We start from the raw sequence: 60,948 nt of genomic DNA on the forward strand, positions 1-60,948 counted from the left end.
AAATGCTGCAATTGGCAAATGACTCCTTAGCGGATTAATTGCTTTTTCCAGCATGCATTGCTTAATAGTCTCTCCCATGCATTGTGGTCTGGATGACCTATTTCTTACAGAACTACCAGCTTTTCCTTTTACATTGCCTTTTCTCCAAATCTAAAAACAAGGGGCAATAAAAGAGGAGGAAAGACATGTAACTGAAATACAGCCAGTGGGAATCCCAGCTCATGAACTTTATGCAGATAATGATTCCCCTTTATTTCTCCAACCTCTAGCTTCTCCATCCCGCACAAGTAAAAGCAATGGTCAACTAGCAAAAATTAAACCAGCATGACTTCCCCTTTTCTTCAGGGGTTTTTGACAAGGATTAGCATCTTTTTGTGGATGGAATATGAGAATGAGTTCTTACATTTGCAAAAAAATGTTATGCTATAGTCACTTTGCTGCTTTGTCCAGAACTGTGTCTGGCATGGGGCCAGGTTCACACAGCTGGCTATAAATACCGCAAGTACTTCAGATGGGATTCCCATGTCAGCTCAGAGGCTCAAGAGAGACCCCTGCATTGTGTTCTTATCTTTTTTTAGAAAATAGTTTCTCTAATACAAACTCAGGAGCTGTGTGAAATCAGAATATTCAAGTAAAATAATTTAGTAATAGTAATAGTAATAAAACAATAACCAGCTGATCGTAAAGCACAGATTTCATTCCTTACACATTAGGTAAACTATTTCATAGTTTGTCCTCCATGATCGGTGAAATTTATACTTCATGGTCCCTGTATGAAAACTTACTAAATCTGAGCATGTGAGGCAGAAATGGATATGACTCCACAGAAGACGCAGAATAAACAGAGAGGTGATTCTGCAAAGGGAGGAGAGCCTGGTACTATTCCCTCAGGACCCTGACCAGGCAGACAGCCCTCGTTTGTTCATAGGAAAACAAAAGTGTGGCCTTGCAGTAGAAAAGGCTTCGATGCACTACTGCAGTGGTTGGACCTGGTGGAGGCCAACAGAGGAGCACAAGATAACATGCTGACAATACATCCCCATGAGGAGACCTGCCTGTGCCCCAGGATGTGCCTGTCTCCAGCACCTGAGCAATCCTGAGGACACACCTGGTTCTAGGCACACTTCTTGTAGTTACACCATACCAGAGGGAAGGCAGAGAAAATAAACAGCTTAAAAGCTATTAAATTGCAGAGGTTCAGGGTCAGACTTACTGCTGATGAACATCAGCACGAAGTTTTTACGGGTCTGTTCTTCAATCTAATTCACCCCTAAAGAAAGAAGCAAATCAAGCAGTTCAAGAGCAGCTTCATCCTTTTGAACAACTTCTCCTCACTGCCATTAATGTTGTCCTGTCTTTTCATTTAAGCATTGCATTTCAGTGTGGGCACCTTGAATTGGTTGCAATTTACAGGCATCTTATCCTCACAGTCAGTTACTGATGGGAGCAGCATGGAGCCCTGGGGCTCTGTGGACAGTCTGCAGGCAATTCTTGGGATCCTGCAGGTTGAAGTATTAATTATTTCTATTTCTACAGGCTGCTGCTCTGAGGCATGACATCCTGTCTAGGCATATAAAACAGCAATTAATAATGCCAAACAGGTCCAGACAACTGTATACTCTGAGATAGCCACACACATCTTCAGGCTGGATCTGTTAAAACATTCACATTCACCACTGTAGTTGCTATGGACTCAGCTGCAGTAAACACCAGACAAAGAGAAGAAAAAAGTCAGAGATCAGAAATGGCATTTCCAGTGCTTTAGGTCAGATGTCAGGCAGACCCAGGGCACACTGAGCAGTCCCAAGGCTTTCAGCTGCCTTGCTAGGGTAGCAGGAAGAGTCTTCAGGAGCACAAATATTACTATTGTGGTCCATGATAGCAGCTGCTACTAAGAGTAACAAAGATTATTGGTTCTTTTATTCCCAGGAGAGATGTCTGTGGTAGTGTGCCACCTGTTCCAGCAGCTGAGGATGAACAGAGGAAGCCATTGAACATGGACTAGGGTGCAAAACAATATTCAGATGGAAATAACAGGCTGGACAATGTCACAATGCCATTCCAGACTCTGCAGAATTTGGAATGGTCTGGGAGCAGTGAAGCTCGTAAGTAGTGTTGGACCGTTGGGGAAAAACAAACATTGTACAGGGTTGGATCTGCTGGGTGAGAACAGTTGTAGAGTAACATGCTTTAGCAGCAATACTAAGGCATCAGTATTTGTTTGGACTCTTTCAGAAAGGTATGGAGCACTTCTGGTGAAAACCCATAAGGCAGTAATAAGAACACTCCAGACAGGTAAGGAAAACAAGAACTACCACAAGAGGACACTAGAGGGAGCAAGCAAATCTTACTAACAGTCTGGCAAAGAGAACAGAACACTGCTTCCCTGCAGAAAGGGCAACAAGACTTACATCATGGCATAAAAGATTCATGCTACACACTAGGAAAAGCTTTCAAGCAGTAATGATAGTTAGACGGGAGAACCCAGACACGTTGTCCTTAAAGAGCTTCAGGAATGAGCTAGACTCACATCTGTCATGGCTGGTTTAAGTACAGTTGGTCCTGCATTGGGGCAGTGGGAGAAAGACTGCTTTTGTAAAGCCATGCATGCATGTCCAGAGCCCGTATTGGTGAATGCCGAGGAACCAGGTGTAGGGTGTCCTGGGATTTCTCTAGGCTAACGCACCATTTGCTTAACTACCACCCTGACTTTCCAGACTGCTGCTTACTCCTGAACAGTCCCTGGCCTCTATCCTGTACAAAGAACGTTGTAAGCAGACAAAAGCAGCAAAACTAAGCAGGTTTTAAAAATACATCTTGTACACAGATCTATTTATTAAACCAAGTCAAAGGCTGAAAGAATACATATTGTTACACAGAGGAGAGTCTGAAGAGTATAAAGACTCATAAAAACAGCCTTCGCTCTTCTGCATCACAAAGCCTCTGAGCCTGCATGTTCCACCAGCCACTTTTTCCTCACAGTAGATTTTTTTCCTAATTTTCACCCTGCTTCTCAGTATAAATAAGAAGTATCAAGCATCTTCTGGATTCTCATTTGCTGGGGCAGAATGTTTGCTTCTTTTCACACAAAGACTTCCCTTTCAGTACAAAAACAATCCTTATATTCCCTTTTCCTTCCAGCCAGCAGAAATTTGGTGCTTTGGTAGCCAGTTTATTCTAGAGATTCACATATCCTTTTGTAACCAGTGGGATCTTGCAGAGTGCAGTCTTCCTCCCAAGCCCTTGGTCTGCTGAGTGCAGCCAGTCATGCAAGTGACAAGAGCTGAGCAGACATCCTTCTCCATTCAGTTGCTATGTTTGCTCTGAATACACTGTTAAAGATATACTTCAGAAAGAAAGATTTACATGAACTGATGGGGATACAAGCTACTTATTAGCTTTTTCAAGCCATTCTTGCCTGTCAGAAGAGAAAGGACCGGTCTTTAGAGGTATTGCAATGTCATTATGAGCAATTAACTCTACTCATTCTGGTTTTCTTACCTGATGGGCATCCAATTACAATTTCCAGTCCTGCTTTGATATTCAGTATTTTTACATAAAAAGCATTAACTATTATTAACATTATATTCCCACTGTTGCATATTTTTGTCTTGGTCTGGATCATTTTCCTTACAATGTGCTATGGTTTACCATGTAAGGAAAGCTATCCTGGAATAAGCAACTTGGATGTACTGCTCTATCAGACTGCCAAACAAATCCTAGCATGGATGAGACAATATTGGCATCAGTGGTCATTCACATATATTAAAATCACCCTTGAAACAAACGAAACTAACAAGTTCCACTTTTTTTCTGCAGTAGTTCCGCTTTGTTCAACTCACCAGGAAGTCAAGCTAGCAGTCTACATCCATCTATGGATTTAGCCCAGCTGCAGGCTAGTGTGTTTTAACCTGTTTGCAAATCTGTAAATTATAAAAAAGAGAGAGAGCAATGCAACATAATTTGAGGAGATTTCTAATAAAAATTAAGACACTGATCTAAACCTAGTATCTTCCTCTACGACAAAGGAATCAATGTTATACAAAAGTGCAGATGTACATGCCATCAGAATAGCATACTCCAGATCTATTTCCTGTTTTGATTAGAGACAAGCTTTTAGTCTTCAGAGTATAGAAATCAGAAAAATATTTAATTTTCACTTGTAATTTTCTTGAAACAGAAAATTCAATTAATTATAGTAGTTATATTTAATATTTTACATTTTACTGTACTATTTCAATATAAATTAAAATGGTGATTAATGAAAATGGATGTTTTCAAATCATTGCATTTTAAGACTGCTTAAACCAGCACAACATTTCTGACTTTTCCCTTGTGCTCAGAACACATTTTTAGTGTTTGTATTATTCATGAGATTAATTGTTAACATAAGGTGTGTCAAGGAACATTTAAGAGAAAACAGATGCCTACATGACAGCAAGTCCAATTTGTGTAATGGAAGTTCCTCAACTAGCATTTTTTAAATTCCTTTTGAAGGTAAAAAATGAATTTTATTTAAAATTAGCTTTTGGCTGTAAGTGAAAACATAACATTTCAGCCCATAGTCTCTTTTTTCCATCAAAATAAGGAAACTGAAAACCTGAAAAAATTCTCCTTTACACAAATTTTCTTCCATGAGAGGTAACAGGTAAAAGCAACAGAGACTTAAAAAACACTCAAACCTAGAAAAATGCTCAAAACACTGAAAAAAAAAATAATCCCAGAAACATTAGAAAGGCGCCTTTGCAAAGCAATAAGCACCTGTTATCTTCTTTAGAATTGCACACTTTTTGGCTGGAGAGCATATCACAAAACCCCTGAACTATGACACAAGTAGGACAAATGTCTCTGTCCTGCTGAGCTGTTCAAAAGCTCTCCATGATCTAAAGCATGCAGTGGCTGGAGCAGACCAGGAATGTTCAGAGATGACGTATATGAGGTCACATGAAAGCTACAGAAGAAAGTGAGGTCTCCTTGAGTGACCACTAGATCACCACAAGTTCCAGGAAGAAGTATTACACAATAAAGGACGACCCAGGATCAAAATAAGCATGAGGAAGGGGCTCTTCATACAATGTCTCCTTGGACTGGTAGTACTTCTTGCCAAAATGTGTAAATGCTTGCAGTTTGCCTAGAACCTGAAAAACACCAGAGAAACGCTAAGGACAGATATTCCTGAAGAGAAAGAAATGTCTGATTCAGAAAATGCCCTGAGCAGATGAAAGCTGGTATGTTCTTAGGGAAAATGTATAACTTGGCCTGTTTTCACTCTTTTCCAGGCATCCATTCAAAGCCACTGTGTTTTGTTCTTGTTGGGGGTTTTTAAGCTTCAGAAATATTTTATGTTTGTCAACAATGCCAGAGTCACAAACTTCATCTGGGTACAGACAAAGCTTACAAACATTTAAAGAACATGGTGCCTCCGCTACTGCTCCCACCAACCACGTGTACAAGACTGAAATCTCAGCACCTCGTTACTGAGCAGGGAGATCTCCTATACATACAGCTGGTAGAAAGGTTGAGATAAAGCTCTGTATACTATTCTGTCCAAAGCTTGAATGGAGGAGAGGTGTTGAAGTCACACACCATCAATCAAGTGGAGCCCTGAGTAGAGACCTAGTTTTATATAACAACCAAGGAAGATGGAAAAGCAAGGTTAACATTCAGGTGCTCTTATGGAAATAACCAAACAGCAGATGAAATCAAGACAACTCAGCAGAAAAACCACAGTAAAGGGGGCTTGACTTAGCATGTACTATTGCAGAAAACATTAAAGCCTGGCATGGCTGTGCAGAATTGCTTCACTACAGACTCATTTTTTAAACCTCCACTTTGATCACTTGTGTAGCAGGGAAATGGAGCATTGCAGTGAGAGAGTCTTGCCTGTCCCAGAAGCTTGACATCCCTGTCTGACCTGCAGCCAAGAGAGCTTTAAATGACGTCCTTCTCCCAGACTGGAAAAAAAAAAAAGTCTGGCGATGCAGGGAATCATCCAGATCTCTGAACCGGCAGAGAACAGAACTGAGCTGTCTTTCTGGGGGTATTATTCAGTCTCCTGTTATACCACTAAGCAACAGCAAAATCTGACAACATTAATCTCTCTCTCCTTGCGCACCCTAGGAAAAAAAAGCAACAAGCCTGGCTGCCTATAGAAGCACACCCAAATCTAAGAGAGCTGCATTGCTCTCCGCACGTAGTCACTCCAATGCAACCTTCAAAACAAATAGAGGATATGTCTAAAGTGCTGCTGGACACCTACCATGCCTTCAGCTATGACATTAGATAGTCGATGGTTTTGGAACCATAATAGTGCACATACAGTGACTGTCTCAAAACAGACCAACTAGGCCTATTCAGGCCAAATAAACCACTAATGCTACTGGCACTGCACAGCTAGGCTGCATTACTCCACGTTCCCTCAGGACTGGAAACTTTTCTACCTCAGAACATTCAGTTTCTTTTCACAGTCTTTCCTCTCCAGGTGAATGAATACCAAGGAACCAGGGGACCTGTCAATCGCCTACACATAATATTCACCTCTGGGTTTTCTTCTGTGAATGAAGCCAGGAAGCTACTGAGTCCAGAAATTTCCACTGAGTGTTATGGCCTTCAGGATTCCAAGTTATTCATATCTATTTCTTTTGAAACCCAGGTCTTCCACTATAATGCAGTTTTCTAGAGAGCCCAGCACTGGCTCTTTGCAAGGGACAAAACGAGTCAGGGAAGCAGCAGAAGTCAGCAGAATCTTTGCAGTCAGCAGAAATATGACCCTACATGAAAATTGCTCAGAAGCAGCTCAAGCATCCAAAAAAGAAAGGGTAAAAAAGAAAGGGAAAAAAAAGATCACAATATTTCTGGAGACGAGGTTTGTCAATGAGCACAGAAACTGCCAGGTGCATGGGAAAGCTGTTACAGTTCTGCACGCTGGAACTAATCTAGCTCGTTTCCCCACTAATCAACCCACAAGAGACAGGGAATAACCTGACAAGGTTAAAATGCAAGAGCTGAGTGCTAAAGGACAGACCAAACTGTCAGAAAATCAGGATGGTTAAGGTATCAGAAAAGAACTACCCCAAAACAGTGGTTTGCAGAATCACTCATAGTCTCTGCAGAACACTAGCAGCCTCTCTGGCTTACATGTTGATTTAAGCTTACAACTCAGTGGAGAAAAGGCAAGGGGAGTTTAGGATGATGTAACTGTGTGGTTCTGTTTTGCATTTCAATAGGCCCCCAAAGCCTCCTGCACAGGGCTTAAGGCTGCATAGGGGAGGAGGAAAAGATGCCTTTGTCCAAATATGCTGACTGCTTAAAGGAACAAAGCAAAACAGGAGCAGGCAGACAGAGGAGCACACAGGAAGAATATGTCATTACTGCACAGAACAGCAGGCTGTGGCTATGATAAATCAAACTTTTTCTGGAGGTAGTACAGCAAAGGAGTATTTTAAAGGCAGAAATCGAGAAATCCTTCAGATCAGGATCAGGTGCTGAAAGTCTTTTCCTTTATAACACAGTTGGTTTAAAGAAAGAAATGAAGAGGCAAAAATCTACTTAAAAATACATCTTCTTCTGAACATTGCTGCTTCTGTGCAGCATTCTTATGCCAACAAATATAGGACTGTGTGAACAGTCCCAATCAAGCTTTGCAAAGTATGTTGATAAGAGCTATTGTATTTCTAGACCGATGTTTGAACAAAACCCACATTTTGCTGTTAAGTTTAGGGAAAAAAATCAGCCTAAAAAGTATGCATTTGTTTTGGGGGTCTTCACTGTAGTTATATCTGATATATTATGACCTTTTAATAGTCTAAATTCTGTGGTTCAGGAGATTTAGCTTCAAATCACAGATCTGCTACAGATGTCATTGTGTGACCTTGAGAAAGTCCACTTAACCTCTTTTCTTTTCTTCATCTATAGAACAGAAACAGCATTTCTGCCCTCCTTCTTCAGGGCAAGATGAGCAAAAATATTCCAATTGTATCTATAAACAACTGCAGTCATGCTGGGGAACTAAAGTAGAAAGGGAAAGAAACAGCACTTAAGATATACAGATATCTATATAAGTATACAGATTAAGTAATGTACATATTTTTCATGTGGGTCTTGGTTTGGTTTTTTTTTCATTCTCCAGAGATAGGATTGTGAATGACTCTCCATGGTAAAGGTACCTTCAAAGGGATATTTTCAATACAGGTTTATCAGCAGCTGACCTACAATACCATAGTCCCAGTACAAGTTTCACCTTCCAGCATTCTACATGGGCATTTTATTCAACAGCCATACATTATTGCTTCATGACAGAAGTCCTGTAAAAAACACCTGAACAAGTTTTTAACTCAAGATATTTGCATGATGGCTGCTAACAGTTAAAATAACAAGCATATATTTCTATGATCTCAGTTGCTGAATAGAGCTCAAAATCTGGTAAAAAAGAGTCACTAAGGGAAAACAAGTGGTAGTTTATCAAGAGTAAAGAAGCAGAATTATCTTCTGCAGAGGTAACAACTCATAGCTGCAGAAACAGGACACGAGTCTCAATATAGCAGAAGATATGGGAATTTTCAAACAGGAAAGCTACCAGCTTGTGTTTTTTTCCTTGTTTCTCATGGAAGCAGGAACTGTATTTAAAAAAAATGAAAGACACATGGAATAGATCCCTAGCTCTCTCTTTTTTATTATTTCTCTGCAACTTGCAAGGGTCCTGTCACAATCTACAAGCTTAGGCAAGTGCAGCAATGACACCCAAACTCATGGCACATGGAGAGCCTCTTTCTCCCACAGGCTCACCATGCATTGTAACACAACCTGCCCGTTTTCAAAGGCAGACTTCCTGGGGGTGATTTCTCACTCAGTTCTTGGCATAATCCTGCTGTTGGCAACTGAAAAGACATGTATTTTTGATTGTTTAGGCTACCCAAGGTTTGCTGTTTATGTTTGCAAAATGCTCTGCAGAATTTTGTACTTTGGAATAATACAGGGATTCTCCATGTGACTTTGTTTTTGTTTTGCACAAAAAGATGCTGAATGATGGAAAAAATTCCACTAAGCCTTTCATTAATAAAAGATTGAATAACTCCCTATGAACTACAGGCATCCTTCTCTGATTTATCTCTCTTTGTAGACCGCCAGTAGAGTACTTGTAGGCCTTGGGGAAATATATAATTTCTTGTTGACTGTTACTAGTAGTTTACTTCTGAGATGTCTGCAGTCCCAGTTAATACTACCTCACAGAACTGCTAAAGAGGCATAAGTATTTGGCCCTTCCAATCAGCTGACTATAACCTAAATTTATACTGTTTGCAGTTTGTCATCTAGTTTCCTATTCAAACTGGGATGGGAACCAGCAAGTATCAATGGCTGTACATTTGCTGTTTATCTTATTCCATCTGCTGGGACATGCAGCTCTCTACAGAAGCATAGCAGAGGGCACAAACATCAGGTGTACTTATGACATCAGTGGATACTCCTCTACTTACAAAGTGAAGTCAAACAAGACCAACAAGAACTTATGTAGTTCTTATGAAACTGTGAGTCAGCAGATCAGTGCTGCAGCTGCTGCAAGCCTCTGAAATCCAAATGGGAACCAAGGCAAGCACTGGGAAACTGAGCTGAAAGACAACAAGAAAATGAGGTGAATGGCTGTTAAGATGAAAAATAAAGTAAATGCTAATGTTTTGTAAACTGTTAGAAACAGATGTTTCACTTACAGTTCCTACTTGGAAAGTAAATCAAAGGAGGATGGCATGCGAACAGCAAAAAACCCATCCAGTAGGCACAGCAAGAGAAAATGAAATGCACTTTTCTACCATTTGTCACGTACTCAATATTTTACAGTGGTAACCATGTTCCCAGCTCAGATTGTGCTTCATGTTTGAATGCTGAATTGGTACAGGGAGAGCTTGCCTGTGCTCCTCTTTCTGCTGTTGTCCTGCCCTTTCCAAAATAATGGCAAAAGACAGCCACTTCAGAAACTACTGAAGAAGAATTTCAGAGGTAGCCACTTTCCACTAGCTTGTAAAAGGTGCCCAGAGTGGTATATGTAATATAAAACAGATTCTGTCATGAAAGGCTTTCAGCCTAAAATGTCAAAAAGGGTGGGAGAAAGGAAGGGTCACTGTTGTCATTTAGCAGACAAAAAGCTGGTCCTGGAGTCTTATATTCTGAACCCCAGAGTCTGTAGGTTCTGCATCAATACTCCTCACCAGTGCACCTGAAAGGCTGCCAGAAAAGGAGTAAGTATTATGAGTCATATCTGTTACTAATGCTGGAAATAAGGCACATCTTTACACACATCTCACTGAATTTTTTCTGCTCACAAGCCTGCCGTGCAACAACATAGACAGCAAACATCTAGCACCACTATTGGGGTAGTGCGCCTTCTCCTTCTAAATTGAAATCCAAAGTGCCATCCAGTACTGATGGTGTCCAGGCTTGTTTTCCCTTCTGCTACAATGAATGCAGAAGCCACTCCAATATTCTTCACTGTGCTCAGACCAGGGCACAAGTATTCTCAAACCAAGTACTAGCACTTTTCACAAATAGTTTTCAAATTCTACTCTCTCATCAGTGCTGCAGGAAATTCTCCACAGGGATCTGAAAAACCCTCATATTGCATGAAAACAGAGCACATGCACATGCGTGCACACATATGCAAACCAGAAGACCAGGTTTCAGGTAGTGTATGCAGCTGGTGAATATAATCAGAAGATCACAGACAAACAAGTACCTTCATAAATCTATTGAACTGGTATTCTCCTAAAGAGTCTACGAGTCCTCATGATCCAAAGGGGCTAAGATACTTCAGTGGTATTAGGCAGATTATGTAAACTACAGAGATCAGTGTACCTTTACCTCAAAATGGTTAACCTACAAAACCTACAAAATTACCCACACCTAGGGAAATACTCTACACAATTTCACATGCAGGACTTAGACCGCATCAGCTCCTACCTTGAGTTCAGACAGCAGCCAGGACAGCTGGTCAAGGATTGCCTAATGAACCCCAGGCTTTTTACACACTTTACATCTATTTCCCTTATCTCAAAGTTGGAGGAGATCTAGGAAGTTTCAGTTTTGTTTGTACTTCTCAGAATCACTAATTTCTCCTCAGGACATCACAGAAGTGAGAGACCTGGAAGAGAGAATGGAAAATACTGTAAGCCCAGCAATACTAGTAGGATAAAAATTGTCAGGCAACATCTTCCATCTCAGTTTGGTGGCATAAATGTGTTGGTTAGTATAGCTATCAAATAAGTGCTTACTTCAAATTGCCTGTTTACCATATCTCCTTATAAAACTTCAATGATTGGCCACTGCTACAAAAAAAAGAGTAACTCATTAAAACAGGGCAGTGGCATGATCCATGTTTGGGAGTCTTTCATTTCAGCATTTGATGGCAGAGATAAATAGGACTCCTCTGCTCTCATGGGGACTTGGGGCCCTTCAGGCCAGGCCTGCGATGTGGTACCAATCTGAACCATAAGGCTGCACAAGCCAGTAGCATGGAAACAGATGGGGACATAGCAGGTTGGAATGCATAACATACCTGAAAACGTGGCCTAAAAATTAAAGTACATTTACTTTTCACCACTGTGACAGAGATCAGGAAAAAGCAGACCTGCCCTGGTTTAGTCTAGAGACAGGCCACTGTCTCTTTCATAGGCACTTCCATACTGTAGGAGTCAGAGATGAACTCAGAAATCAGGTACCCTTGAGCCATTACGATGAGCAGACTGCAAGAAGTCACAAGCCCCATAGTTACATGGAGCCTTCCACAACCAAAATACCTAATTCCGTATTATGAGGTGGTTACACTTAGCAGCAACAATGGCACTGCTGCAGCTACAGAAATTCATCATGGCATAGATCAGGCTGCCTGATAGCTAGTGGCACAGTCTGCAGAGCACTCACATAGGCAACCTGCAAAGCCCCCCTGATGAATTATCCCCTAAGTCACAGATAAAAAGTTTGAGCAAGGCACAGCAGAACACCAGCCCTTATTGTTGAGGAAAAAATGCATCTGCAGCAGTTTTGATACTCCCTTCTAGGTCTAGCTGAACTAGATATAGACAGTACACATAAGAAGGTCAATTCAGAGACAAAGAAACATTTAAAAGCAACAAAGTGATATAAGAAAACATAAAGAAAAACTTATTTACTTGGAGGGTGATCAAACACTGGAACAGGTTGCGCAGAGATGTTGTGAAGTCTCCATCTTTGAAGATGCTCAAAACCAAACTGGACACAGCCATGAGCAACCTGCTCTAGTTTACCCTTATTTTAGCAGGAGGGTTGGACTAGGCAATCTCCAGACGTGCCTTCGAACCTCAACCCCTCTGTGATTCTTTGAAATGAGCATGTTTTATTGTCACAAGCCAAGGTGGAGAGGATATTAGGCACAAGTTTCAATCTGCAACATCATACAGATTTTAGGCAACCCTGAAATCATTAAGAATCTATGCAGGTGCTAGTTTACACAAGGGGACTGTGCAGTTCTCATAGCAACTCAAGATCAAGAAAGCACATGGGTAGCTTTAAAGCTGCTCAGAGGTTCTCCTCCACGTCCCAAACCCTAGGTGGTGTTTCCCTGCCACAAGAATCTCTACTCTATGCACTTTCTTTAAATACTGAATTTAAGCCCAACTTAAAAGTGATTTGAAGTAAGATTTTGTGCTATCACAAAGACTGCTTTCAGATCATTCTGACTGCGTTGGACAAGACCCTCACCTCAGTAATATGAATAGCAGCCAAGGGTACATAATTTCCACTGAGAGGTCATATAGGACATTCTAGCTGAAATTCTTCTGCTGTCTAGCAATAAGAGCTATGTGTCTCTCCTGTACTCTGTGACTGATCGATAGAGTGCTCAGCACCTGTAATCTGTGTGCTCTTACTGCAGCACTAAAAGGATTTCCCTGACTTTATTTTCCTGTAATTCTATGCCCAGAGGCAATTCAATTCCTGCCTGGTACTGCACAAGATGACTCACCCTTCTCTTTAAAGAATCCCATTACCAACAAGCAGTGACTCATCATGACCAGATTAGCAATGCTGAGGTTTTGTGACTCTGGTCATTTCTTAGGGTTCATCCTCTGAATACCTGAAATTCTGCATGCTCACAAAGTGTGGGTATCTGGAAAAGAGTGTTTGCATCTGCTGAACCAGTGATTTTCACTTTGCAGTAAGCATGCACTTGCACTCTCCTATGTGTTACCCAGTTCCTCATAAACACACTTGCACTAATGGTTCCCCAGGACAAACATTTGTGAGACAGCTGTGTGGAGCTCTTTGGAGATGGCAAAATTAATTTTGGCACAATTAAAGGTCTTAAAACAGTGTGCTTCTTCACTTGGTCTGGCTGAAAAGCAGTGGGAAGGTAATTCGTTTCTGCAGTACAGCTTTCTGGTAAATTTGGTACACTGATAATCCTGGAAAAAAATATTTGTTATATTGGAAGATGTTCCACTGGCAATTTTTAAATCTCACATTTCAAGATCAAAGTCATCAACTTCACTGCTTGCTTTCCATGCTCTCAACTTATCAGTAAGACATTTCATGCCACATTACTGCAGCAAATGTAGCATAAGCAATTTGGACTTAACTTCAAGGGGAACAAGTAGAATAATCAGATGTCAGGCCCAGGTGGGGTAGCCCTCACTGTTTGCAGAGCTGGGACCACATGTGACAACTGACAGGGTACTGTATATCTGGCAGCAGCAGTATGGGGGATGGCATGGACCTCGCCAGATTTCCCTCCTGCCGGGCATGGCATGAGGGAAGAGACCATGAAGCTCTCAGTACACATGGCTTCAGCTACTGCTCCTTCTCAGCAGCTAAAAGCCAGCAAAGCTGAGCCCTGCCCACACCATCTACATATCTGTCAAAAGACAGCTGGGCTCTTCATCTAAAACAACACTTGACTTTCTTCAGCTCCAAGTCCTTACTGTGTACCACAGTAATAAATCTGCTGAGCAGACAGCTTTCAGAAGCTAAAGAGAGGTCATTTGGTGACTAGCTGCCTGTTGCACATTCATGTTTTTTCCCCAGAGCAGGTCTGAGTGGCAGGTTTCACTAAAGCAGAGCCAGGATTTGACTGGTTGCTGACACAGAACACTGAAGTGATTAATGCGAAGTGACCTTTAGCATTATTGTTAGCAACAGAGCACCAAGACATAGAGAGCTAGGAAAGAGATGTGGTGTTTTTATTTTCACAGGTAATATGGTTATGGACTACTGAATGGTGTTTAACATGATTTTTTGGTTAACTAGCTCATATTGTATAGAAACTATAATCAGAGACAGCCAGATAATTCTGGAATGGACTTGCATGAGTTAAGATACAAAATGTGACTTTCTTAATGCCCTCTGGATCCAAGACTTAAGTCCTAGTACCTTAATAGTTTCTCAGCACTGAGGACTCCTGGATTAATGCTGCTAGCAACACTGAATATTTAAACATTTCAGAATGACATAAAGAGTTCCTCCACTCTTTTTTAAAGAGAAACAGATTAAAAAATGATGAAAATAACACAATTTTGCCAACAAGCATATAAAATGAGAATTTAGTTCCAGCTTGATTTCTAAGTGGAGGTCCCCAGCAAGACCAAAGAACACATTGAAGCAGACCTTTGCTGCATTCCCCTTCTTTAAATGCAAAAGGACCCCTATGCTACAATTTCTCATCATATCCCTCTGGTTTTGATAAATTGCATTTGTAGACTGTTTGACCTGCTGTCCAAAATTGCTTTGCTTATTATATTAAGATGATGAGAAAACCAAATTAAAATCTCTCTCTGATTTCATCCTTTTGCTGAACAGCTTCCTGCCATTATGCAAGCCCACAGGTTAAGCAATATTTTTAGGGCCATTTGTCTGCTTTACTGATAGTGGTTGAACAGAGCATAACTCATACATGAAATCCCAGCACTATTTTTTTTCTCCTCCAAAGGAAAGAGAGCATGATTAGCGATCAAAACACTAGGAAAACTTGCACACAAACTCTGGTCTAAGTGCTGTCAGTGGCAGAAGTTCAGAGAGCCAAGTATAGAATAACAAGTTCTGAAAAGCCTAAACAATAAATTTTCTATCTTCCTTCTCAGAAAAAAAAAAATAATCCCACAACAACATTTAGGGGCTATGAGTGTTCTCTTATTAATGAAAGTGACTGAATTAAATTAGGGCCATTTTGCACCACATCAGCTGCAGCAGCCTAGAAGAGACACTGAACCATTTGTGTCAGACACAAAGAGCACCCAGCAATGCTGCTTGTTTGGCTGCCGTTATCTTTCACTCCACACAGGCAGGACACGTCTCTAATACTCTGAGGCCCCATCATCACTAAGAACAATGTTTAGCCAGTACAAATAGGACACTGAAAGCCAAGCTGAAACTGGAAAAAAGACAGGTTTTTTTGGCATATATTAAAGTGTAAATCATTAAGACTTAAGTCCTCCCTGTCAGAATTAAAGTTGCTTGATAACTTTAAAGTTGCAACCAAACTACTGCATCTTTGTATTTTCTCACTCATTGCTGGTACAATTCTTACTGCTCTGGCTTGCAGAAAATTTAATTTTTGAACCAGGATCCCACAGAATGAAAGAACATATCCTGTCCCCAAAACCTTAAAATAAGATGATACAAAACAGCTATGCACAGTGGCAGTCAAGTAATGAAAAAGAAAACACAGATTTCCATGGCAGATGGCTTACAAAACACCTGCAGCTTAATCCAGAAATCAAGTTTTATGTGCAACTTAGCAAAGGTGAACATTCAAGTAGAGCTGTTCAACAGAAAATTGAGAAAGATTTGAAGACACTGTTAAGGTATACTTTCTCCATCCTAGTGCAAAAGGAGCCAGGAGAAAGCTGGTGGATAAACTGAAAAATCTATCTATGCAGGCTGGTGTTGTTGATGAAATGGAGGCCAACATTCACTTTCCAATATTTAATAAATAGGAATATGCCTTGATAGGTCTTGAGGAGTGTGTAAATACTCAATATTTATACTACAGGGAAAGGGCATTCAGCCCAGGCAGATGAATAGAGGTATGACATAATCAAAGCTTGGGACTAAGAATCTGTTATTTGCAGCAGAGTCAAAAATTTGTAGCAGCATCTGGAACATTTCTTCCAAAAAATCTCCAAAATACCACTGTAATACAGCAACAATTATCTGCCTTGCATTTCTCCTGCTATGCCCAATACAGAGGGGTCTTTCCCTGTTAAAGAGCTCAGACAGGGAGCTGAATTTCACAGCTTAATTGTCAGGTGCTACTAGTTTAACACAGGCTGTGTCAGGTGTCATGCAGTAACAGGGCCAGAGCTCATAACTACCTGAGTTTTATCCACTTGACAACTGAGATTTTTGATTGCATAAGCCTCATTTCATATTAACATGTAAATCCTGAAAGAACTGAACTCTATTAATAAATTTATAAGCTTAGCAAGTGAAGAAGCAGTGTGAAAAATAGCTTGGGAAAGCTGGCTTCACCCAGGCTGCCAGAGCTTTAAGACAGCAGAGATGAAGTCCTGTCTATGAAGTCTTCAGGGGCAGCAAATAGGATTAAAATTATAGAGCTAATGCTAGTAGGGTCAAGTCACAGTGTGACATGTAATTGAAAAGATCTGTTGGTGAATCTGGCAGTGCTTTTAAGGCCCTTGAGGGCCCTTAAGCTGTTTGTATTAGTCAAACCTCGTGCATGTACCCCTGTCATAACACAATTGTTCCATCTTGTCTTGCTGGTTCCTAAACTCAAGTGGGTTGGAAAGACTAATGATCACACACAACATCATACATTACAAACCACTGTTCACCTATACCTCTGGAACACTCACTCATGCCTCACTGAAGTCAGTAAAAATAGGCACTTTTATATTTGCTTGGGATAACTCATTAATTTTCAGTGCATAACAAATGTCAACCACCAGGTGATTAGAGACCTCCTCTTAATTCATGATTGCCCACCATCCAAAAGATTACAATGGGAGCTTGAGCTTGTTTCTGCCAGGTAGGAGGATGCAATAACTTGGTGTCTAGACCATAGAAGCTTTACCATGGCCTTTCTTGGGAGAAACAGAACTTGCTGTCAGATATCATGCTTGTTCCCCAGCAGCTCTTGTTCTATTAAAACAAACTGAGTGGGGTACTACATGTATTCCTTAGTGGGTTTCTCAGCTTTTTTGAATTTAAGAGAAAATGATGACATAACTGTAGGTCTACAAATCACTTGTGCCTTTCAAATTATCAGTCTTAGAGACGAAGACTTTTCCTTCAATGGTAGATGTTTGCTAGTAATTGAAAAATCTGTACTAGGTTTTTTTTTTTTAATTGCCAGTATTCTTTCTGACTTCACTTGCTTTTCCTTTTACAGGTCCTGGGTTTTCTTTCAAGTCTCCTATCTTGCTTCCTTTTCTAATGATGCTTTGAAAAAGAAAAGACCTGCCTATGGAATCTGGAAATTATTAATTATGATTTATTCCCTCTTGTCATAGATAACCCGGTGGTGTCATGACAGCACAGAACTTTCTGTAATTTACTATGTTCCCTCACTCCAGGCCATTTGCAGAGTAAAGGAATCATATTTCATTTAAGCCCTAGCAACTGGCATGACAATTTTCATTAAAATACATTTATGTTTCTATCTCTTATTCCAGAAACATGGTATTCTTATAGGTAACGGTTCTGCCATATTAATTAATTTCAGCAATTTTATTGGAGAACAGGAAGCTGAATAGCCAAAGGAAGGGACTAATTTAATTACTATAACTTGGATTGATTCAAGTGTGCATCTTAAGTATTTTCAGCCAAACCAGCTCAAATTTAACAGTGAAATTCACTCTGCTGTCATTGGCTATTTCTTCAAAATGATCAGAAATGGCTGGCAATTTATTCAGGTTCACTAAAGGATGGTTACTCTCTAATAAAGGGTAGCAATTAAAAAAGGCTGAAAAGACCATAATTTTTGCAGTTTGCTGATAAAATTATAGCTTGCTACCAGGGCATCGATTTAGATATGTTAGAGAACTATAGAACTTGTTATAGAAAACTGTCAACAGGACAGCGTGGTTTTGACTCCTCTCAAAAACCATTAAAACATTATGACAGTGCAACATCAAACAACTTGCATAGCTAATGTTAAAGCATGCAGAACTCGTTATATGAGCTGGCCAGTGCTCTTGAAAGGTTATCAGCAGTGCTTACATATCCTCTACAGATTTTTGGGACCCCTTTTCCATTTTACACTACTATAATAGAAAATGGACTGACATGAGTCAGGCACATTTACTGAGGGGCTCTGCACTGCAGAGAGGTTCATGACACTCATAAAACAACAACAGAGGCAGCACAGATATCCCCAGAAAAGCTACTGAGGCCCAGGAGGTGACAGGTATATATTTCTTCTCCTGGCTAGATGTGGATATTTTGCATGGAACAGGGACCTAGACTGCAGCTCTGCCCCTGGCACCCACTGAAAAGATGTTCCAGGTGAAAGAAAAAAGCCCTGACTGACTTCATTTCAGTACCTCTTATTCTTTCAGGCAGATTTACCCAGCCATAACCGGAATATGGCAGTCTCCTTAGTACTTTGGGACACCACACTGTAAAGACAACATATTAGCCCAGTGCTAAGGAGGTCAGATTTTGTTTTACACCATTCACAAGTCTCTTATCTCCTCCAGAATATCCTCACTCTGAGGTAAAGAACGATTGAGCAATGTCCCTGGCACTTCTGACGTTGCTACCCAACCAGGTAACTCTGGGGTGAAGAGAGTAAGATGAGCAGAAAGGCCTGGACATTGAAGAAGGAAGAATAAAGTTCTACACCCTGAAGCAGAACTGAAGATCGATCTATCATCTTTCAGCTTGGTAGATACAATTCTTCCTGCGCTTGGAAAGAGGTAATCATTACACAGGGGTTCCAAGTCTTCTCACCCTACCTGCAAGCTCCCTTCTCAGCAAAACAGTAGTCCTGTCTGCATCCTTACTTCCACCCAAAGTTAACAAACTGAAGGTTAAGCAGAATTCTGTACAAGAGAGGGAAAGGAATGAAAGAAAGATTCTTGATACATCATGGATCCTGGCTCAAAACTGTTCATCACAGCAACAAACCTAGCTACAAGACAAAACCAGCCATTCCAGGGCTGCAACCAGGACAGCTGAGAAATGCAAAAATGATGTTTCTCTGCACTGTGCCTGGGCAGAACTCACCAGAAAGGGAAGCTACACTACAAGGAATTGCGACTGACCAATAAACCCATATAATGGGAGAAGGCTCAGAGGAGATGGGCATGGGTGATGTGGCTATGAAGCTCAGAGAATAACATGGGGTGTGATTGACCATGGCTGTTGCAAAGAAAGTTGACTTTATTTCAACACAAAGGGGACTCGAGGGTGGCCTTTGTTTTAGATAAACAGCTATGTCACCAGGATAAAAACTGAACAACTAACAAAAGAATTTCAAAAAGAGCAACGGGCTTGAGCTGGCTTCAACCCATGCATGCCTTCCTGATGAGAATGGGGACACCCTGCATCATGATGGTGAGCATTTTATAGAGACTGGTAATGGGAATCACACTCGTATTGTGATAGAACTGTGTATTGCAATTACTATATTTTGCTAAGTATAACTTACATTTTTATTGTGTTTTCAGCATATTTTGTATCAGTCTACTAAATAAAAAATCCTGTGTAACATAACTATCTTCATAAGTTAAACATTACACCCTCCATGCATGGACTGTCTAAAAGAACCTGGTCAGATTGTACAGGACTCTGACATCAATCTGAGTCATAGCCAGTGTATCCCAAGACCTGAGATACCAGACATAAAGGACAGAATAGTGGAAAGATAAAAACTTTCCTCAAGGTGTTTAAAAAACATATAAGACACTGAACTAAAAAAATTGCCCTCTTAGTCATCTCCTTGCTGAGAAACAGGCAGAGAGCAAAGACAGATGGAATGATACTGTAGCACCAACCAAACAGACAGAAGTGGTCACTCAGGCAAAGCAGGTAGAAAATTAAAGAATGTGTGCTTGTGTCTTTCAGATTTCTGATGTCATTTTCAGAGGCAGTAACCATACTTCCTTGCTATGCAAGAGATGAATTAAAACCTAAGACTAGCATGAACTGTTTTCCTAGCACTAGGGAAAGAATTTACAAAGGAAAGATGGAGAAGAAAAGAGGTTTTACAGATTTCACCAGGGTTAAAGTGTTACATAAAGTCAATAAACACCGTTCATTTGAGAGAACCATTTTCCTTGCATGGGTGGGTAGCAGACCATTAGTGTGGCCATCCCAACAAAAGATTGTATTAGGTTTGCTTAATTTAATCATTGGAACAAAATACACTGAAAAAAAAATTGCTGTATCATGAAAAGCAGAGGGAATACATCTGCACAAATTGATAAAATAATAGCAGCATCGATAGCTGTTCTGCCAGTAAATATAAAGCATGTATCACTTTAAACAGTGAAATAGCATAATCTTGTGATCTGGAACTGAAATATGGAACAGGAAACAACCAAATATTGCTGCGGGCTTTGCAGCAGGAATTGGAAGAAGGGAATGGTATCTACAGAGGTAATAGAGAAGTGCAATCAAAAGAGATGTGGAAGATAGAATGAAAGCTAAGAGAAGACCAAAGCTGCGAGAACACCACAAATATTGACCATTTTCTTGCTGCCAGATAGGGGTCATTTAGGCCTGACTTTTCATCCATAGCCTCACAATTAGATGAAGCAGAACGAGGATCCAGGATGCTCAAGGTAGGAAATGGGCAATGTGGCTTTTGCAGTTCCTCCCTGCCCTGTTTTTTCACCAGATTAATCTCAGAGGTCAGGAGGGCTCTTCCGGGGAAAAGGCTCCAAAGCCACCCTTAACTGTTGCAGAAACTAGCAGCTGGGATTATGGGAGCCAGTCCATGGCTCTCTTACCCTCTCTGACCTGTAGGAACAAGAAGAGCAGTGCTTTAACACACCTAGAATCTTTTTGCTAATGAATCACTGACACAGTAATTGTTCCTCATTCCTCCATTCTTCTTGCAGCACCACATATACACTAGATTTGGGGGAAAAGTGCTGAAAAACATGTTGGGGGTTGGACGGAAATGGAGGTTCTGCAGAGGACACAGGAATACAGCCACACACAGTCACTGCTGGCAGAAGGACTAAAGGAAATATGCTTGAAGTGTGTGTGCATGGTCGGTAGCCCCTGCCCTAGGCAGGAGTGCTAGTTTGCCATTCATAGATGCCCTGGGCCCAGTGTCATGACCACTACCCTGACATGACTAGCCATGGAAGCAGGTGGCTCTACAATTCCTTCCTGTGCAATAGCAGAGCATAACAGGAACATTTCTGCCCTAGTGAGGAGAAGCTCTCAGGCTGCATCAAATGCTATTGGTTGTCTTGTGTTTAGTGTACAAGCAGGAGGCTTGCTATCCCAAAATCCTTGGATGGAGGGATAGCAACATGGTTTCAGCCTGCAGGAATGTCACTCAGATTTGCTAAACAGGTAGTTGAAACAGACAAACAGCCAAAAAAAAAGCCAACTTGCAGATCCTTTTTATCAGATCCATGCTTTTGACTGGGCTTACTGCCATAATATGACCTTGATTTTGAACACAAAGGATAACTCTCCAACAGGTGCCCAGTCTTGCCAGCGTTATTGCATAATCATCTTCTGGTGCACACACACAAATGGGGACACTACAGCACTTATGAAAGCTGCAGTGACTTTTCTTGTCATGATAGAGCTCTGCAGCGCAGCGAGACTTCAATATGATTACCTACAGACTTGACACTGAGAGATACCCCCTGAGTCAGTGTGCTGGGAAAGTGCTTGGAAATGCCTGCTACAGATTGCATTATCCCTCACTGAATGAAATGCACCAGGCAGACAAGACTAATAATCCTGCTAGGAAGGGAGTGTTAATGACCACCAAAAAGAGAGGGAATCTCATGCAGGATCACAGATCTTGCTTACGTGCAAGTCAACTTGGCTTTGTAAACATCAGTTTCCACTGGTGAGCTTCCCTGCTTGCAAAACCTGCAATGCTCTGGGTCTACCTTAATTTCAGAAAAGTTGCTTGGGGAGGGTTTTTTCATTGTTTTTAAGATACACTAGGAAGAAACAGCTTTTGAATTTCTACCTTTACTGCTTGGCTTTCTTACTGATGATTTATTGTTTAATAAGCCCCCTTCAGACTTGAATGGTAAAAACTTCCGAGAGTAATTTCTGGATGTGCTTGGCCTCAGGGCTGGTTTATTGCAAAGCAGGAGGTGTTTGTGCTGGAGTAGTACTGCTGTGTCTGGGAGGGAGTATGCACAGGAATCACCACAGAGTGTCACCTTGAAATCTTTCCTGTTCCTTAACAGTAGCTAAGTGATTGCTGGATGTAATTGAACGAGGAAGCTAATGCAAAGTGAGAGGAGCCAGACAGAGCGTGTGTGTCTGTTTGTGCTGTTAATTATGAATGTGGGTGAGTGCTGCACTTCCTTATGACACTGCAGAAGTAACACTCAGGTCCTCCCTTCCACTCTGTGTGACAGCAGACAAATCTGAGTAACTGCCCTCTGAAACGGCCTGGAAATAAAGTGCCCACCAAACACTGAGAAAACATTTAAGCCTATTCACACCGACATTAGGAACAGGCAGGCATGAAAAAACATTGGGGTTTTTCTTCCCCTTCTACAGCATGGGGGCCAAGCAGTGAACTAGAAGGATGGCACAATTTTAAAAATACTTCAGTTAAACAGAAGGCCCAATGAAATCCACAATCTAGTATAGTCCAATTTTAAAATGCTGACATTTCTTTTCCCTGCTTTCATTCCTGGTTTGAGAGATAGAAACATTCTGCTTCTATTAATATGACAGGTTATTTAAGCTATGAGTTGTACTCTATCCAATAAAAATAGAATATAGCTGACACAGAGGAAGGGCTAATCAAGAAGAAAACTGGAGGAGAAGTACTTCACAGCAGATGTTTCAGGAAGATGAGACCATTCTCAGATCCAGAAAATTTCTGCATGCTGTCAGACTCTGCTGAACTCTGCCTGGCCCTCAATGGCCTGAAAACTGCTTTCCAGCCTATCTTAGATTTCTGATGTTTGTCTCTGTACGAATGCCTGTCTGCATGCAGCATAACCCAACAAATAAATAAATAATTTTCATCAGAGTGGCCACATGGTATCATTTGGTTGTTCAGAGACAGGGAAAAGGGAGCAGCAGGCAGGAGTGTCCATGGGTCTTATGCACTTCAGGAAGCTGTGCTTATTCTCTCACATCGGCCAGGGGTAGGCAGACAGTCATGTTCTTCTCCTGCAGCAGCTATAGGAAAACAGGTAAATTCAGGTCATCTGCATCTCTGAGTACACTGTTTTCTGTCCATCACAGCTCTAGACTGACTGAATTAATCCCATCCATGGACAGAGCTGAGGTCCTGATGATAAAGGCATTGGCTAACCTCACTGAAATCCACGCTGGCCACATCAGGAAGAGGTACTGGAACCACCTGCTTTAACTAATGAGAAATTTCATTTTAAAACTGCTTTATTTTAGGATACAGTCTTCTCTGATCCTCTCTCTTTACGGCTTGGGATCTTTTGACTCTCTCAGGGCCTAGCTGATGGAAAGCCAATTGCTAAAGAGAACAGCAGCAGAGTGCAGGTACTGGAGCTGCCAGGCTGTTAATTCTCAGGCAGAAGCTTGGAGATATCTTCCCTCAGTAGTTCACACCTAACTACAGCAAGACTACCTTATTTCACCCCAGACACTCCTTGGGCCAAAAAAAGAACAGACTGCATATCTCTAGAAAAATGCACACTGCTAAGAGACGTTAGGAGCATCTGCTGGAGCCAGCCCCAGTGCCTTGGGGACCTAGGCTCTTGCCAAGGCTGAGGGACATGGCTGCTGCTTTCTCATTTGCAGGCTCAAGCAGTAAGCATGTAGCCCAGAGACACACAGGACATTGACACAGCCGGTCACATGCACTGCCACAGACAAGGTGCTGCCTTCAACAGCACCCGCATACTGGACTCACATAAACACAAGCACAGACAGTCAAGTCTTCTCCTCCTCATGGGCTGACTCGTCCCACAGGCACCCCACACTCGCAAGTCCTCCCAGATACCAGCACAGATGCTCTGTCCTCCCGATACCCAGCCTGGACCTGAGGCCTCCCTGCTTGCCAGCTGGTCCAGCTTGAAGATTGCCAATGAATTACATGCACACACAAACACATATACATTCATACACAGCAGTTTTGGGGAAGATACAGACACTTGCCCTCTCCAGCAGCTGGCAGCAGGGACGCAGGCTGTGACCCATGGTCCTGCTCCAGCCACTGGCACTGAGCCCCTCAGTCACACTGGTCCCGCCAGTGGCTGGTTTTCAGGATACAGGACCTGACCTGGCTGAGAGTGGAGGGCCCTGGCACAGCCTCCTCTGGGTCCTCCTGTGGCTCTTTTCATTCCCTGCAGGTGGCAACAGGGGCAGAGAGGGGGCTGCCAGGACCCCCACAAAGGTCAGCGGCTGTGCTGATGGGGAACTCATCTCTGCTGGATCCAGCAGGACTACTGGAGAGGGCTGGGCTGGGGGCAGGAAACCCCGCCTTGGGAGGCTTCAGGGCCGGGGGCAGCACACAGCGGGCCTCCCCCTGCACCATCACATGGGAATGTCTATGAGTTGGTGTGTGAACACTGCTGTGCGGCTTCAGAGGGAGACCTGCAGCAGCTGGCTCAGCAGATTTTTGTCCAGCTTAAAGGGGCACAGCATGGATGTGATGGCGTACTCCACCGTGACTGCCTCTGAATGCTCAGCCCCAGACACCTGCCTCAGCTTCCTGCACAGCCAGGGCAGCAGAGTCCAGAGGAGAGCTGGGTATACATGTAAAAGGGATGCCCAGACATGGGGATGGAAGCTGCCCACTGGATCCTGGCATGAGCCCCACAGCTGATGGCATCTGTGGGTGGCTGGGTGGCCAGAAGCTCCTCCTGCTTGGTGGAAGACGGCTGGTGACTCCACAGATGGTTCTGAAGACATGCTCTTCAAAGCCATTGTCCACTTGCACAAAGTGCAGGATGTAGGTCACCTTCCTCTTGCAGGGGGGGCACTTGGACTTTCTCTCAGCCCACCACAAGATGCAGGTGTAGCAGAATTGTTAGAGACATGACATCATGTCGCTGGCCCTCTCCCAGCCATCCAGGCAGATGGGACAGACGTTGTCAAGTGCCATGGCCATGCTCTCCACATGCTGCAGTGAGCTGGGGAGAGGTGGGAATGTTGAGCTTCTCCTTCTCACCGGTGCTGCAGCAGTGAGTATCATGCTAGAATAGGCCAGGCCCCAGCGCTAAAATCAGGGAAAGGGGTCCAGCACATCCATAGTGCCAGGCTACATGGCGCTTTAATCAGGGCACCTGGCTACCCAGGGCTTGGCCTCCTGCATCAACACTCGTCCTCTTCTGCTTATGGAGGCTATGGTTACACAGCAAAAGAAAACACCAGCAGGCCCGTGGCTCTCCTTTTTTTTTTTTTTTTTTTTTGCAAGCTTTTCTGCCCTGTTCTGCATTGCTCTTCCCAGTGCTGGTCATGGATGGAGGTGTCTTCCTCAGAGAGGAGGGGAAGCAGACAGCCTCGAACAGCCTGACTCAATCTCTCTCTGCCTGGACAGGGCAGTGCCCTAAGGGGTGCTTTCCTGTCCCCCCTCAGAGGCCTATGTCCTGCTGTCTCCTGAGCACAGTGTGGCCCAGCAGGACATTGTGGGGGATGTGGCCATGCCATCCTCGGCCAGGCAGAGGTTACCTGGCAAAGCAGCCCACCCTTCACCTTGTGGGGCTGCCAGGTGAGGTGTGACACATAGGACCAGTTCAGGGTGCTCTCCCACCACCATGGGCTAAACCACAGACTTCCAAGTCCCCTTCCTCCTCTTTGGCTGGTGGGTATATAAGCTTAGTTAGTGAAAGCACACATGCATGTGCACACACACACACACACACACTACTTTCTAGATTCACAAGCACATGCACATTCGCAGATCCCCCAAGTACCGGCATGGACCTCCTGTTCTCTTGCTACCCATGCCAGGGTCCTGGCCCTCTGCAACCTTCATCACTGTGAGGGTCTTTATAAACATTTGGCAGGGCCCAGCCAAGTATGGTGACAGAGTGTGTTTTTGTTTTAAGTCCTTTACAAGGACCCAGTCTCTAGGTCTCAGGTCATGGCATGGTGCATCAGTCAGTACAGGAAGCAAGTCTTGGACCTGAGAAGATGCTAGTCTGACAATATTGGATAGCTCAACACGATAGCCTACTAGATAGAGAAAATAGTAAGGGATTCACAGTGTCCCTGGGGAAGTCTGGTCTGAGTGTACTGCTGCTCTTGGTCGGTGAAGGTAAACAAAAACTGAGTCAGAGTGTATGGGGATAACCCTTAGTCTCCCAGTTCCCTCCATTATTTCTCTCTTAATTATTTTGTATTACTTGGGTTCCTTATGATTAACAGCTTCCTCTAAAGTCTTCAGATTATAATCCTCCAAATCTGGATCTGCTTGTAACCTTGTACCACCTGGGGTATTAGGTGGGTTGTCCAGCATCACCGGGGGATTGGGATACAAGGGTAGGACTGGTGCAGTAGCACTAGTTAATAAGCTTATGTACAGAGATCTAAATGCTACAGCTGAACTTTTAGAAGGATTCTTACTTTCATTTTTGCCTACTCTTTTCAATTTGTTCTTTCATTTTTGCATTATTATCCTCTAAGCTAGCTATAATAGATTTCTGGCAGTGTTGGTTCACCTCCTTGTCCAATTAAAATCAAGCATGCATTTTTTTCAGTTTATTATCATCAAGGTAAGTTAATTTAGCCAGGTCAAGGGTTCCCTCATCTGGAAATTGCAGTTCTGGCTTGGCACAATTACAACCATTCCACTGGTGGGCAAGTTGGACCCCTTGCCTGCCCCAGTCGTGAGCCACAGTTGTGGCACATGGAACCTAACAGACTTTTAGGATCCAGACAGGAGGAATCTTGACCCATTTTCCCAAATAATTTTCAACTTTTCTCAGTGAGGAAGAACAAAGCTAAGGGCTATTCATGGCAAAGAGATAGAAAGAGAAGTTCAGGCATCACTGAGAAAGACTTTCGACCTGATCACCTCAAAGCAAAAAGCTTTCTGAGCCTACTCTCATTGGGCTTTTGGACTCTTACAGTACTGAGTGAGCATGAAGCTAAGGCCAGTACACAGCAAAGGCACAGAAGGAGAGGTTTGGATGTCCTGAGAATACCAAGCTCTGACTTTATCCCCTCAAAACCTGGGCCCACACAAGAGATGAATCGTCATCACCCATGGAGATGACTCCAGAGCTCAATCTGAGCTTTCAGCAGTTTCAAACATAGCCTACATTCATTTGGCTAAACAAAGGCCTTTTCAAGCATTCATCCCTTTAGTTTTCCCCCAGACTTTATTACAAGAACAAACTAAAATAACATAGGATTTACTTACTGCTGATGTGACAGCCAGCCAGGAGACATGGTAGGGAAGAAGGCCACACACAAGTGAGATTTTGAAATTAGGATGTCTTACCTCTTGTGGTGGCACAGATTTGGGTCACCCTTGCAGTTCCAGTCTGGCTGCTTCTGCCAGTGTGCAGCAACCCTACTTCTGCCACCAAACTGCTGGGGAATTATTACTCTACCCCTTGAGGCAAATTAAACACACGTTTGTACTTATATAAAGAAAGATTTAATGAACAATGTGTTGGACAGAGTCCTACCACCATTAAGTGGTCTGCAAGGAATCTGCAAAGATGTAACACAAGCTGATTCCTAATACACACTTACACCAGCACCCGTCATATGAACATTGGCACCAGGCTCCCTAGCCTGATGTTTGGTTCATAACCCGGCCCAGCAGTTTTTACCAGAAGTGGCCCCTGAGCACTCACATTCCATAATTGTAACAAGACAACACTGCAGTATCTCTTACCTAATCAGCCAGTTCAAGCCCTTCTGCAGATAGTCCTTCTTGCTTTCCATGCCAGATCATTCCTTAATCACGAATTACCATTGCTGAGCAGTTACAATTTCAGCTTCCCCCCCAGCATGCTCAGCCCCAGACATTTCGAGGAGACCAGCAAGATCATGTTTATTCAGCACAACAGGTGTCTCAATAAAGCCTGTCAAGTTCAGACTCAAGTCTGCACCCTCGTCAATGTATCTCACACACAACTCAACATCCCAGTGTAGTCAGGCTGAATCCCAGAGAGTATTCCGAGACACCAACTTAAAGTACCTTTAGGGCTAGATCCAGCCTCCAAAGCCATCAATCAACTCTCCTCTGTTTAAGATCTCAAAGAAGGAAGGGAGAAGATGAACAAGATTTTGTTGGGAATGCAGCATCCGTGTTTTAAGATGCTTCATGGAATACTCCTACTCTTCTTTCATCTCTTAAGAATAAGCTACTGGCAACAATTGATGCATCAGCTTTAATTCTAGTGCAGCTAATTTGCAAAGTGTGTCTAACACCTGCAGGCAATTCCCAGGTGCTATATTTAGACAAGGATTTCCGACAATTATTAGAAGTTAGACTGGTATACCTTGAGCAGACACCTCACCCATACTGCCCAGGATGGAAGAACTACACTGAAATTTAACTATAACTATTCTGCAATGAAGAACCTAAGCTGAGTTGTGTGCTTTTCTAGCTTACCACCCATCCTGAGTTTAATTGAACAGGAGCTATGACCAAGAGTCCTGGTTTCAGCTGGGATAGAGTTAATTGTCTTCCTAGTAGCTGGTACAGTGCTATGTTTTGAGTTCAGTATGAGAACAATGTTGATAACACTGATGTCTTCAGTTGTTGCTAAGTAGTGTTTAGTCTAAAGTCAAGGATTTTTCAGCTTCTCAAGCCCAGCCAGTGAGAAAACTGGAGGGGCACAAGAAGTTGGCACAGGACAGAGCCAGGGCAGCTGACCCAAACTGGCCAACGGGGTATTCCATACCATGTGATGTCACATCTAGTATGTAAACTGGGGGGAGTGGAGGCAGGGGGAATGCTGCTCGGGAACTAACTGGGCGTCAGCTGGCAGGTGGTGAGCAATTGCATTGTGCATCACTTGTACATTCCAATCCTTTTATTACTACTGTTGTCATTTTATTAGTGTTATCATTATCATTATTAGTTTCTTCTTTTCTGTTCTATTAAACTGTTCTTATCTCAACCCACGAGTTTTACTTCTTTTCCTGATTTTCTCCCGCATACCACTGGGGGTGTGTGATTGAGCAGCTGCATGGTACTTAATTGCTGGCTGGGGTTAAACCACGACACCAAGACACACATTTTGATAAATGTTATCATCAAAAATCAGTAGAGATTTGAAAGGGTTAAGTATTTTATACAGTCTTCGTGTATGCATGTTTAGAAAAAAAGAATATTTAACATCATAATATCTTAAACAATTTTTCCCTAGTAGCTACATGTCAACCCAGAAGAGAACTAGGAGAGAACTGATTGTTTTAATACTGCTGGAGCTGCACAGAAGGGAACTGATCATTCAAAAAGTTTAGTTCTCTTGCACTACATTTAAAATAAAAAAAATTAAGATCCAAGTTTAGATTAAAAAAAATTCTTAGTCTTAAAAACATGTTTTTCACATCCAAAATGCAAAAGAATTCAACATCATAGAGTGAAACTGGAATATGGCTACCACAAATGCCATGAAAGTGTATTTTGTGTCTTCAGAGTGATGACTCTCACTTGGAAACCCTTCTCTGGTCTTTTAAGAAATAATAAAGAATAAACAAATGTACTCAGGTGAATTACACAGCACCAGAATGATAATCTAAATATATCCTTCTAAGATCTTATCCATACAGTACAATTTAAGGATAGCTGAATACAGCAAAACAAGGCTATTAGATGGACAGATTATTTTTTGCTGTTTTGTAGTTAACAAAAAGATGAACAACCTGAATGGGCCAGGACACCTGTACTGGTGTCCTGTCTATTCTGAGCCCTGTTTCTGCTTAGTGCTAAACCACACATACTGCCAAATCATCTGGTACACTGTCATTGACCACTGCAACTTCACCTGATAAAATTTCATGAACACAGGTCAGTTGCAGGTGTATTTATTTTGTATGTATTTGTTGCTCTTCTGCATGCCAGTACAAATAGGAACAAAAGCATATGTGCCTTAAGGATCCAGTCTGTTTTTAAAAGTGATGGGGTGGACTCTGTGCTGCCTTCAAGCAGATACCCAAAATATAGGACTAAAAAAGGAGCTGGCTGTGACAATTAACAGGTCCTTGATAGGCCTGAGTCTGAATAAAAGGGATGTGTTCCATGTTGGGAAAGCAACATGTCTCAAGTCCCTGAACCTCAAGGAGGGCTGGGGGAACAAAGTCTTTCCCATTATAGATCAGGTTTGAGACCATATGAGGAACCTGACCATACAGAACTCTGTGGGACCCAATAAGATCAATCCAAGGGTCCTGAGGGAAGTAGCTAAGTAGTTGCTAAGAAACTCTCCATTATATTTGAAAAGTCATAGCAGTCACCTGACGTCCCCAGTGGCAGAAGAAAAGGGAATATCACACCTATTTTTAAAAAGGGTAATAAGAAGGACCCTGGGAAGTACCAGCCAGTCAGCTTCACCTCAGTGCCCAGTAAGATGATGGAACAGATCCTTCTGGAAGGTATCTCAAAGCATACGGAAGACAGGCAGGTGATTAGAGACAGCCAACATACCTTCACAAGAGCAAATCGTGCCTGACTAATCTAGTGGCCTTCTGCAATAGAGTGACTCCACCAGTGGACAGAGGAAGAACTACAGATGTCATCTACCTGGACATCTATAATAATATTTGACATGGTCCTCCACAACATTCTTGCCTCTAAATTGTAGAAATATGGGTTTGATGGCTGGACTATTCAATGGATAAGGAATTGGCTGGATGGCCACATCCAAAGAGTTGCAGTCAACATCTCAATGTCCAAATGGAGATGAGTAACAAGTAGGGTCCCTCAGGGGTCTGCACTGGGACTGGGACTGGTGAATATCTTTATTAATAGCATAGACGGTGGTATTGACTGGACCCTTAGCAAGTTTATGGATGTTTGAAGAGTGGACTAATGTGAACTTCATCAAGTTCAAAAAGCCAAGAGCAAGGTCCTGCACCTAGAGGCAATCCCCACTGTCATTACAGACTGGGGGATGAATGGATTGAGAGCAGCCCTGCAGGAAAGGACTTTGGGATATTGGTAGATGAAAAATTAGATATGAGCCAGCAATGTGCGCTTGCAGCCCAGAAAACCAATTGTAACCTGAGCTGCCTAAAAAGAAGCATAGCCAGCAGATTGAAAGAGGTGATTCTCCCCATCTTCTCCGCTCTCATGAGACCCCACCTGGAGTACTGTGTCTAGCTCTGTGTTCCCCAGCACAAGAAGGACACGGACCTGTTAGAGCGGGTCCAGACAAGGGCCACAAAAATGATCAGAGGGATGGAACATGGAACACCTCTCTTATGAGGAAAGGCTGAGAGAGTTGAGGTTGTTCAGCCTGGAGAAGAAAAGGCTCTGGGGAGACCTTATTGTGGCCTTTCAATGTATAAAAGTGGGCTTCTAAGAAAGATGGAGAGAGACTTCTTACCAGGACCTGTAGTGACAGGACAAGGGACAATAGTTTGAAACTATAAAAGGGTAGATATAGATTAGATATACAGAAGAAAATTTTTATGATGAAGGTGGTGAAACACTGGAACAGGTTGTCCAGAGAAGTTGTGGATACCCCATCATTGGAAGTTTTCAAGGTCAGGTTGGATAGGTCTTTGAGCAATCCAATCTAGTGAAAAGTGTCCCTGCCTACAGGAATGGAGTAGTACTGGATGATCTTTGAAGGTCCCTTCCAACCCAACCATTCTATGATTGGGGAGGTGGGGGGAAGTGCTCAGGGACCAGCTGCCAGTGAGATGGGTGATCCTGATTCAAGGGCTTCCTCTTCTGCCTCCTGCCATAGGAATCAAGCCCTTTACCTTCACCACTGAGTTCAGCTGGCAGCATCCCCTTGTAGTTTTTCACCCAAATGCCACTGGGTAGAGTTTTGTCTTTCAAAAACTGCATAGGGTGTCCCTCTGCAGGACTTGCTTGGGACTTCAGAAGACAAGCATTGTGATCTACCATTCTGTCTACTTGAAAGCCAGTTCTGCCATTTGAATCATAGAATCATAGAATCATTTAGGTCGGAAAAGACCTTCAAGATTATCGAGTCCAACCATCAACCATGCCCACTAAACCGTGAAAGAAATCATCAGCCACGGCTAGTGGCCAGATCCACATCAAAGCAGGCTCTGTGTACTGAGAACAGAGTACTCAGGGGTCTGGGTTTCAGCACTGTCATCTCCTGTTGGAAAACCCTTCTCTCATTCTGCAGCATCCCCAATCCAGGGGCTTGGAGGGAGTAGACACAGGGGAAGAAAAATACACTGTTTCCATTGCCACATTAAGACACAGCAGCACCCTCACTGTAGGAAGATCTGTAAGCAGTACTGTAGCATCATTAAAAAGACGAAACCAGACCATAGCCCATCACAATGGCAGATACTTTCCTAAGCTTCTGACTGAAAACTGTCTCATCTTCACCTGAAACTTAGTGCCAAAGATATGCTTAGCAGCCTGTTCACTCACAGGGAGACCAAAGAAATCATGTAGAAAGATTTCAGGCTTGTATAAATCAAACACACATGGAGTTTTCTGTCTTACAGTTCTGTTTGTCCTGGGCCTTAGAACCAAGAGCACTTGGTGTGAGTAATGACATTTTCAGGACGTAAGAACTTGAAGATAAAATAATTGCAACTGCCCTGACTGTCCTCCCAAGTTGTTGAAATAAACCCTTCAAATCAGCATGGCAACATCACTAACACATGCTGAGACTGTCTGCGATTATGGATAAATGTACCTTGATTTGTCTTCCGCTCACGAACCCTCTGAAAGTAACTGTATCAGGACTCAGCCTTGAAGGAAGACAAAGGTATTAGGTGAGTGAGTAAGCAACTTAACAGCATTGCATTCCCAGCAAGGCTTGTGGATTTTCATCTAGTTTAATTTACAGTAGATCTTCCCTAACCCTAGACTTAACCCTAGGGTTAGTAGATCTAACCTAACCCTAACCCTACAGTAGATCTTCTTTTTTCAAGGGATCTTCCTTCCCATGGAAAACTTTGGTGTGATGCAAATACAGTTTCTGCATGTGGTACTGTCAGTTGGGGAAACCAAAACAGGAAGTTTACTTTCAGGTCACCATTTATCCCTACTGAGCTCAACTTTGCAGCTTTAGGAAGTGTTCCCTATGTGCCCCCCGTTTTAGGAAAGCACCTCAGTTTCTCTTCTGAGCACAGAAGCAAGTCAGACACACATATGGTCAGAGCAAAACAGACATATTTTCCTGTTTTGCTGTGCCAATCTGGCTCAGGGCCACTCAGCATCTTCCATGATTAGCTTCACCCACATGATTTTCTTCTCTTCATATCCCCTTTTTCCCTTCTTGCCATGTTCTTTTTAACATCTTCATCTTCTTCCAAATAAGCAGTCCACCATGTTGACTTGTTCCCTAGTGGTCCTGGGTTTGCTGTACCATTACTTGATACTTTTGATGTGGTTGTCTTCACAGCATTCATTGTTGGTCAGCAGGTTCTTTAAACTAGTACTGTCCTTTTTGGTGTTTCTCATTCCTACCATTTTTCATATTTCTGTCGTCTTAGTGTAAGTAAGTGAGGGCTGGCTATCTGCATGCACAGATACATTGGTATGTCACCCACACAGACCTTCCAGCACCTTATACTTCCACTCTTCTCCCTGAACCTTGCTCTTCAGCAGAACAATTTCCCTCATGTTGCACCATGGCTGAGTCATCCTGCGCAGAGGTCCATGGATGTGGCTATGCCTCTTGCAGGGCTGTACTCAGCCTATTCATAGGGTGTTACACTGGGGGAAGGAGAATGAGGAGTTAAAACACTGTAGTGTTCAGGCTGTAGTAGCTCAGTCCCAATACTACCTAAGAAGAAAGGTGGAAACATTTCAGAGAACTCTCAGTCCAGGAATGGTTGGATTTTGCCACAAATTTTATTCCTTATTTTGTTATTACTTTCACTGTGCTAAAGAACAAGGGTAAAATTAAAATATTGAGAATTTCCAAAAGCTGGAAATACCATTTGAAGGACTATATACTTAGAGACTGGAGGATATCGTTCTGTGTAAACAAAGCCTCTGTATTTATCATACGTGCATGCTATTTTCCTAGGGTGCCTGTCCATCCTCCTTTACACTTACCTGAGTCCACTAGCTATAGTGAGGCCCTGGTGACCCAGCCATTCCCAGCCTCCCAATGCCTGCTGCAAGGTGTAGACAGTGCGGGGACTGTTATCACAGATAGACTTGGTAACCGAGCAAAGGGTGCACAGGAAACCTGTGGTGATGCAAAGGGCTGAACATGGGTCACCTGTGTTCCCCTGCACCCATGCAGAGCACCCCACACAGAAATTTTCTCAGTCTGCCTTTAGGAGCAGCCAGCCATTTCCAAGAAGAGTGTAAGAAAAGCAGCTTCCTCTTCTGGCTGTTTGCTTTCACTTTCAGACTGGAGAGCAGGACATGCTGGTTAACATGGAATTGAGACCTGAGACAAAGACCTGTCTCCAGGCTCTGCAGCATCTCATGCCCAGTGCCGTCAGAGCAGAGGTATCTCTAGCACAATGCTGACCCAGCATTGTTGTTCTGTCTCCTGTGTAACTGTGTAACTCTCTATCACAACATTGCCATTGCTAGTAAATAGGCTATAAGCTTTGTAAGTAATTTGCAAGACCTGTGGACTAAGGCTTGTCAGGTTTGCCCTTTCTGAACTCTCCTTGAACTGCCTGTAGCTTTGTTTTGCTTCTCTTAGCTGTGACACCAATTTCTCCAACTGACCAGGTGTCTACGCCTGATTTGTTTCACTTTTGCTCCTCTTTCTTTGTGTGGTACAACCATAGTTTTGTATAGACAGCAATGACAAGCGGTTACTCTATGTGGAATGAGACATATACAACAGTAACATGATGACAAAGTGCTAACAAATACAGACCTGGTAGGACAGCAGAGGCCTTGAGAAGTGGAGACACAGGATGTGGCATAGAGGAGCATGGCTGCAAACAACTTGCCCGTGGTCAGCCAAAGTGCAGACCTGGAGCTGGACAAAACTGGGTTTAGGGGAACAAAGAGAACAAAGAGATAACGTATTGAGATGGCACCAGGTAGAGCAAATTTGGAGGTAACATGGAGCTGCAGACCAGTGGAGAAAGAGAAAAAGGTCTCAGCAAACATATAAAAGTGATCCCAAGTGGACCCTAGAGGGACAAAGAAGAAATCATCAACATGAACATCATATTCTTCCTGGCAAAGGACTCCACATGCTGACAGCTCGCGATACCATCCCCCACTACCACCACCAGCATGAAACCAATAGAACACAGCAGAGCAGTGGAAGGGTGAGCACAGCACCAAGGAAAGGGGTGAAATGAAGGAGAGTGTGCGTGTGTGCGTGCGTTACGATTTCACAGCAGTACTCTAGCTGCATTGCTATTCCTTCATTTTTGTAACAGGTAGAGCTGGATTAATACTGACTAGACTCTTAATATTTCAGTTATACTAACAATAGATTCCTGGCTTTACTTCTTCCTTGATATTCTTCCTCCTTGACCATAAACAACATTTTTGGTGTTAGAACTGACAATAGGAAAAGCAGAAGGTCTGTGTTTCCTGCCCACACACAATGCATTACAAGAGTTTGTGCTCCATTAACCTTTTTTTCAGCAGTGGGGAAATACAGGAGGTCTGGTTTTTCTGTCCTACTAGTCCCACTGCTATCAATGCAGCAGCAATTCTAGCTGTCTGGATTGATCTTCACCCCAGAAGAGCAATGTACATGGAGATAATTCTGTTACCCATTTTGTGTTTTTCTTAGAGGTGTTTTTTGTAAAACAGCAAAAAGTTGGGGAAAAAAAAAACAACAAACCAAACCAGAGGAAGGGCTTTGCAATACCAAAGAAGTAACTGTTTAGTTATCTTCATGATCTGCAAAGAGAAATGATATCTTTTTTTTCAGTTTGTGAATTATTTTCATTGTATGCACCAGAAAATCTGTCCATAGCTTTCAAGATCTCTGTTGAGTGGCAATGGATGTTCTCAGAGAGGAAGCACCAATGCAAGATGCACTGTAAGGTTAGAGTCACAACTCATAAGAATGGCTTCAAGCTTCTTTTCCCTCTGTTCTTCCACTTCCCTGAACTGCTCATAGTCCTGTAGTGAACTTCAACTGTACACAGAACAATCTGCTTGCCCAGATGTGTCACCAAATAGGTAGCAGTCCCTGTTGCCCTGTCAGAAAGAGTCCTTTGTGAAATGTGCTGTCAGGGAAAGTTTCCCCAAAGCCCTGAGAATAAAAATGTCCCTTCTCAATCTGACTTAAAAAATGCTTGCAGATGGCTGAGTTTCTCCATCTTCCTTCCCTCCCTCCCACATCTAGCTCAGAAGAGTCCTGCCTGCATGAATCCAAAGCACACTGTGAAATGTTCTTCAACTTGCCATTTGTTGCTGCCAGGAGGAAGCCAAAACCAGTGAAGTCAGAGTGCCAAAGGGCTTTCTACCAGCTGTGTGAGCCTCCATCAACCTAATGCAGCTATTTACAAATCCCAGTGTTTCCTCACTACCCATCAGCGCTTAGAAGGGTTGTGCTTTTTCACTGTGCCTCCAGGGGACTTGCAAGCAAAGCATAAGATTGAAATAAGTTTAATAGTCAATGCAGAGTCACTCTAGCAGGAGAGGGAAGGGTTTTGCTTCTCCTAGTCCTCCTGCAATTCTGATAGGTCTTCCCAACAAGGAAATAGATTGACAGTGGGGAAGAATAAGTAAGCTAATACTCCCAAGTCAGGCCATAGTACTCACATTCTCAATGGTAGGTTATCAGCTCTGGGTGCAGAGGTGAGATAAGGAGAGGGAGAGGAGTGAGATCTTCCTACACTGTTATAAATTTCAGAAACTCCATCTTCTCCCAAAAGTCACTAAGCATCAGGGTCTCCATAAGGGACAGCACACTCCAGGTTGGTAATAACGCAACTACCAAAAAAAAAAGCCCCCCAAAAATTCCCCCAAACCACAACTTTTGTTTTGACTCTTTTGTTTTGCCCTGCTTTTTGCACTGCACTGCTAGCTTTCTGACTGTCAGCAGAGAGTAGTAGAGTTTTTGAGCTTGGTCAAAAGCATGATGAGAATAAATTTACATGAGATGCACACTGTTTATAGACTTACAGGAATGCTTATCCTTCATATACCTTTTGCTACACAGTCATACACACACAGAACAGTACTGAGACAGCACAGTTAAAGTACTATAGGAACAACAGAGGGCAATGGAAATTCTTCTCCGAAGTGGTAGTGACATTTGGTTAGGATATCACCAAAATTTCCCCCTAGGGTTTTCAATTTCATCTCATGAGATAAAGTCGTACTTTGGCACCAATTTGTCCATTCAGTTCCTCCTTCAAGAAAATTACAAGAAAATGCTGCCATGCCTTAGTTCATGAATCCCTGTATAAATCTCAGTGGGTTTCATTTACATCATCTCACATCCCACTAGGCCATTTGTGGTGTGCGCTGTAGTTACGTAACTTTCATGTCACATCTTGTAGCATCACAGCCACTCATGGTGCAGCATGAAGTAATGCCGCACCATCGGTGATGCTGCTGCTAATAAATCAAGCTGCTGTCTGGGCAACAAACAAAGCAGGCAGTCTGCTTCTGTGGACAAATCTGACAGATAAATCATTCTGTCTGGATGATATCACAGACTTCCCACACAGCACAAATGATCTACAGAAAAGATTTTCATGGATGTAAAATTACTCTGCCCCTCATTCCATGTTTCCTTATTTGTCTGATGCTACCTTCCCTCTGCCAGTGGTACACTTACATATATATACTCTGTCTATTTATTTATTTAGGCTCTGCCTACAGCAGTGATGACCAAACAGATGGAAATTACTCAAGATGACGAGGTTAGAATAAACAAAAGCCAAACACAGGTTGTCAGTCTAGTGGATCATGCTATGCATTCTGTAAGGAAATTCAGTGCCTGCACAGCTATGTGACATGCACCAGGACCTACAAGAGAATAGTTTCCCCTAACACAAACTAAATCACAGCTAAAATTGAGGCAAAATCAAAACAAAGGAAGGGTTTGGTGGAGAAAATTTAAAAAAAGAAGGAGCCAGTCCAGCAGCCCAGCCTGATCCTCACATCATGTGGCTGGGCAGTGCCATCTTCCACCAGAACTGGCAGCATCCTAAAAGTTATACAAGCAGGCAAACAAACAAATAAATGCAAGGGTTCATGTTTGAAAATAAATATCCCCAGGGCTACATATTTGGCTATCTCTAGGTACCTTAAACATTAGCCAAGTTCCAGAGATGCTGTTATATCAACAACTCCTGTTATATTCAGGTAGCTCTTTCACCCTCTCCCTCCATGTATATGTATATGTATATGTATATGTATATGGAATATGTATATGTATATATATGTGTGTGTGTGTATATGAAGGCTTATGTATCAGCCTTCCTACCTAAAGTTTGTTGTTTACTTTGCATTTAAATATAGATGTGCTACCAGTGAAACTTTCACTGTGACATGGTTTTGTCCTGCAGAAACTTGCTCAAGGTCCTTTGAAAGGGTTGCTGCAGCTCACTGAGGTAGACACTGTGGAAATGATGAATGGCAGATTGTTGGAAAGGCAATAGAAGCCTAACAACTGCCAGCAGCAGACAGTACTCCCTGTCTCACCATAAAAATCACATCACTCATGAGAATTTTCTCTTGAAGTAACCATGTGAAAACACTGATATATCATCCCTCCCCCAAACCTGTTGTTTACAAATAAAAGTAAAAAGCCATTCTGAGGTGACTGTCAGTATTGTCTTACAGACAACACTAGTGATGTGAGCGTGCTATGCCGATGTGCCACTGAGGTTGTGGGGTGTTAGGACAAGCAGTTTACTGTCAGATTGGCTGCTCAGCACAGGGTCCCTGACTCCCTGCAGTAATGCCATTTATTGGAGCTATGGATAGGCTTCTTTACTCCAGCCTGGGAGACACATGGAGTGATTCATAGCTTGAAAAGCAATGGTAGGGTCCAGGTCTCCAAGTACAGTGCCACATGGCAGAAGCAGGCTCTAAAATAACAATAAAGTACCCACTTTACTACTTACACATCCTACTCTCTTCACCCAGTGATGAAGATCATCAACCAGGCTGGCATTGAGAGTTGATTAGCAGAGATACTTCAAACAAGCCATATTAAATCCATATATATGTGTGTGGGGGGGTGTATGTATAAATATATAAATTTGTATTTGTATTTGTGTTCAGGAAGAATGGATTAAAACTGCAATAAACAGCAATGATGTACCCTTGCATCTTCTTCTCTTAATTATGTGCCAAGATTAATTTTTAATCTTTCCAGGCTTTATTGGACTTTTTATATTGCAAATGCAAAGTGGCAAAAGGGACACAACAGACACCCTGTAGGGCAAATAAAACCAACATGTGCAGCAGGGCTCTCATGTTATTCTAGGCCATAATCAAGAGGTTTACTGATCTTGATTGTACCATTTGATAGAATGTAGTGTGAGAAAGAACCATGAAAACTCTTAGCAGGACAAGATGTTCCTGCCACTTCTCATTAATCAGGCTGAAATACAGTCTTGCATCAGTACAAAAATACCTGTATGTCTCAGGCAATACCTTTGTCAGAGCATCATTTATGTATTTAGGAGGGGATAAGGACAGAGGAATTGAAAAAATGTAGGGGGAAGAGACTAGCAGGAAGAATTGTTACCATCTTCAAAATTTTGACCTGCTATCATCACAAAGGTATTTTCAGCAAAAAGGAAATGGAGAAATTTTCGCTGTGGTGGTGCTTTGTCTCACAGGTGCCCCCTTGTGTTCTTCAAGATGTGTGATTTTAAAAACCACAGACAAAACTCACAGCCACACTTGTGCTTTTCCAAGACTTTTCTTGATATGCTCCACACACAGGTACCCAGCTGTTTGGAAACAGTCTGTTTGGAAAACTTTACAGGGGTTATCAAAGAGTCAAAGTTTATTCTCTGTGATTTGGCCATCTGTTCATTGAAGAAACACTTCCAGCACGTGGACCCTGCCCACTACTGCAGTGTCAGTCTTCATTGCTGCTTCTGTCTGCTCTATGCAGACTCTTCCATGTGCTCCCTTCCTACTCCAATACTCTGGTGGAAAAAAGCAGCTATAGATAGGAGAGAGGATGTAGCAATCCTTGGAATAGTAGCAGGAAATGCATACTATGTAGGACCAACCACTGTCCTCCAGGTGCAAGGTGATAAGAAGAAAGAGCTGAGAGTAAGAGAGCACAGGGCCATCAAGCCACAGGAATGAAAAGGAAAAGGACAGTACAGATCTTGACACTTTAGCCAGAGATCTGCGATTGTGAAACAAACAGGAAGAGATGGGACTTTGCTGACATCAGAAGGTTGCCGCAGCATACCATGTAGCTTGAGATTGACTGTCCTTGCTGTCCTCTGGTAAAAAGATTGCAGCAGATCCCTTTTTTCAACCTAATGTTAGCACTCAGCCTGATATTCCCTCTCCCCAGCCGCTGTATCTTCTCTGCACCAATACCGCTATTTCTGTGGGACAGCTACAGCTGTTTGCCTACAAAGGGCATCTACAGCTTTATTCCTGACCTCCGTAGCTACACAAGCAGTAGGACAAACTATACAAGCATTGATGTTCCTGTGTATGTGTATATTACAGCTCACCTCCCCTTTTACTAAAGAATACCTCTGCTCAATATTGCTTGCTCCAAGGATCCAGAACAACCTCCTGTATCTTGACAGTCCATATCCAAATATGGGACTCTTCAAACTTTCCTGATGACTTTGCTCCACAGTCTTCAAGCTGGGCTCTAACCCTGAAGCAACAGTACTTGCCAAAACTACACTCCCCAGGAAAAAGTCAAGGCAGAGGTGCAACAGAGCAGAGAAGACCACTTTGATGCACACAAAAAGGACAATTGCTGTTGGCTGGAGGTGCAGAAGTCAGAGCACACACCATCTCTCTCTGCAGCCAAAGCAATACCTTTGGCAAGGTCACTTCTCTCTTCTCTGTCTTGCTTGTCCTAACAGTAGCTGGCCCAGTCTATTTATCTATACTGGGACTATACCAGTTCTTATAATGTCTCCACACCACAGTAAAATAGTAAAATAAGATTCTGAGTGTATCACAGGATAAGAGTGCAGATGCAATAACCATGTGCTGAAAACTAAATTGAGTGCACCTATCATTCCTATTAACCGCAGCTTCCAGAGCTCCTCCCAACTTTAAATCTAGCATCTAAGAAAAAACAGCCTCCAAGGAGTGGGAGGCTCAGGCCTCTGGCATGTATAAGTTCCCACAAGAACTACTCACTTTCCAAAACATAATTTTCTGCCAGACATTGATTGCCCTTGACCTTTTTGAGAGCAGGGACAGGAGCCTGGCACTCATCTGCATCGCAACGCAAATCAGTTCAGCTCCCACTGAACAAATCCAGCGCCATCTTCTTCCAGCTCTGTCCTGAGATGTCTCTGCCCAAGAGACATGCAAAAGAAAGAGTTTAATCCAATTCACCCACAAAGGCCAATACTGAGGAGCTCTTTGAACACTTTACAATGCTCCCTCAGAAGCATGAGAGGGAAACTTTGCAATCAAGCATTCAGTAAAGAAAATTTAGCTATGAACAGCTTTTATCAGTGATTGTACCTTGGCTGCAGGACAAACTAAAGATTTTTCCGTTATTGTCTCAGGTCACACCTGAACACAGCTGGCTCCATGCCAAAACAGGGACAGAGCCACTCTGTTTCTGCAGTCCCACATTGCCAACATAGAGAGGAAGGAACAGCAGAGAAGCTCTCCAGAGAACACAACACAGCACTTCTCTTGTTCTTGTACCAGTCAGATATCGATTCCCAGAAGAAATAGATCAGATCGAACTGTGAGTGAATGCACTCCATCTTGAACTGTAATTATGCAGAAAAACATTAAGACACAAGAGAGTAAATTGGAAACACCATTATAAATCTGTTTTTATCAGCAAGGCCTGCTTTATCTCCTATACTAGATCAGCCTTGCTCAGATTTCAAGCCTTCTTCAGAGCTCTTTCCAAAATTCAATCACATCCTAGTCAAGCAATGGTGATTTCAGGCCTTGCCTGGCTGTTGTTGCACTTAATAAATTTTGATTCACACATGTAGTTTCTACAAGTACAGACTCATAGATGGTTAATATATATTGTTTTATAAAGGTTACCTGTTAAGCATTCATTATAACATGTATCAGTATTTTTAAAATGTCTGAGAAACAGTTTATGAACAGAATTTAAATAGAATGTCCTTCCAGAAGACCCAAGAAATGCCCGCCTATTTAAATACGTATAAAATATGTATGCATATCTTATTCCCCATAGCTGAATACACCTTAATTTTTGACAGATGCCTGGGAACTGAACTGCTGGCATTCATTGAGCTTATTTACTGTGGATAACAGAGTTTGAGAAACTGTCTCAAAAACCAAACCAACAACAATAGAATCATAGAATCATTTAGGTTGGAAAAGACCCTTGAGATCATTGAGTCCAGCCGTTAACTTAACATCATGGGATCCTCATTCAGGTTTCCTACAGTACTGTCATTTTTTCTGTGCATTACTAAGATATAAATATCCAAGCTTCTGTGGGAAATCTGAGAAGGGCAGTTTTTCTGATAGGTGCATGTACCACAGAAGAGAAAGGACTGTGACTGAGAAAAATAACATAAAGATAGGAACACTGTCTGGCTAAAATTAACCACCTCGAAAAGGAGACTATTCCTTTGTTAGCATCAACAAACACCAGGGTCTCACTATGGCTGGTGTTGCACAGTCTTAATGCCAGAGAGCCTGCACTCTGGAGTAGGGAGACAAAACAGAGCAGGTGGCACAAGATCAGCTGAAGCTGGAGTTACACAAAGGTCTTTGGCAGAATCAAAATCTCTGAAGCCCCATTCCAGTGTCCTGGTCAGCTGTGGTGCTGTTTGAAAGTGACTGGCGTATTTTCCGTCTCTAAGGGTCCTCTGGTTCACATCAGCTCATGTCCTCAGAAACTAGTAAGGACAAAACACAAAGGCTGTGATGCAAGACTGCAAATAGAGGACCAACATCCTAGTGTTTTATGCATGTGTGAAGCACCAGAACAGATGCAGAAATGAAACTAATTCGACTCACATAGGTTTAACCACAGTTAGGTTCATCTGACCTAACCCATATTCTAATTCAGACAGTCATTTGTAGTTCCTCTCATGGAGAGAACTGATTATTTTTAGAGACCAAATCATGTGGTCAGGTTTTAGACATCCACCTTAGGATGGTGTATTGGGTTTGTGTGGCAAGGTTTTGGTAGTGGGAGGGGTTACAGGGGTGGCTTCAGTGAGAAGCTGCTGGAAGCTTCCCCTGTGTCCCACAGAGCCAATACCAGCCGGCTCTAAGACGGACCAACCACCGGCCAAGGCCAAGCCAATCAGCAATAGTGGTAGCGCCTCTGTGATAACATATTTAAGAAGGAAAAGAAGTTGTGTGGCACACAGAAACGGCAGCTGGAGAGAGGAGTGAGAACATGTAAGAGAAACAACCCTGCAGACACCAAGGTCAGTGCAGAAGGAGGGGGAGGAGATGCTCCAGGCGCCGGAGCAGAGATTCCCCTGCAGCCTGTGGTGAAGACCATGGTGAGGCAGGCTGTCCCCCTGCAGCCCATGGAGGTCCACGGTGGAGCAGATATCCACCCGCAGCACATGGAGGACCCCATGCCAGAGCAGGTGGGCGCGCAAAGGAGGCTGTGACCCAGTGGGAAGCACGCACTGGAGCAGGCTCCTGGCAGAACCTGCGGATCTGTGGAGAGAGGATCCCATGCTGGAGGAGGTTTGCTGGCAGGAATTGTGACCCCATGGGTGACCCACACTGGAGCAGTGTGCTCCTGAAGGACTGCACGCCATGGAAGGGACCCACGCTGGAGCAGTTCATGAAGAACTGCCTCCCATGGGAAGGACCCACGTTGGAGAAGTTCATGGAGGACTGTCTCCAGTGGGAAGGACCCCATGCTGGAGCAGGGGAAGAGTGTGATGAGTCCTGCCCCTGAAGAGGATGAAGCAGCAGAGATAACGTGTGATGAACTGACCATAAACCCCATTCCCCGTCCCCCTGCGCCGCTGGGAGGGCTAGGCAGAGAATCCGGGAGTGAAACTGTGCCTGGGAAGACAGGAGGGGTGGAGGTAATGTGTTTTGAGATTTGGTTTTATTTCTCATTACCTACTCTGGCTGATTGGTAATAAATGGAGTTAATTTTCCCCAAGTTGAGTCTGTTTTGCCTGTGACGGTAATTGGTGAGTGATCTCTCCTGTCCTTATCTTGACCCACGAGCCCTTTGATATATTTTCTCTCCCCTGTCCAGCTGAGGAGGGGGAGTGATAGAATGGCTTTGGTGGGCACCTGGCATCCAGCCAGGGTCAACCTGCCACAGACGGTAACAACTCTGTCCTCAAAGTGCCTGTTTCTCACTGGCCATTAGGAGTCTGGGTGAAGACACATACATCCAGTCAAACAAGATCTGGGTAGGATATCTCACACTGCTAAGTCTGTGGGAACTGGTAGTTTGCAGCACCCACTATGGCACGGGAAGGGACCTGCTTTAACTGGGGACACTAAGGAGGTCTCTGAGAATTAAGCCATCTATTTCTGACAAGACACTGTTTGTATATGGCAGTAATGACTCACCTATGCTCCTGCATTTGGGAGCAATGGCATGGCTGCTTTCAGGGTTGAGAAGGGAAGCAGAGAGAAAGATCTGAGCTGTTCTCAAGCCCATTTGTATTTTTCAATAGTCGTATGGATGGAAACAGCTGAAATGGGATGATGCAGAAACATAACACTAATGGATGTGTTAATGAGCTTTATTAATGGGGGATAATGATAGTAAAAAAGTGAAATTTAGCAAATCTGCACAGTGTATGGGAGAGCTTCAGGTGCAGATGAATGTGTCAACAACTCTGAGATGAGGCCTGGAAAAAACATGCTGCAGAAATACATCACTGCAAATGGAGGTTGGCTGCTGGTTGATGTAACTGCCAAAACGTCTTTAAGAAAGAAACATCTCCAGAGTGGAGACATTTTGCACAAACTGGGAAGACATCTTTCCATATTTCTGTTTCATTGTTTAAGTGTCTGCAGCCACTGTTTGGAAGAAGATAACCAACTAACAGACCTCCAGGCTAATCTGGAATGGACTCTTTATCAGAATCTTGGCCTTCCAGGTGCAGTGTTTTTTCAGGTTTTTTTCAGGGTGTTGTGTCTGATGGCAGACAGAAACCCGGCTGCCTCCTTTCCAGACTTCTGAATGAACCTTTTTTATAAACCTATCAAATCAGGAGCTCTGCCAAGAGATTGGAATACAGGAAGCTCAACACTGCATGTAGGAAGTGGAAAACATCCAGGCTGTCATCTTGCCTGTAGTCAAGCCAATAGTAAACATGCCTTAGAGCACAGTAAAGACAAGAGTACTTCTAAAGTGGAAGAAGGAATAAGGCACAATTTGTGCTTTTATCATAGGCACTTCATGTCTTTCCTTAATCACTTATTTTCTAGACAAAGGAAATGCGCTACTGTTCCTTTGACTGGATTTCAATGAAGCATTGATCAGCTGCCAGATATAAAACTTTTACTTAGGATGGAGAGAACAAGAATTAGCAAAAGAAGCTAGAGTTCAGGAGACAACTGACAAAATAAAGACCAGAGCAAATAGCACCAAAAGAATTGAGCTTGAGGGGTACTAAAGACCTAAAGCAATTTCAGGGAAATTATATCCACCACACTGCTGCTGCTGTGTGACACAAGGTTTTCAGTATTAACAAGTTTGTTCCGTGGCTGGGAAAACACAGTAAGGGGAGGATAAATTTCTTGGGTTTCTCATTTCTAATCAAGGGCTGAGTGTAAAATATTTTTTAGTATTTGTAGTGACTCAAATTTGAGTCTCTTGCCTTCGTCTAACCGAGACAGACATTTTATTAAAACTTTAAAGCAATTTTTCCTTGAGACCTCTGTCCTTTTATAAACTTGGCTGAAATTAGCTGACAGGTTCAAAACTCTATAGTTTTTCTGCACACCAACATATATTGCGTAGTCTTTTCATTCTGGAAAACCTGGTTTAAAATATTAATCTATATATAAATAATGTATTAAATTATTTCTAATGTAGCACATTTAATTACAGTTAAATATTAATTATAACACTAAAAAGAAACAGACTAAAAAGAAGCAGACTAAAAAGAGCATCTGAAGCACTGAAACTGTAAAGCATTAAACAAGGTTGTCAAAAAGTGATGTTCTGCAGCACTACTAGATGTTCAGAACTCTCATATATTAACCCCCTCAGCTTGCAAGCCTTTTGTTTCATACTAAGTTTGGGAACTCCCTTCACCAGAGGACAGTGGAAAAGAAGACCAGGTGAGCTGGCCCAGAGTTGCTGTCTGCTGTTGTTGCTTACAATGTTGAATCTGTCTTCCTTGAAGGTGGACCGAGACAAACACACGAAGGAAAGAGAAAAGCTGAAGTACAGTAGAAAATACAGCTTCGGTAGCCTAGCACCAAATGTCTAACTTTGCAGATCCCCTGTGCCCTGTGTGGAGGGCACAACCAGCACCTGTGCAAAGTCTCAGGTTCTGCATAAGATTGCTATCCTCAAATGTAGTTCTAAAGATAATTAAATTAACTACAAACTTACCTAGGAACAAGCTGTGTTGATTGCACAGCCTCTGTCAAGCAGAGGACAGATATTAAACAGTGTTTTGCTAGAAGCAGCAAACCCTTTGTAGCTGTACTCTGTGGGAGATACAGAAGAGCTTTTGTCCAAGAGGTGCCTAATCACATGGCTGCAAAACTAAGCCCAAATCAGTATGATCTGCAGCAGGGTACCTCATCTACAGCTTAAGTACCATTGAGAGTAAACAGGGAAAATGGAGGTAGAGAGAAAGGTAGTGAAGCCAGGCAGCCCAAAGTAATTTCTCACTTTCCCAGGTTACTAGTCCAGGGTATCTACCCTACTGCATTCTCTGTAGTCAGAAATGATTATTCTAGGGCCAGGAAAAAAAAAAGGAGGGAGGAAAAAAAAAAGAGAAAACCCTGGTTGTCTGTCTTCTGCTGAAAGATCAGACTCCTAAGAACAAATTCTGTAACCCTGGAGATTCAGCGGTTTCCCTGATTCAGTCAGTTAACCAGAGGACCTCATTATCCAGGTGAGGAGAAAAGTACTCTACTCAACTAAAACGTTTCATCAGTTTGGTAAAATATTTTGTTAAGGATGAAACTGCACTGTATCATGGGAATCAAATGGTTCAGGAAGTTCCTGTCTTGCTTTTGAAACAGGTGACAACATGCTCTGATACAGACTAAGTAGGCATCTTGTAGGGCTTTCACTTCTTCGTAGGACTTAATTTCTCTTCCTGGTCTACTCTCCTACTTTCTTGGTAAAGTATTCTCTTTCATCTCGCAATCCCTCTCCTGTCCTGTTCCTTTTCAGAAGAAGAACCAGTTTTTAATCCAGCTCAGTGGAATCTTCTTGTTAGTAGGAACTTTCAGGGACTTGCATAAAGCCGATTATTAATAAATAATAATTATGCACACAGCACAGAACCACGGTGGCATGGTTCACATTAGCATTTCCTGTCTTTCAAGTGCCTACCCATGCAACATTTATACCTTTTTAACACAGGTTTTCTGGGGGAGTTTGAAATTGTTTGTGAAGCACTTTGTGCATGAAAAGCCTCTGTTTGAATGACACATATTTATTATTAATAGTAATAATGCAGGTGCAGCAGCAGACAAGCACAATTACCTTTTTGAGGATCACAGATGCTTCCCACCAATAAGAACAAAAAAGTTTTTCAAGCTCCAGCTCCAACAGAAATACACATAACCCCTTTGGTAGCAAATTCTTGGCTTAACACTAAATAAGTATGAGGAAGCCAGAGTGGCATGGGAAACAGTTATGCAGAGAGGAGATGCTGGCTAGTGTCTTGTATATTTCGGTCACTCAGTGATCCATGATAAAGAAAGTCTCCTAGCACTTAAATGGGAAGCAGACTTTCTAGGTCCCTGTGCACTGTGAAATAGAAGGGACTCTAGGATGTATGTTATTTCAGCTGGCACAAGTAAAAGCAGCAAAAACAAGCAGCAGCAACAGACTCTCTAGCACAAGCTAACAAGCAGCATGTTGGTCCCCTGCCTGCTAATCCAGTCAACATCTCCACTTCTTCCCTTCGTCCCAGGAAGCAACATGTGAGAGGCACCTATACTAGAGACATGACAACAAGGCCTCCCCCCTCTTATCCTGCTCAAAAGGGAAAAATGTGTAACCCCCTTTCACTTTCATCCTGTCCTTCCCCACAGCCCCAGCCAGCTGCTGAAGACAAGCAGACAGAGCAGAGCCCAGATATCTATACACCTCCTCAACCGATGCTGGTCCAGTGAAGGGCAAAGTTGGTTTCTGCTCCCCTTCCTGGTCCTTGTATCACACCCAAGCAACCTTAGGAAAAATAACGCAAAAGCAGCAAATGTTGTCAGTTTGAGTGCTAGGCAAGGAAGTGACATAAATCCCTCCCCTGAAGAATCTGAAAGAAAACAAGCAGGGACCACCATGTGCTACATAGCCACTGGAGCAGAAGGCCAGCTGAGAGGTTATGGCTCAGGGCTAGGACTGGACCATGGGATCACTCAGCCAGCCATGTTACTGGTCAGCTTGCACCAGCTAGCCTTCTCCCCTTCCAGAGTGCTAGTGATCAAATCTTTGACTTAACAGCTTCATTTAGCAAGCTACAGCTAGACAAGCTTTGAGACTTGAGGGTAGTTTGTTTCATCAAGTCCCATTTTAGTTTCAAGCCCTGTTCTGTCCTGGCATACTACCCTTCTTCAGAAATTGCTCCCACAAAAGCTCTCATCCCAGACTCCAGTTACAGACAGGATGCGGGTAGTTCCTGAAGACAGTGGAGTGAATACTGAACAGTGTTCGTTCCTGGGTTACTGATTAGTTACCTACACCTGTGCTTGTCTAAATTAGTCTTCAAATTAGAAGCAGATATTCACACTTTCCTGCCTTTCTCTCCAGTGGGTATCTAAATTCAGACTCATGGTCAGATGCCTCTTCTTCTCTGTGTTGGTAAAGATGCCAATGTGACTGCTGGCTGATTGGTGGCAAGTTGCATAGTGCATCTACACCTGCCTCAAGCCAAAAATCACCAGCAGTATTTGCTATGGCTCCAAACTGTTCTGGGACTGCCAAGTTAAAAACTAAGGCTGCCAAGTTAAAAACTGACTAACATCTGTAAAAAAAATGCATGACAAAACTCCTTCCAGGACTTTGGATAACAACTTCTGTTGGTGCCCTGGTAGGAAAAGCTAGCTAATAACCACACTTGAGGAGAATGGCATTCAGAGAAGGAATGTGGACCAAGTTGTGCACCATCTTCCACGTGCTCCCCACTCTGAAGCTCCATGGGGATGCAGGGAAGTGAAAAAACTGCAGGTGCAACACTGTTCCCACACGTCAGAGTGGTACGGGAAGTGCTGTAATAAGCTGGCAGAAGATACATGAACGCTTACAGGCTTTTATTGATTACTTGCACGGGATCCAGAGCCTCACTGGGGAACAATCATAGATCACTACAACCATTAATGGGAGAAACACAATATTAGAAGTCTGAACCACAGAGAGTCCAACCCCAAGCCTACAGAAGTCAGCCAGATTTTTTTCTAATAAGTTCCACACACTGTAATTTGAAAGAATAAACCATTCTGATCACTGTTTTGCTAACAGTTAGCTATAGCTAACTATGTAACAGCTATATAGTTAAATACAAATAGCTAACCCAGTAATAGCTATATAGCTACTACTTATACTCATAAGCTCTGATGTATTCTCTGTATAGGTGGACTTAAGTGATGAAGTTTCTTCCCCATTTTGGAAACAAAATGTGTATTTATCTTACCCAAGAATGCTAACTCAGATCATCTTCGTTGTGAACACTGTTGCATGAATTTCATCAGCATGAAGAGATTTAGCATACAGAGGGCAGTGTTAAATAGCAGTGAATTAAGTCAGGTGGCATTATTTGTCAAAAGAAGCAGGCTGTAGGTCAGACATCTTCTAACATTTTATTAATGAGCTGGAAGATGAGGGTCAACAGCGTGCAAGTTAAGTTCACAGAAACACTAAATTTGGAAGTGTTATTACCATCCCTGGAGACTCAGAAGTGGTATGAAACAGACAGAAAAATGAAATGTATTGTTCACTTGGAAAATACCACATTCCTGCATCTGAGAAAAAGATCCAGCTCTTCTGTGGGGAGAGGATAGTTTGTCTTCTTTACAAACTGAGCTTTGGTGGGGTTTGAACATAATTATCATGCTTAATTTGCACCTTGAGAAACATGGGGGGGGGCAGTTATGTCTTTGGTTTGGGTTTTTTATTTTGCTTTGTTTTGCTTTTAAAGCTGTAACTAACCTTTCTTACAACGGCCAAAAGCCAGGAGCTCACATTTCTTGTTAGCAGGGGAACAATCCAGAGCTCAGTGAATTCTGCCTTACATTGAAAAGAAGAGCAGCACAAAGATGAAAAAGCAATTTTAAACTTTAAATTTTCAATTTTGTGTCACTATAAACACTTGGCCTCCCTGTCATCCCTGTGGTAACTTTTATGACACCTGTTTACTAAACAAGTCAGAAGTATCGTAAGGCCCCTCTTTCACAAAAAATCTGAAAATCAAGATCGGGTGAGTTTCTGCCCTTCTGCTCCACAGGAGATTTCCATCTTCCCTGGACTCACCCTGAGAGATTGCATTTTGGTTTGACAGGTTTTCTGCCCTAGTGTGACTCCCCACCTGACACTGTCCACTGGCACCTGGAGCCGTTAAATCCTGCACTACTGTGGGTCACACGTTCATGCAAGCTGAGTGGCCTGGCAGGGAACAAGCTAGAGCAATCTTTGCTTGTGTTGTCAATAGTTAGCTGGGCCATTCTTTAAAGTATAAGCAAACTGAAAGCAATCAGGTGACAGTGACCCTCTGTTACCTCTTGGAGTCCCATCCTCCCACTCCATACCAAGATGAAAAATGTAGCAGCAGAATATATAGATGATGGATGTGATTCTCAAAAGCCTGTCCAGAAAGCAGAGAGTTGTCCTGAACTAGCTGTTAAAATTACCCTAAGCAGAGCTCAGCAATATGGGCCTGACTGAAAAATACTGTTGATCCAGGACAGAGACAAAAAGAGATTGTACAGGCATCAGACATCTGAAGCAATGCTTTCTGCAAAAACCTGTGCTTGATTTTCTCCCCTTCCTTCTATCAGTAGAGGATCAATTTGCAGAACTCTCTGCAGACAGAGGTCTTGCTTGATCTCTTTGGAGAAATAAGCTCACCACTTAGAGGGGGTGAGCCAGCTCTCTTTTCTGAGAGCAAAAAAGCTAAATGCAGGTTTTCATTATTCAGTTCAGTCCTGCACTATCTTCAGGCTCAGAACAGATTTCAGAAAAACAGGCAGAGTTCATCTTCCCCAGCTCTTGCTTATCTCCTCTTCTCTGTTCAAAACTGCCTCTTTGTTACCCAGAACAGGGCCCTGTCATTTTCAAGGCTTTAGTACCCCTCATGGTCTAGGTACAGAATTGTCACTTGCCATCAGCACTGTATATTGAGTGACTTGCTCAGTAGCTGTTCGTGCCTGTCACCTTCCTGAGAAGACTGAAACCTGCACACCCATCCCAAGTTGTCTACAGTCACAATTTCCCCCTTTCTCTAAATGTAGGTTGAAGAATAGCTACATTAAAAGAAAGGGCTTGCACAGGTCAGCACTAAGTCAGAAAAAAGCACTTGAGTCCTGACTCCCAGCCCCTCCCCTCAGCTGCTTGTATCCAAAGTGCTCATATTACAGGTCCAAAGTGAATACAGAGTTCAATTAGTGAGCATTAAATAGTTTAATGCAGATCACCTCCCTTTTGATTCACAGCCTACAGAGTTCTGTGTTCTTTAAAGTTTTGTTTTCCCATCAGTTTCTTAAAGGCATTGAGAAACTTTCACCTGCCCTCACATTTTTCGCTCTGTTCATTATTTTTCTGTTCATCCAGAGCCTTTATTTTTGCATACCTGTTTGCATTCAGGACCACTTCACTGTCACATTTCCACTTCAGCGTAATATCCATATCATTATTAAAACCACATACAGCTCCCTGGGAAACTGTCCCATTTATTCCAGGAAAGGAAACAATCAGCACAAAAGTATTATTAGTCCTACTGTATTTTCAGTCATAGTGGATTTATGATTTATGATGGCCTCTTTAGAGTTTGGTGTGCTATTTGTTCCACAGCATGATCAACCTGAAGTTAGCAAAGGGAAATATGAGTAAAGATTTAGAAAAGCAGAACTGTTCAATGGAATCTACATTTCAATCAAAATAAACTGTCTTTGCAGAACACTGAATTAACCAAAGGAAGTCTAATCTGATTCTTATCTCATCTCCTCTCCCTGCAATAAGTTTATTTGGTTTACCTTTTTTCCCTTCTCATTTGTTTCCTAGGAAGTAACATTTATAATGGAGATTAGTGGGTCTGAAAGGCTGTTGGATGCAGATATCAAAATAAATTGAAGCAAGTCAAGCTACTAAAATTCTGATCAGCACTGGTCCCTGCCTAATCAAAATTATCTGCACTAGAGTCATTAAAATGGGATAATCAAAACACTTTCCATCCATGCATAAGAAATGTCTGTGTTCTAGGAGAGGTTTCTTCCACAAGCTGTTATACCTGATCAGGGATAATTCTGGTTTAAATGGAAAAATGTTTTATTAAGGTTACCCAAGCTGCCCTGGGTGTACTGTCAGGCTTGACATTTCTCCCAACATACCCATGTTACAGGACTGCAGCTGCAAATATAGAAGATAAGTACCCAAAGGGGAAGAAAGAATAACTCTGTAGGCAAGAGCACCCAACCAAACAATGTTGATCTGGGTGTTTGTGTCCAGAAGGTGGTAAAGAAGATCTATTCTCCAGCATCAGTTAATGCATCATCTTTTAGCATTGTAATGTTTTCTGACCTCTCACAACTGAAGTTCATGCCAATCTTGGGAACACAAGTCCTTTGACACCATAGCAGCTTGCCTAGACTGCAAATGGTCACCCCCAGGGGGTAATATTTTAAAACTAATGATGCCTGCCTCCTCTAAAGGCTGGCTGTAGTTTCTTACTGGGATACACTTGCCCACTGCACACAAACCCTGGTCTCCCCCAAGCATGCCCTGACCTGGAAGCTACATCCATGATGTCAGTTCCAGTTTGGTCCCTTAAAGCTGTGGTCCTCCCTGTCATCCTTTCTCCACCCAGAGTGCCCTGAAGGCAGAGAGACAGCACCTAGACCAGAAACAGAAACTTCCTCTCCATGCCTCACAGGCACGAGGCTCGATGAGGGAATGGGCAAAGTGGGGATCCTGAAGAAACATGCAAACCTACACAAACTTTTCTGGAGGAAAAGGAGGAAGAGGAAAGGAAAATGGAGAAAATAATTAAAAGAAAAGAATCAAAGTCAGCAGCAGAGACCTTAACCTTCACTGAGCCAAGTGCTTAACAGGTAACTCTGCATGCCCAGGAAACACATCCACCCTACCACATCAGGGAAACCATGTCCCAAGGCAAACCACAGTCATGGCACGTTGGTCATACCTTTAAGTCCTCCAGAAATCTTACTGAGTTCAACAATAGCTGTTGGCAACTCCAAACCTTAGAGAGATAAGCTGCTGATGATAAGCACAAGTCTTCCCCTGTATATGAGCTTTGGCACAAGAATAAGCGCAACAAGCACTTTATGGCAGTCACATAGCTTAAAGTGGGAATGGGAAAGGAGGTTAAGTCACTGCTTAATTTAATTTATTTCTGCAGTATGTCAGTGAAATTTCAAGTTCTCTGTTTTGTTACCAACAGTCAGCTTCAGTGAGCAAAATATAAGATTTTTCAATCACTCACTATAAAACACAAAGAACTATTTAAAGGCATTTGAAAATAAATTATTGGGAGAATTAGATCTGCACTGTTAGTTTTCAGACTGGCTTCTCAAATCAACAAACTAGGCTAGAGACCTGTGTTTCATCTCATTATTATTCAAAGGAGTTCAAATCAAATGAAGCTATCAGAAATTAAAGTGGGTTCCCTATATTAAAATTATCAGTCAAGTGTTAAATTTTAGTGCTTGATTACATTGTATAATCATTTCAGGTTGCCTGACTAATGCAATATAAAGTCACAGAACTGGTGAAATGCCAAGAATAACACATTATCTGAGAGCAGGTTCCAGGCTCTGAATGCAAAATAGGTGTAACCAAGAGCTGTAGTTGTGGATCTGTCATTTGGTGGAGCGGTTTCCACAGGTCATACAGTAATTTGGAGCAAACCTCCTTTTCAACAACAGATACATATGCAAATTCCTTCAAATCCTACCAATTCTTCATCTGATTTAAGCCAAGAGATTTGAGGTCCTGTCTGATTTTCTCTGGTGCACTTTTCCACTGATTTATTTATATACTACTTCTCCAGTCTTCTTCAGGTCGGCAGTTTAACAAATCAGGCAGCCCTGCTAATAACAAGATGACTTGGATACATCAGTCAACCAGGTGGTAAGGTGAAAACAAATACCTACTTTCTTCTTATTCCCAAATATGCAGCTTTTCCAGAGGGTCTTACATACCACTTGCTCTCTGAATTCACTGTTAATTTCAAAAATATAAAAGCATTTATTTTATTAACCCAAGAGAGGAGGTGTACAATTGCATCAACACTTGATTAACATTCAAAAATAAAACTGGTCACTGTAGAGGTCTATTTTCCCCTTTCCAGCCCAATTTGTTTTTCACAGCTCTGCCAGTGGCATTGCCTCAGCTATAAAGTCAAGAATTTATGTATGAAGAAAACTTCCTGATGCAATGCTGTAATGAGACCACAATGATCAAGGCAGACATAATGCGTAGTCTGAAACTAATTAGGACAATGGGATAATTATATTCTGGAGAGACCCAGAGTGATTTTTCAGTTCTAACTACAAAACTACCCAGAGGAAAATGCAAAATATCTTTCTTGAGAAACACCCACAGCATTCAGGAAGACCATGCAGTGACCAACTCTTTTGCAAACAAAAATCATTGAAACTGTAGAGCCATTCAGCTGAAATGGTCAGGTGGGCACAGCAAACTGAATTAACTGGGGCATGTCTGAAACCTTCACCACATCCATTCTCGTGAGCTAGCTCTGATTCAGCATAAATGTTACTACCTCTGCTTGTTCAGACTGTTACAGTTCACTGTGTTTCAGGAACATAGGAGAGAGGAACAAGGCTAGATACACAACAGACATTGAATATATTCAGCTTTCCAGAGGCCTGTCCTACTATTCCCAGCAATCCTCCATCTTTGCCAAGCTTGAGGTAGACAAGTGTTTGTCCTTTGGTTTGTGACACAGGTTTCTCTCTTCATTAACCCATTCTGCTGTTCAACTGGGAGCTTTGCATGTGCTTTGCAAAAGCCCTTTGTCCCACGGTGACATTTACTCCCTGTCACTTGGGATACACAATGTCAGGATCCACAGAGTACTTTAGCCAAAAATGGACAACTGCCCTGTGAAGAACACTGCTATGGGATACACATGCCTTTCACATTAGTCATCCTCAAGAGAAAGAGCACTTACACTGTGGGTTAAACTCATTGGAGACTGAATCTTATGCAAAATATTGACCTTAATGCTGCTTGACCCATTACTCGGGAATTTCATCATCTTCTTTGACTGCCTGTGAGACAACCTGGTTCTGCCAAGCAGGAGACAGATGGTGGCTTAGGGGAACACCTCTACTGAAATTTAGGAAAGAGAGCAATGTGGCCTTGTATTTGTTAGAGCCCTGCAGTGACCACGCTTACTCCTCCCTTGAAGGCCCTTGCTTGTGCATTCAAACCTCATTACAAACAGAGCATTTCCATGCACCTCTCCCCCCACCCTCCTTCATCAGCCAGATTCATTTGTATTCTTCCCTCATAGAACTAATGCAGCTAGTTCGGTTGCAAATCCAAGCTCATCTGCCTCCATATCTCTCTGGAGAATACTGAGAGGGTAGTAAGGTCAGCGGAGAAGAAGAGAATCTGTCAAAGGTAAACTTAGGCAGAAAGCTGAAAGTACAGACCACTGTAGTCAGGCAGAAATATCCCAGGACATGCTTCAAAGTCTCCTCACAGGCTCTCAACTTGGCCCTGAAATTCAGATCGTGAAGGGTGGCAGAGAAAATGCTATGAATAGCAGTGTAGCTAGAATCTTTTGTGTTCCAACTGCACATTCATTCATTTTCACACACCTTATTGTGTACAAGGACCCTCTGGGAAGCAAGCCATTTTGTGTGGATATTTGTAACCCTGTAGCAGACTTTCCGCACAGGGTATGTCTGGTAGTCAATAATGTCACCTGGAGCACCCCAGCACCCTTGAGAGCTACACTCCACCACTGCTCTGCACATGCTGACACACAGTGCTGTGGTAAACTTATCATGAGCAGAAAATATTATTCTGCCATTATTTCATGCTGCCCTTCCCTGATGTTCCTAGTCTCACTGGCAAATTACACAGTGTTGGTAAGTGACCCAGCTGACGTGGTCAGTTTCTTTACCCATGAAGCAGGTGCAATACTTTTCAGCTTTGTGTTATGACTCCAGTGGGCAGAAAACAAGGCCATGGTTTGACCATCTAGTTTCTCAAAGATGCTTTATTCACCTTGGGACATACTAAGTTTTCAAAGCATTAAATATGCATCTACATGTAAGAATCCCCAGAAAAGGAGTTAGGGCTGTGTTTCTGGAGCAAGGTTCCCACAGCACCTTAACCCTGCATTTCAGGATCTTATTCTACCACTTGCACATCACATTAAGATATTGAATGTATCTCTCAGACTGTCCTGACCTTTTCTGTCAGTCCTTGTGTGTCCAGTCATTTCTAATCAATGCATATGGTAACATTTTTACTCCTGCTGTCCCACTCTTTCTCTCCTCTGTGTGTGTACATCTCTCCTCTGTCTATGCACATCTCTAGACCTTAAAGGAGCAGGAGTGTGCTTGCCTCTAACATGGGTACAGCACTTAATACCCTACAGAAATTGGCAGGAATAAATCCACATTAGTTAGCAGGAAAAAACCCAGCAATGTTAGTTGAAAAGGCAGGATCACACGGTTTGCTGCTGCATGTTTAGAGAGGTAGAACAAATTTCATGTTAAGGCTGAAGAAGTACCTGTGCAACCAGTTCTTAGTTAATTTCATAGGCTGGTAAAGTCAAGTAGCTTATTGAAGTAAGTGTTCCTGCTGAACATTTAGGTTCCTTGTTTCATCAATGTTCAGCTTTGTTTGTCCTGGTACCTTCCGTAAATTTCGACAGGCACAAGAGTCTCTGATGCTGGAACAGAAAAACAAAGTGAATTCAGATCATGTTCTCCAACATTTTATATTGTTGGAGAAGTGCATTAAAAGAAGCCCTGAAACAGACATTGTTGGGACCTGCTGTCTCACTCTGCCAAAAATCTAGCCAGTTACAGCATAATGTTAAAGTAGTTCATATGCAGTAAAGACCTATGTCCCATTAGCAAACCAAACCTTCACCTTCTTTTTTCTTCTGAACAGGAAACTAGGCAAAGCATACTTATGTCTCTTGTACCTGTGGGACTTTGAATTAATAAAATTAAATTTCACTAACAATCCTAATTAACACAGTTTACTGGCCATTCTGGCATTAGGCAATATATAAAAATCTCCTGTTTGAATTTCTAGCATCGTATGACTGATTTACATCCCAGTAAACATAGAACACACTGGAACTGGAAATACCTGAAATAACCTGGAAATTTTAGTTTCTAAGCTCCTCTCTCTGACCAGCCCTGGGCTCAAATGTATGCGGCTAGGAAGCTGTGGGCTTCTTCTACACATTAAGCTGGGAAAATGAGTACGCATATCAATTGTATGTTGCCAGACTCCTGGATATATTCAGGGCAAAACTTCAAGAAAACCTCAGTCACACTAGAAAATTTTGGTCCTATGTTTTGTTCTGTAGTTGAAACACATCATCAAATTAAAGTACAGACAATTTCAGCTGGAACAGAGATTTTTGAAGAGCATGGTTTTAGAGGACTCAGCTCTGCTTTCTTGTAGCAGACTGTCAATGGAGTGCAAGGATTAATCAAATAACTCTCCTGGCTTTGAGAAGTACATGCAGAATTTGTAAGTTTGTATTGGCTATATCATGCAGACACTATTGCACATAATTTTTTTTCATGTAGTCTAAGAAAACAACAGAAGGCAACAGGTTACATTTAATACATGATTGGAAAATGAAATAACAAATTGATTATAGCTGATAATAACATTCCTTGATGATTTTTATTTCTATTGCTTTTAGTCAGGAGTAAAGTTGACACTGTGCACTAGAGATCAGAGGCAGAGAAACAGCAAGCATTGAAGTCATGCAATGTAAACTGAAAACAGAACTTCTTTTAGTTTCCAGACTCTAATACTTATTTAAACATTTATTTAGAAGAAAATCAAAGCAAAACCAACAAAAAAAAAAAACCCAAACAAACAAAACTACAAGCCCATTGCCACTGAAACTCTTTGGTGGGTGCAGAATTTTACAAGTAAATCTATCCATTTGGAAAACTAGGGTATTAACCTTAGCACTTAAATGGAGTCAAGCACATGTGAAAATGGGAAACTAAGTTGTAAGAGTATGTGGAAGGAGAGAGTATCATCTGCTCCTTTAAGCATACCTGATCGAGGACGTTTTCAATGCAAAGCATGATAATAAGAAAAGGGGAAGCCATAAACAAGAACATCCAGAGACACAAATTTGACCAACAAATTATAAGGGAGACAGTAACAAGAACCAAACCTGGTCAGTCACAAATTGATAAAGGTATGTGGAATGTGGCAATGGTTATTTCAGTGAGATAAGCTGACTGAGAATCTTGTCAAATGGGATGATGAGGAAAAGGGGGAAGCAAAAAGTGAAATGTACAGAGACACAAACCTAATGGAGACAAAGACAAGAAACAGACCTGGTTAGTCACACTAACTGATGGGCTACCGAGGAACTGCAGGCAGACAAGGACTTTGCAATGGATAAGGATGCAAACCTGAGGGTCCAGGATGTTGGAGGGTCAGTGGGGCTATGCCAGCTGAGGAGGCAATGTGCAGGGGAAGAGGGAGCAGGGAGGAACAAAGAGGAGAGTAGAGAGACAAGGGTACAAAAGGTGCCAGTCACCTGTAAACTGTGGCTGGTCAGTACACTTGTCTGGCTGAGCCCTGCGCCTGATCACCAGGGTCTGTCCTGTCTGTTCCTAACTACCTCTCTGCATAATCTCTCTACCCCGAGCATGTGAGTACTGCAAGGACTCCGTGCCAGCTGCTGGGGGACTGGCATGAGAGGAGCAGGTGCCAGCTGCTGGAGTTGGACTGAGGATGTGGATGCCCCTGGCCTGTGGTGTTGGCTACTGGAGGGAGTGGGGGGTCTCAGTGCCAGTGACTGGAGTGGGGGGGGGGGGGGTCTTTAACCTCCAGCCACTGGGCAGGAATGGGGTGTGTGTCCCCAAAACCAGCTGCTGGGGGGATCAGAGTGAATGAGAGGTTCAGCACTAGTGGCTGGAATGGGACCATGGGTCACAGCCTGTATGCCTGGTGCCAGCTGCTGAAGTCCATTTAATCTAATTACGATTTGCTTAGAATGGATCTGGCAAAAAAGCAGGGCAGTGGAGATTTTTACGTGAGAAAATAAAACTAGGTAATTGTCTGACCATCTTTAAGTCTGAAGGATAGCCTAAAATCTAAAGGAACCATGAGACAAGAAGATGTCTGGGAGATGTACTCAATGGAGAAGGACTTTCTCAGCCATGCAAAGAAAGTACAAACCCCAGGACAAAGGAAGGGCTACGGACAGGTGAATTTTACTGAGTGGGCTATGGATGCTTTCAGGGTGGATTCAGCCGGGCTGCATCTGGTGATGCTGGCAAGAGGAAAAGGGAATGGGAAAAGTAAAAAATCAAAGATGCATCATAGAATCACATTGCAAGTCTATCTACCACCCAACATCCAATTTTGACAGCAGAGTCTGCGTAACAACAGCCACCACGTGAAAGGCATGGAGACTGGCCAGCCTATAAGCATTAGCTGATCAATTGGAAAGAAACAAAAAATCAAATCCATAACCAAACAAAATGATTTCTCAGATGTATGATCATGGGTGAGGAGGCCTGCACTGAAAGAAAAGGCACTGCTTCCACAACACACAGCTAAAACCAATAGCAGAGGCTTCCCAGATAGCAGGCAATGATGCAAGGTGTTCTGTATAGCATGGAGAATACAGGACTTCATGCAGAGAGAGAAGATGACTGATGTGGCCTTGGGAATCCATCCTTCCTTCCAGTCTATCTCAGCTAAAAGTGCATCACTTTTCTCCATCCAACAATGATGTATCAGGTAGTATCTGGGGTATCAGTTACTCCTATAGCCTTTCGTGACTGTACACTCCTGTAGGACCAGATTTAGGCTGGAGATTACTTGGTAGAACCAGCTTTTAAGATTCATATTTCCTCCTGTCTTGCTGCCCTCTCTCATCTGCTACAAAGCCCAAGCTTGGTTTTTCTTCCTATTTCCAGTGACTTAGATCCAGAATCACCTCCTTTTAGCTTGCCATGTCTACCCCCTCTCTAAGCCATTTCTTACATCTTTTACATACCCTCCT

General features: G+C 42.6%; 1 long non-coding RNA gene across 1 annotated transcript; it reads right to left on the minus strand.

Annotated features, from left to right (window-relative positions):
- Positions 1-32,320: 32,320 nt before the first annotated feature.
- LOC115336862 lies at positions 32,321-59,405 on the minus strand. Its single transcript, XR_003921946.2, has 3 exons — positions 59,345-59,405; positions 35,100-35,214; positions 32,321-33,967 (listed from the first exon to the last, which is right to left on the minus strand). It is a non-coding gene; the product is annotated as an uncharacterized LOC115336862 (long non-coding RNA).
- Positions 59,406-60,948: the final 1,543 nt, after the last annotated feature.

The sequence above is a fragment of the Aquila chrysaetos genome, chromosome Z (genome assembly GCF_900496995.4).
Source record: "Aquila chrysaetos chrysaetos chromosome Z, bAquChr1.4, whole genome shotgun sequence".
Taxonomy (NCBI): Eukaryota; Metazoa; Chordata; class Aves; order Accipitriformes; family Accipitridae; genus Aquila; species Aquila chrysaetos.